We start from the raw sequence: 72,089 nt of genomic DNA, 5'->3' as shown, positions 1-72,089 counted from the left end.
GTCTGTATCAGCGGGTTTACAGCTTATGATATCCCTCCTCCAACCGGTCCTCTGTGGTATGTTAGCATAAACCTTTACCAATTATCCAGCTTAACTTCATTTTCATTAGGGGTTTATGTCTTAGCTGACACTATGTGCCTGCAGGATTCTCGGAGATGTATTCATGGGGGCGTACCACACTGTTTTCGACTTTGGTGACCTTCAAGTTGGATTTGCCGAAGCTGCCTAATGCCGTACCGTTCTGGTTCTGTGTATCTTGTTAGCTTCAGAAACTTATAAGTTGGAGATTTGTTTCAGATCAAAATATTGTCATGTAATCCGACTCCGATGCTTTGGTAACTTAGTAATGTACATACGGATTTTATCTAATCTCGTTTTCTATTTTCGTAAATCCATTTTTTGCTTCGATTCAATATATTTGATTTTGAAAAGTACAAGAATAAACAATCGTTACAAACCAATCGTTCATAGGCATCGATGTTTTTAACTCCGATTGGTCGTACCCAGTGCACAATGCTCCCGCTTTACGCACGGTTTGTAAGAGGTGAATGTCGGCTAGCCTTACCCCCATTTATGAAGAGGCTGCTCCCAAGTCTCGAACCCGAGACCTACCGTTCATGGGCGAAGACACTTGCCATCACACTAAGTGCGATCTTTTTTAACTCCGATTGGTAAACCTATAAAAATGATCTTACATCTCAAGCAATACAATTGCGTATAACTGGTGTCGTAGGCCACATAAACTACGTAAGGAAGCAACGGAAGCTTTATAAGGTACAGAGCCGATGGCAGGTACTGTCGCACCAGTCTTCATCGCTTTCATTGCCAAATACTGAGGCCACGGCAACTTTCGGCTTCTTTGCATCACTACCAAACGAGATCTGTAAAATGGGAGAAAAGTACCAATATGCTAATGAAGGATCGCCTTGATAACAAATGTTACAATCAAACTGCCATGAGATAAAATGAGTACATTGTAATTATTCGAGTAAATTGTAGCAACGGTCTCTTAACTTTAACTCAATTGGAGCAATGATCCCTCAACTAAAAAATCATTACCATTGGTCCCTCAACTTTAATTTAACTGGAGAAATGGTCCATCAACTTTAATTCAACTAGAGAAATAGTCCCTCAACTTTAACCCAATTGGAGCATTGGTTCCTCAAACTTTAACCCAATTTTAGCAATGGTCATTCCATCATAATTCATTTTGACAAAATTTTGACGAAGTTGACGAAAAAGACCATAGATACACATTGATGAGTTGAGGGACAAATGGTAATGGCTTAATGAGGGATCATTACTCCAATTTGATTAAAGTTAAGGGATCATTGCTACAATTTACTCAAATTATTTTGTCAAAGTTCAGAGTGCGATATGCAGAGTTCCCGGTCAAAAGTGTTGACGGTGGCAGTAATACTTTAAGTCTTAGAGCCAAGCAATGAAAGCAAACAAAAGATATCTAAAATAACCACCATAATCACCTTCCTCTTAAATCAAACTCATCTTTAACATGAACAGTTCAATTAATACGCGTACCGCTGGTTTGGTATTACTGTGCTTTGAAAAAAAACTGTTGTGAGAATAAGCGGCTGTGCTGTGAGAATAAGCTGCTGTGAAATAAATCAGCAGAGTGTTTGGTAAACTTTTTTGTAAAAGTGCTTTAAAAAAAAACAGTCTAATAATGGGTATTTTCATTAAAAGAGCATTGTAGCTCCGTGTGCTTTGAAAAAAAGCCAGTTTTCCAAAGCTGCAATTAGCAGCTTCAGCTTTTTCCTTTGATTTCAGCTTATTCTCACAGCAGCTTCCAAAATAGGCCATTTTTTTTTAGTTTACCAAACACCTAAAACCCTTACAGCTTTTTTTCATGGGTGTTTTTTTTTTAACCACCTCACTCCCAAACCATCCCTTAGAGGTGCCACCTTTAGAAGAAAACCCAATTTCAAAGCCTTCCGTTGATCCTGATCTGCAAGTGTAGTAGCACTGTTCAGTTCAGGGGAAAATGCAGGAAATTCTCAAGACATTCGAAAGTTGGTGGTCCTATCCCCGTCGAAAGACACGCATATATGCTATATGCTGCCTTCTGCTTTTAAATTTGGGTTTCAGAAAAAGTAAAGCATCAACTTCAAACACGCACACACAAACAAACTTAAGTCATTGTGAATTTGTGATCATATGAGCTCAAGTGAGCTTCAAACTTAAGTAAAAAAAAACTGCAGGAAATGCTCCAGACCTTCGAAAGTTGATGGTCCTATCCCCGTCAAAAGACACGCATATATGCTATATGCTGCCTTCTGCTATTAAATTGGGTTTCATAAAGCATCGACCTCAATAGTATCTATAACTTAATACTTACTAGCAATTAAGATCAAAGACATACCTCCCGCTTGTTTGCACTTTCCTCAGTCTCTTCTATTTCAACATCAAGTTTTTTTCTCTGGATATTTTCTTCTGCTGTATAATAATCATCTTCCTCTTGTTTTACAACTCCTAATTTTGGGTCTCTAATCCCAGAACACAAGTATCAAACAATCACCAATTTGGATGATTTTTTGTAGGAGAGATATTTGAATGAAGATTAATAAATTGACTGGTTTGATCGTGATCTTATTCGATCAAGATACGTTATTCGCAAATGGAGATATTTGCATCCCCACATAGGGTGGATGCAAATGGGGATAAGTGCATCCCTCACAAGATTAATAAATTGAACGGTTCCAATCCTACATGCCAAATGATGCACCATGCTTTTATAATTGAACTGAAATTGATGACCTATAAAATTTAGGTATATTAAAAGGTAGAGGTGAACGCTTTTTCAATTTTTTTTTTTTCGGAATTAGAGTAGGATTATAAGGGATGTATTTCCTTTATAAGTAACTCATTTTCTACCTTCAAGTTGAACATAAGTTTTTCATTTCTTCCTTCAACATATGACCCGTTCCCATCCAAATTTAGAGACCAAACAAGGCGCAAAATTAAATTATTCCCAAACTGAAGGATCAATAAACAAAGGCTGAGTGCTTTCATAATTTTGTGAAATTGAACCAAAAACCATATCTAAGAATCTTGTGAAGATAATCAAATAATAAGAAACCCCAAACTAATATATCAAAAAAGGGGAGAAAAGTTGTCACTTAACTAACAAATCAAAACATTAGCACATTAGAAATTGAAAGCATTTGATTAGGCATTAAAACTACTCGACTAGACCAGAAATTACTCGAGAAAATTTAGGTGCAACTGGGATACCTGCTCTATTTTTGACCTTTTTTGGAGTAGTCTAACAAGCAAGTAATAAAAAGTTGCTGGTGTGTGTATATATATATATATATATATATATCCTGCCTAACTTTTGTGTGGCACTCATATATTTGCCAAATCCACTATTTTGTTTGCTTAATCAAGAATTAACGTGTGAACAATTACTTAACAATTTCGCACTTTGAAAATGAAGCATCAATGGGATTACAACTTGCAAAGAAACCATCAATACTTTAATGACATGAAAAGCATGGTAGGGGGTTGTGGTTTCTTCCGCACAAATTGTTATACTTGGTACATGCTTTAATTTTGTCCTCAAATTGCATTTTACTTTAGGTAAAATCAGGGCCGGGCCAGGCCGCTGGCAGGACGACCGTCTGGGACCCAAAATAATTGGAGGTACCAAAATTATTAGGGTAGTATATTTATATATGTTTTCATAAGAGTATAAATTTATAAAATTTGGTTCAATGACAAATAAATTTAACTAGAATTGGTGGTTTTGTTGTTTGAAATTAATGATGAGGTTTTGGGTTCAAAACTCTATGTGTGCTTATTTACTTTTCAATTTTTACAAATTTCTTCTCATAAGAGTATAAATATATAAAATTTGGCTAAATGATCAAGAAGTTTAATTAGAATCAATGGTTTTTGTTGTTTAAAATTAACGAGAGGTCCTAAGTTCGAAATAATAAGTGCATGTTTATTCTTTTCAATTTTTATGAATTTTTGTTTGGTTGTTAATTTATTTTTAATTAGTAGCTAGTAGCTATGTGGGTTGTTATTTTTAAACATTTGTTCCAATTCAAGTCTAATATTCAATGAAGAGTAATGTGTGACAGCCCGTCCTGGATTATTCGTATCGGTGGTGTGGAAAGACTAAAGTACCCTTAGACGTTGTGTAGTAGTGTGGTTTAAGTTTGGATTTTATACTAAGCTAGTTAGTTCCTAAGTTTTTGGAACTTAAAGTTAGTGGTTTTGTTGTGTTAGTAAACCAAAGTTGGACCACACATACACACACACACCCAAGCTCCCGTTGAACTTTCTATCTCATTCCCTCTCTGTTTTTCTCCATTTTCCATACGACCGTACGGACAACTCCTACCCTAGCTATCCATTCACGGATCGGAGTTTTGGAAGTTGTTTTCTTGCCCTTTGCAACCTTAGGAGTTGATCTTTAGCATTGGTTGGACGTGAAGACCTCATTTTCCCGAGAACCAGAGAACCCAGTTTTGGGTTACTATTCATGCAGTCGTGATCGTGGAAGTTTCAGTGAATTTTAAGGTTCTAGGAAGCTTTAGGACGTCTTCACGAAGCTCGGGAAGAAAGTTGGAGTGTTTTGGACGGCGGGAAGTTCCAGTTTGCGAGTTTCAAATTTTGACTGGATTATCGAGGTTTCTCCAGCGAGATTCCGTGGGTTCAAGGCTTGAAAGTGGTAAGATTGTGTTCTACTCACTCTAAGCTTCATTTTGGTACAAATTTCATGAATTTTGGTTAAGAAATGAAGAAGATATGAAGGTTTCAATATTTTCCAGAAACCGGCGATCGCAGCGGCCCCGACGACGGTCTCTGGCGAACCAGGGAAGACAAAGGGGAATATTCCGTCAAGTTTGACGGAATATTCTAACGGTGTCAGGTAACGTCGTTAATTTATGTTAAGGTTTTAACGGAATATTCCTAACGGTAGTTAAGTTTCCGTCAGGGTTGGCCGGGCGTGGGGGAGCGTCTGGCCTTGCCTTGGCCGGCGCGTGGGTGGTCGGAAAATTTTTCTAAAAATATGGGGATGTTCGTGGTGTTGAGTAGATCACGTTGGTATATTCAAACACCCAATTTGAGCATTGTATGAGAAGTATTTCCTAGTTTTGTGTATGTGCTTTAAATAACGTTTATTTAGTTATTTCGCATATATGTGAGACCTATCTGGAGGATAAGCGCCATCAATCGAGGCTCGGGGGCTACGACCATTCGACATATCAGTGAGTGGGCTTTTGGTTTTCCGCATATACCTATATACTTGAGATTTTTCCCAGAAAATGAATTTAAATGATTATACGTTTTGAAATGTCATGCAAAGTATCTGCCTATTTTATTTATGCATCAATAGTTGCATATATTTAGAATTGGTGTTGCGGACGCACATGTAAGTGCCAGGTAAGTTCCTAAATTAAAGATATGAGATTGCTTCAGTTATGTGAGATATGATGTGATGTATTGAGAGCTCATAAACCTGCACCCCGGTGTTAGTGCTCTCGCCCAGAGTTAGGGCATAGTCCTTCACGTGATGTTCACCTTCTGCACCATATGCTCACCTTGGATCCAAGTTAGGTGCACATGCTTGTCGTACAAACCACTTTAGGTGGTTCCGACTCGTAGATGACCTGCGATCATTCGCACAGTCTTCACGTGATCGTAATACTAGAGCATATTTGTTTTACACCTAGTCCTGTCGTACAAACCACTTTAGGTGGTTTCGACTCGTGTGCAGGATTTGATATGATTGAGATTGGTTATGAGCCATAGACTCAGCCGTGCAGGTCACGTAGGTGGATTCAGCTGATATGATATATGACATTGATACCTTTTAACGGGATTACTTCTAGCATTTCATTGAAATACTTTGGCATGATATATTTTTATGGATTTGCATCTTGAGCATGATTTTTGTTATAGCATATATTATTTTATGGGAAACTATACAGGTTTTACGGCGAGGGGTTAACGCTTTTGATAAATGAAATGATTTTGAAAAGCTTTGTTTTTGCCCACTCACACTTTCTGTTTTGCGCCCCTCCAGGTCTTAAGTAGAAGTGCTTTGGTGGCTCACGGGGATTTCGACGGTAGTTCTAACAGAACATCACAAATGTAGGATCACCTTTGGGTGTTGTATGATTAGTATTTGTCATGCTGGACTGCACTTAGGCTATTTAGACTCTAATTGTGTATTTCACACTTAATATCACTCTAGCACCTTATTTTAGCAAGTACTCTTAGTAGTTTGGTTTTTATTCTCTCGTATTTCTCTATATCAATTTTGCTTCCGCACTGTGCACATGGCTATGTCACCCTCACGTGACGGCCAGCATACCTCGATCTAAGTCAGGGTGTGTCAAATGCGTTGACCAAATTTTTAGACCAAATTTGCAAATCATATGACGTGTCATCAAAAAGTTTAATTTAGTACCCAATTATTACTTATACATATCAATTATTATTTTTTTAGTCCCATATTGACAATGTTAGTAAATAAGAAAAAACACCTCATGATTTATACAAAAAATACTTTAAAAGTTCAGATGGAAAACAAAATTCATATCTATCTACTTGTAAACCTAGAGTTTTTTGGTTTCCTTTTTACGATACAAAATAAATTAGTTTTTATGTATTTCTAAATTATTAAGTTTTAAGTGTTTTTCTAAGTATAATTTTATTGATGTCTTACGTATGAAAACAAATATTTTTCTTATATAAAGTGAGGGCACAATTTTTGACGTCGCCTCGGGCCACAAAAATCTCTAGACTGGCCCTAGGTAAAATATGTAGTAAAATGTGCGCTAATCCGAAGCTAATCAAATAAAACTATACATCTATCACATAAAAGTAGGTCACATCCAAAAAACAAGTCAGGTTTGGCTGATCATCATTGCTAATTAAATGATTTGGAAAATGAAAAGAGTAGAAAGGTTAACAATGAACTTCAGGAGGTATATCACTATTTAAAAGATTTATCTGTAAATTTTAATGCAATCTTCATAGTAATTCTTTTTTTTAATTCTTGTGAGGAAGATAATTTAAACTCGAGTGAATAAGGAAGCTATCACATCCCGCTCTAGCAACATCTGCTGTTTCCATGACAGTTCTTCGAAAAATCAAATGACAATAATTGTATGAGTCTGCTTTGGTCAGTTGAGAAAGACAATAATTCTATGAGTCTGTTTTGGTCAATTGAGAAAGTAGAGGACCACAGTATATGTAATAGTTCATTAATTGTTCATATTTTGATATATCGTATCTATTGTGAAATTTTCATTCGAAATAAACTGTGCAAATTGTTATATGTTATATACCTGTTATTTGATTGGTCTTAACAGTTTAGACATGTGAACCGAAAACTTACAAATGCTCCAATGAGAAAATACGATTATGAGACAAACTCATGGTAAAAGGGGTAAAGGAAGACTTGCAAAGGGACTTTGAGAAAAAAAACATGGAGTACTTGGAGATAATATAAAACTTGTCCAGTGCAGTGACGTTCTAAGATTTATACAAGCTACTCCATTTAATGGTGTTGTAGAATTTCTGTATAATCCAATGTTGTTTCTATGATACTTTTAACTGAAAATATGACTTTAGCCCCTGAAATTTAATTTTCTCCACATAAAACCCGTCATAAGTTTTTTACTCAAATAAAACCCATTAACTAGATTCCACATCAGCAAATTCATTAATTATATTTGACTTTACACATTTAAAAATTTTCAATGTCCAAAACACCCCTATTTGAATGTTTGATGTACACAATTAGCTCCATATAGATTGTAAGGGATAATTAATGATTTTACGAAAATAATAAATAATAAATTTATTGCCTAATATATAATAACAACAAAACATGCCTAATATATGTAATAATACATGCTTAGTTAAGTGAACAAATTATATTTTACATATAAATGTAGGTAAATTATTTCACACACATATATATAACAAAAATAAAAAAATAAAAAAAAATGCCTGGTATACGTAAAAATTCATGCAAAATAATTTACCTACAAAAAATGTTATTTGATTCAGTGCACCTACTATTTGAATTTTAAAATGTTAGATTGCTTAAAAAAAGCAAAATAATTTCCCCACTGTATGTAAAATACATGCAAAATAATTTACCTACATAATAAAGCAAACCCAATGTATGCAAAATAATGTACCTACAAAAAATGTAATTTGATTCAGTGCACCTACTATTCGAATTTTAAAATGTTAGATTGCTTAAAAAAGCAAAATAATTTCCCCACTGTATGTAAAATACATGCAAAATAATTTACCTACATAATGAAGCAAACCCAATGTATGTAAAATAATGTACCTACATAAAAAAATATTATTATTTTATTCAATACTATTTTACCTATTATTTTGTACATATAATAATAAAATGTGCCCAATATATATGATGATACATACAAAATAATATACCTACAAAATATATGTTACTTGCTCATCATAAATTTACATATAGGTAGATTAATTAGTATAATATGTTTGATCATATATGTAGTAATGTGCATACATACGTACATACATATATACATATATTGAGCTTGTGGTAGTACTATATACATTTGAATGTATATATGTGTGTGTATATATATGTGTGTGTGTGTGTGTTAGGAGTAATAATATGCAATAAATTATTTGTTCATTGTAATTAAGGTGAGTAATAATATTTATTGATTTATTTTGAATGTTGTGGTACAAGTTGTAAATATTTTGTATTAATAGGTCAATTACTTTCCTACATGGCAATCATTTTTAAATTTGGGTTTTATTTGAATGTTTATAATTGGGTGGATTTTTATATAGGAAATAAGAGTTACAAGGGTCTATATCTAAAGAACCCTACTTTTAATACTAAATAGTTTCTCCAAGATCCACGGAAATATATATAAACATGTCTGGGAGGGGGAAGGGTTGAATGTGGATCCTCTTGGACATAAAATTTCTTGATATGGTATGAGAAAATCAAACAACCAACTAAGCAACAAGTAAACAAAATCAAATGACCTATTTTGACAAGAAAAGTGCATGCAGGTAGTTGGAGACGTTTTCGTAAATAATTCTCTATATTATTTTCAAAAACATTTACACAAAGCAACTTAAATATTGAAAGATGACTTCTAAATGTTCATACTTTTCATATTGAATAATAATTTTTATAATATTGTTTGTACCATACTTGACCAATCCCGAAACTACCGAGCACCGGCCAACGCTATACTGTCAAGGACCCAGAAGAGTTCCCCTCCGACCAGGAGGCCAATCACTACTCGACACGTGTCAAGATTAGAAGCCAATCAGAGCGCAGCACGTGTCAACATCAAGAACCAATCATAACATGACACATGTCAATGTGACAAAGCTACAAGTTTTTCTATAAATAGGGGTCATTCCCCCACAATATGGCCTAATGCCATTTTGTGTTAAATCATTCACAAGAACTCACTAAATTGAGAGCTTGATCCTTTGTACTTGTGTAAGCCCTTCACTACTAATAAGAACTCCTCTACTCCGTGGACGTAGCCAATCTGGGTGAACCACGTACATCCTGTGTTTGCTTCTCTGTCTCTATTCATTTACGTACTTATCCTCACTAGTGACTGAAGCAACCAAGCAACCAAGCGAAGGTCACAAAACCTGACACTTTCTGTTGTACCAAAGTCTTCGCTGATTTTGTGCATCAACATTTGGCGCCGTCTGTGGGAAACGACACTTATTCCTACTCTCTTCAGCTGTGTCAAGCTGGTTTCTATCATTCGTACACTTTCTTTTGACCAGGCATCCCTCTCCAACATGGGAAGCGAAGGAAGCCACAGCACACAGAATGACACCCCCCTTGCACATAGTGCGAAACAACGAAAGAAGGAAGGAAAACGAGTTCTTCTTCAAGCTAAAGTCGATGAGTTGGAAGCTCAGAACAACAAGATAGCAATAAGGAATGAGGTCCTCCAGGAGCAATATGAGAAGCTCTTCGAGACACTCCACGAAGCTAGGCAAGCTCAGACACGCGAGCTTGTTGCCCCCGTGGAAGTCAACCATCAACTGGGTGCCCTCCAACATGGAGGGTCACATGCATTCGACATAGATATCCCTGATAGGGAACAGATTACCCCTCGACTTGATAATCAACATGAGGCTTCTCTTAACCCAGTTGCTTCGACCCGAACCATGAGAAGTGGAGGGAGACACCTCTTTACTGAAGGGGCAGAAGGATCGAAAGCCGTCTTTCGCGATTGTCGGGATTTCCTGAAGCAACGTCGAGAGAATTCCATCCATATAAGCTCAAAGATTAATGACCCAAGGATTTCTGAGAGACTCGGTCCCCTGCCACGGCCCAAGCCGGCCACCAATTTGGGGAAGGGGCAACAAGTCCCAGAGAGACATGAGGGTACAGGGGACTCAGAGGTGTTCCGACAGACATACCCTGGAAGCCAGTACAGCGAGTCCAGGGAAAAATCACATGCCCTTGATCAAACCTTCCTAATTCCAATAGGAGATGGAGATTTACGAAAGAAAGCTCCAGTGACACATAACTCCGCTCAGGACCCCTTGTCCTACAACTTCTTGAGGAAGTAAACAAGTTGAAGGCTGAACGTCAGGCTGAAATACCTGACTGGAACCAACCCAGGCCTGGCCCTCTTACAAGGAGGATCCTCAACACCCCCCTTCAAGCAAAGACAAAGCAAAAGCTTGGCTTGCAACTTTATACTGGAAAAGAGGACCCGATTGAGCACCTTAACCTCTTTGAATCCACCATGGCATACCGGATGCACACCGACGAAGAGCGATGTCTTCTCTTCCCCTCCACCCTCTCTAGTGGAGCTCTAAATTGGTATTGTCGTCTTACACCTGAGACGGTAGACTCATTTGAGGAATTGAGGAAACTATTTGTTTCCCAACACATTTTCCAAACCGATCGCTTGCACTCTGCAGATGACTTGTACACTATCCGCCAGAAGCCAGACGAGTCATTACGTATGTATGTTGGCCGCTTCAGCCATGAATACTCCTGGTGTGCCGAGGCAGACGACAAGACTGCCCTCAAAGCCTTCACGGCAGGCCTACGTGATTGTTTCTTTAAATACATGATCAATGCCAATACTTGGAAGACTTACTCTGAGGTGATGGCGCAGGCTTATAACCATGCCTCCGCCAAGGCAAAGACATATCAGGAGAAACCCCCTACAACCATCCTTTATCAACAAGTGGGAGGTGGAAGCCAGACTCACCTAAATGAGAAGACCTCGACTTTCCAAACAGCAGTGGCACCTCCCCATGCCTTGCATAATGCTTCACCGAATCAACAGACATATCAATTTCAAGGCAAGAGGAAGGATTTCCATCCTCACCACTCTCCTTTCAGTAAAAAGAGTAAGGGACACTATCCCGATAACCAAGGGTATCGCCACAATAGCGCTCGCCCCCAGGCAGTCAATGCAGTGGGTCAAACCCGCGTCAAGATACCCCCTACCCCAAGGTATGAGACATACACGCCCTTGAATGCCACATGCGCGGCCATTTACCCCAGCATAGCTCACCTGATACCAAAACCAAAGCCGAGGCACCCAGATTACACGCCCCCGAATAACGCGGGCACGTTTTGTTGCTACCATGAGCATAACGGCCATGATAGCGAGAAATGTATCATCCTCCGTGATCGTATTGAAGCTTTGGCACGAGAAGGAAAAATTGATCAATTCCTTCTTCACCCTCAAAGGGATAACCGTAACCAACGCCAGGTGAATGTCATATATTCCATAAGCGGCGGCACACCCATATCTGAATCTTCCAATAGGGCCATGAAAAACAGTGAACGAAGTCTGAGGACTGGTCACCAAGTGTTTCACGTGGAAGACATCAGGGGAGGGAAGTATCAAAAACCTAACTGGGATCCGATATGTTTCTACCCTGAGGAAGAAAGAGGCATCATCTACCCTCATAACGACCCATTGATCGTGGAGGCTCACATAGCCAACTTTGATGTTCGACGAATCCTCGTAGACACAGGGGCTTCGGTCAATATCATGTTTGCCGAAGCTTTCAGGGCGCTCAGTGTAGCTGAACACTTGCTCGATCGCTCGATTTCTCCTCTGATAAGCTTCTCCGGTGATATCGTGCAACCCTTAGGGAGCATACATTTACCCTTTACTATTGGTACAGGCCCTTACACGGCTACCATTACCACTAACTTCCTAGTGGTTGACTGCCCAACGGCATACAATGTCATCTTTGGGCGCACAGGCATCAATGATCTCAAGGCTATGGTATCCACGCATATGCTGTTGATGAAATTTCCAACCCCCCATGGCAACGGCTACATCAGAGGAGATCAGCTTAGTGCACGATCATGTTACAACACTTCAGTTAAGCAACAACACTTGCCCGGACCCAAGGAAACCCTGTCTGTACATGACCAAGTCACAAAGACCAGCCTAGATGAAGCGAACTTGGATCTTCCTGATAGCAACAATCAACCCGATGATCCTTGAGATGACTCTTTCACCCAGCAAGCCCAACCTGCTGAAGAGTTGGAGAAGGTACCTATCTCAAGAGATTATCCAGATCGCATGGTGAAGATTGGCACCACATTGTCACCACCCATTCGGTTAGCATTGATATCTTTTTTGAAAGAGAACACTGAAGTCTTCGCCTGGTCATACGAGGACATGCCAGGCATCTCTCCCGATGTCATCTGTCATCGTTTAAGTATTGACCCCAAGATCAAGCCGGTGAGACAGAAGCGAAGATCTTATGACGCTGAACGATACGAGGCAATGAAAGCAGAAGTTGAAAAACTCAAAGGCATAGGCTTTGTCCGCGAAGTCAATTACCCGACATGGGTAGCAAATGTGGTCCTTGTTAAGAAAAATCCGACCAAAGAAAGTCTTTTGCTTCAAAAGGTCTTGTGGAGAATGTGTGTTGACTACACCGACCTAAACAAAGGGTGTCCGAAAGATAGCTTCCCTCTTCCTCTTATTGACAGACTTATAGACTCTACGGCCGGGTGTGAACTCCTGAGCTTCATGGATGCTTACTCAGGATACAACCAAATCCTCATGAACCCTTCGGATCAAGAACACACAGCCTTCACTACCGACAGAGGACTATACTGCTATAAAGTCATGCCTTTCGGCCTAAAGAATGCAGGAGCGACTTATCAGAGACTAGTCAACTCAATGTTCGCCGAGCAGATTGGGAAGAACATGGAAGTTTACGTTGATGATATGTTAGTCAAGAGCAAACATGCTGACCAACACATCACCAACCTATCTGAAACTTTCACTATTTTGAAGAGGTATCGAATGAGGTTAAACCCCAACAAATGTGCCTTCGGCGTAGGCTCTGGCAAATTCTTAGGTTTCATGATTAGCCAACGAGGCATTGAAGCTAATCCCGAGAAGATCAAAGCAATCCTCGACATGAAGGAACCTGTAACTTCAAAGGACATCCAGAACCTTACTGGCAAGGTGGCAGCCTTAACCAGGTTCATTTCTAAGGCCACAGACAAATGTGCTCCCTTTTTTAAAGCACTTAAGGGAAGTAGGAAGTACATTACATGGACTGATGAATGTGCCGAGGCATTCAAAAACCTCAAGGAGTACATGAGTAAAGCCCCTCTACTCTCCAAGCCCGAGGTAGGAGACATTCTCATTATCTACCTATCGGTATCAGCTTCAGCCGTAAGTTCCGTTCTCATTCGAAAGGATGGGAATATTGAGCGACCTGTCTACTACGCTAGCAAAGCCCTACAAGATGCGGAGACACGATACTCCAACATTGAGAAATTAGCTCTAGCATTGGTCATGTCTGCTCGGAAACTTCGCCCTTATTTCCAAGCACACGCCATCATCGTGCTTACCAATCACCATCTTCGACAGATACTCCAGAGTCCTGACACGTCTGGGCGAATGATCAAATGGGCGATAGCATTGGGTGAGTTTGACATCTCCTACCAACCAAAACCAGCCGAAAAAGGTCAAGCAGTAGCAGATTTCATTGCCGACTTCACATATCCGGTTGACATTGATTCTACACCTGAAGCAGTGGCTTCATTACCCCCGGAAGCTCAGAAGGTAGAATCAACGACCTCAGCTTGGAGTCTGTATGTTGATGGCTCATCCAACCAACAGGGCTGTGGAGCGGGACTAGTCTTGACTACGCCCGACAAGGTAGCAATGGAGTATGCTCTTCGTTTCAAATTCAAGGCATCAAACAATGAGGCCGAGTATGAAGCCCTTCTGGCAGGATTACGTTTGGCCAAACACCTCGGGGTTAAACAAATTGATATTTTCAGTGACTCCCAATTAGTGGTCAACCAGGTTACCAACAACTTTGATGCTAAGGACAGCTCCATGGCAGCATATCTTGCGCAAACACAACTTTTGCTCAAGCACTTCCACTACCAGATCACCCAAGTTCCTCGAGCGGCAAACAGTCATGCAGACGCCCTGGCTCGCCTCGCCTCAGCTGTGGAAGACAAGATTGGAAGAAAAATTCATGTCGAACTGTTAGCAACACCAAGCACCATGGCCGCAGAAGTATGCAACTTACAACAGGGGGATAGTTGGATCACCCCGATCTATAATTTCCTTGCTCATGGCACCCTCCCAAATGATAAAGTCCAGGCTAAGCAAATTCGATACAAGTCTACCCGCTACCTGATCATCAATGATCAACTCTATAAGCGAGGTTTTAGCCTGCCATACTTAAGATGTCTTACGCCTGCCGAGGCGGAAATCGTCCTTCGGGAAATACATGAGGGAGTCTGTGGAGATCATGCTGGATCTCGGTCCCTAGCACACAAGACTTTTCGCCAAGGATATTACTGGCCAACACTCCACCAGGATGCCATCAAAGTATCCCGCTCATGTGACAAATGTCAACGATATGCAACTATTCCTCATTCCCCTCCAGAGCCTCTTACTCCTATGATCAGCCCTTGGCCCTTCGCCCAGTGGGGACTTGATTTGATCGGCCCAATGCCGGCAGGGAAGGGCAAAGTCTGTTACGCAGTCGTTGCAGTGGACTACTTCACAAAGTGGGCCGAAGTAGAACCATTGGCAACCATTACTGAGGCAAAGATAGAAGACTTTGTGTGGAAGAACATCCTTTGTAGATTCGGCATTCCCAATGCGATAGTCACTGACAATGGGCGACAGTTTGACGACAAGAAGTTCAGGTTGTTCTGCTCTAAGTTCAACATCAACTTATGCTTTGCCTCTCCAGCTCATCCCCAGTCTAATGGACAAGTTGAAGCCATCAACAAAATAATCAAGCGCACTTTGAAAACCAGCTTGGACAAAGCTAAAGGATGTTGGCCAGAATTTGTACCCCAAGTTCTTTGGTCATATCGCACTTCATATCGGACTTCAACAGGAGAAACTCCATTCTCACTTGCCTTTGGCACAGAGGCGGTTGTCCCTGTTGAGCTCGAGCAAGCAACATTCCGAGTCCAGAACTACATTCAAAGTGAAAATGACAAACAACTCACCCTCAACTTGGATTTAGTCGAGGAACACAGAAACCAAGCTCACTTGAGGAATGTCGCCTACAAGCAGCGCATCTCCAACTATTATGACTCTAGGGTCAAGCCTCGTTCTTTCAAAATAGGAGACTGGGTCTTAAAGAAAAGATTACTCTGCGACAGAGTCCCGAGTGAAGGCACACTTAGTCCAAACTGGGATGGACCGTATGAAGTCATTGGCATCAGTCGCCCTGGCTCTTACACACTTAGAATCTCTGATGGCAAGACCCTTGGCCATCCATGGAACGCTGATCACTTGAAGTACTACTACAAATAGACTCACGATGTACAAGTGTTGAGTTATAGCCGTTCGGCATCCTATGTAATGAAGGCCATTTGGCAATGAATTTAATAAAGAGGTAATTTAGCCAACTCAGCCCTCACTCTTTTACATTCATAGCAAGCGATGCCAGAACCCTTCTCAATCATAAAGCAATCCGTCTTCCACAGTCACTACAAAACAAGCAAATGAAGACCGTGTCAAGCGCCAAAAAAAAAAAAAAAAAAAAAAAAATTAAAAAAAAAAAAAAAAAATTAAAAAAAAAAAAGTTCCTAGGCCTCCACTTCTTTGGGCCTAACACATCTTCATAACAAAAAACAATATATGAAGAAAGAGCCCTGGGTTACCACTTCGAAAAGAAACAAGTGAAGTTTTCCTACTCATGACATTGACTACTAGCTAGACACCTCATTCGGCAACTCTCTTCGCCTGAAGACTTGGGGGACTCCCACCATATGCTACTGCACCTTGATACTCGGCAGTCTCACAACCACTCAGTGACTTGGATTTTTCAAGTCTCCAACCGAGAAGTTTTCCTCACTCGGGAAATTAAGGGAACACTACCTCAAACTACATGCTCCACTCACAAAGCTTCAACAATACAGGTTTCAACAAAAGCAAAAAATTCAAAGAACTTTATGAAAAAGGCTTTGGTGTATTTAACACAATATGTTGAAATGAAGCAAAGCTTATTTATTAATATTTTCGATAAGCCACAAATATGTACATATACATGAGTCAAAATAAACAAACAAAAGGGAGCCTTCACAAAGGTTGCTTAGGGGAAGTCTCAGCAGTCGGTAGAGCCCCAGAAAGAGAAAGCACCGGAGGGTGGTTATCCGGAGCCTCAGTACTTGACAAAACCCCAGAAGGAGGAGGCATTGGAGGTTCATCATTTGAAGCTTCATTACCAGGTACAGCCCCAGAGGACGAAGGCAATAAATGCCTTTGGAACAAACCCACAAACCGCTGATGATCAAGTAAAACCTTACCATCAGATTCCTTCATCTGGTCAAGCTTCCTCTTCATGTTTGTAGCATAGTCATGGGCGAGCCGGTGCAACTGCTTATTCTCATGCTTGAGCCCTCTAATCTCCTGTTTGAGACTCATCACTTCAGCAGCCAATGATTCAACTTGGCGGGTTCTAGCAAATAGGCGTTGGGCCATATTAGACACAGAACCTGCACACTGAACACTAAGAGCCAGAGAGTCCTTAACAGCCAACTCATCAGACCGTTTGGAAAGTAGTCTGTTATCTTTGGGAGTGAGAAGGTTCCTGGCCACCACTGCAGCGGTCATATCATTCTTCATCACAGAATCCCCAACGGTAAGAGGACCAGTAGGGGATATGAAGGATGGGCGCCATATGTTGTCTGGAGAAGGCGTGGCTGTCTCTTCTCCAAGGTTCAAGTCAAAACGACGGTCGGAGGGTCCAGACATTTTCAAATGTGTTGAAGAAGGAAGAGGTCAGACAAATCAAGATCTTAGAAGTGCAAGAAATGAGCTTCTACTGGTAGAGATTCAAGTGTGCTGTGGAACTTAATGCCAGCCTCTATAAAAATATGCACTCGACGGAGCTTCAGAAATCGAAGAGGCGTTTGCTTTCTCAAAAGCTGGGCTGCTCAGAGACCACGAGGGCCGATCTCAGAAATCGAAGAAGCACCTGCTTTTGCAGCCTCGTCAGCACCTGTCACATGCACAATCAGCTTTGCGGAAATTACGGGCAATCTGTCGAAGATTTCTGGTGAAGCAGAAAGCACGTGAATCTTACTGATCAATCACCGCTCTCCATATGCACCATCAACTCCTCGGGTACCACATATAACTTTGTCAAAGATCTCTGACAAAGTTTAGGCACGAGAATTTCGAAGTGCCAGCTACCCTACTATTACCCATAAGGGTAAAGGAACAGCACCACTGCTTGACAACTGGAAAGTCCCTATGTGTGTCGACCTCCGTGTTTTGTGGCAAGACAGGTTGGCAAGAACGACCAACCTTTACTCACATTCGAGAAAAGACTCCCAACATAATTACTTTCTCAAAAACCGGAGTAGCACCGCTTTCCGAATCTCGAGAGTCAGATCCTCGACGGGATTGCTTGTTCGAAAACCGAAGAGGCACAACTCTCAGAACTTCGAGAGCCAGATTTCCTTAGATAAAGCTTGTCTGTAATCTCCACACGTAATATCAGCTTTCCAGATACCACATACCACTTTTTCAAAGTGCTCTGACAAAATTAAAACACGTGAAGCTGGCAGCTCCCACTACATTGCTGTGACCAAGAAGGGTAAAGGAATAGCATTACTACTTGTTATTGGGAAATCCCTATATACATTGACCTCCCTCCTCAACGGACAGGCAAACCTGCAAAAATGCTCAACCCTTTCTCACATTCGAAAAGGCACCCTCAACATAACCTCTCGAAATACTCAGCTTTATTTCCCCCCGATAATACCTCAGCAAATAAGCCACACCAAGAACAAGAGTATCTCATATCATCAGGGTCGAAAGCAAGAGTATCCCATATCATGCTTTCTCCCTGTCTTTGTCTTTGTCCTTGTCCACACCTGCAGGACAAGGAGAAAGAGAGCAGTCAGTCGGAACCTGAAATCAAACCTCCAATTTGGAACTGACTGCCTGGAGCCTTTGCCTGGTTGCTTACTTAGCATTGCTCTCGAGTACTCATCCTCAACTGCTGTCAAGGTCACGAATTCCACCGGCAAATACCTCATGACAGTTGATCAGATATTGGCTCTTTACACTGAAGCTGCCAAGCGTGGATGAGTCACTATGAAGGAATGTTCTGAAGGACCATTTAAATGCAAAGGTTGCACACCACTTCTGCCATGCAAAAGATTGAAGCAGAAGGTTCAACGGTGAGCTGAAACAGATCACTACAGCACGACACCTTTCCATACCACATTCATTATTCCGTCAACAGCAAAAGTATCCCATATCATCAAGGTCGAACGTACTCTAGATTTGATGGACTTGTTTTGACCCTCAAATTTTTGAGTCGGCCTTATACTCTGAAGGGCACCAGAAAACCATCCAGCACAGTTCAAGAATAAGCCTGTGGAAAGTTACTTCTTCAAAAGCAAAAGTATCTCATATCATCTCTTATCCATTTGCTTCTCCTTATCCTGGCAGTTGAATGAGAGACAAGGAGAATGAGAACAATCAACCGGAAGCCGACGTCAAACCTCTGATCCTGGGTTGCTTACTTGGAAGTTTGACTGCTTACCTTGTCTGTCACCTCTTTCGGCAGATCTCCTAGCTCGGCGACTTGGGGGACTCCTACTATAGGGTTTGTATCACACTTGACTAAGCCCGAAACTACAACTAAGCTTCAAGTGAAATTGATACATTACCTTGTGCGTCAACATCAGCTAAGTACACCATTCCCGGATGGAGGAAAGGTATTTCCAGAGAAGGGCAGATGAAGATCAGACCACACTTCGGTACTTAGAAGTTTCGTGATTACTCAAGGGATTGGATCTTGCAAGTCCCCAACCGAGGAGTTTCCCTCACTCGGGAACTTAGGGGAGCACTGTTTGTACCATACTTGACCAATCCCGAAACTACCGAACACCGGCCAACGCTATACTGTCAAGGACCCAGAAGAGTTCCCCTCCGACCAGGAGGCCAATCACTACTCGACACGTGTCAAGATTAGAAGCCAATCAGAGCGCAGCACGTGTCAACATCAAGAACCAATCATAACATGACACATGTCAATGTGACAAAGCTACAAGTTTTTCTATAAATAGGGGTCATTCCCCCACAATATGGCCTAATGCCATTTTGTGTTAAATCATTCACAAGAACTCACTAAATTGAGAGCTTGATCCTTTGTACTTGTGTAAGCCCTTCACTACTAATAAGAACTCCTCTACTCCGTGGACGTAGCCAATCTGGGTGAACCACGTACATCCTGTGTTTGCTTCTCTGTCTCTATTCATTTACGTACTTATCCTCACTAGTGACTGAAGCAACCAAGCAACCAAGCGAAGGTCACAAAACCTGACACTTTCTGTTGTACCAAAGTCTTCGCTGATTTTGTGCATCAACAAATATCATGAGAACACTTTCGGAGAGAAAATATAACCGAGTTTATTTTGGTTATTGTTATAAGAAGCACAAGTAGTCATGAAAAATAATCAGCGGAACCAAATATAACTGATGTTGGCAGATGTCACTTTATTGTAATGACGGAAAATAATCATACCAATACTCTAGTATGAGTTCGATTCCCACCAATTTCTCTTTCTTTTAGAAATTAACTATTTCACTCATTAATGCTATTATTTCTATAAAAAAAAATATAACTGATGCGGTATTGTACGAAAGAGATATCGCCCGTAGTTGTGCAATGAATATTTAATTAATATATATGTTTGTAATATATAACCTACTCACGAACCACATCATGTAAGTACTAATTATCTGATGTGGAGACTACCCATGTGCTACTACATAGAATTTTTACTACCTGTGAAATTAAGGTAAAAAAATATTTAAAAATACCTACCCGAGAACAAGATTATCATAGTATAAAAAAGCTCAAAAACCTAAAATATTTACAAAATAACAAGGTTATCATAGTAAAGAAAGCTCAATTAAAATCATTTTCTACAAGGATTGATATGAATAACTTGTATTTAAACCAACTGTTAATTAACTATTCAACACAATATTTAGAAAAGATTTGTAATTGTGAATTAAAGTAAAAGACAAACAATAAAAACAACTAAATTAACAAGGATTGAAATCGGCAATAAGAAAACAAATGTTTTTTAAAATCAAATGTAAAAGGCACTCGAGTTTAGCCGTCACCATCGACAATCCTACGTAGTTCTACAAATTATTTATGAATTACACATGCAAACTTTAAATGTTAGATTTTTGTAATGCATATTCCACTTGATGTGTTCAAGTTATAATGTACATCTAATATGCAACATGTCTGTGATGTTTAGATCAAATATAAACATGGAAGACTCATTAAGTTGTGTGAGAAACTTTTGAAAAATCATGCAACCCTTAAGAGCGTGATGTTTGCCTTAAGTGAGTTTACAATTATCAATCATAAGAAGCCCTATTCAATTCCATGGTGATGTTCCAACAAAAATTACATCAAATTTTTTTGTCTAAACATCCTAATAGTGATCACTCATCAAGACATGTAGATAGTTCAAACACGGTGATAATCATTTTTACATTCATCTCGTTGCCCTGAAATTCTTCAAATATCTTTTGTTACAGCTTAAAGGAGAGGGCTATATGAAATTAAAATTCCTCAAATGGCAAGTGAGATATTTTTTCCACAGTGTAGTTGTATTTTATGGTGTAAGAATCTGAAATTGTTGTCTGGAATGTGCTTTGAAAAATGTAAAGAAGGCTCTTATTCTAAAAATGTAAAGAAGGCTCTTATTCTATGTGGAACTTTGAAGGGTTAACCCTAGACAATCAATTATTCGATGCATATGAACCATCAAAAGGTACTCACCAGGGATCTTATAAAAGTGAAACTTACACAAGGTTAGTAAATAAGAAAAAACACCTCATGATTTAGACAAAAACACTTTAAAAGTTCAGATGGAAAACAAAACTCATATCTATCTACTTGTAAACCCAGAGTTTTTTTGTTTCCTTCTTACGATACAAAATAAATTAGTTTTTCTGTGTTTCTAAATTATTAAGTTTTAAGTGCTTTTCTAAGTATAATTTTATCGATATCTTACATATGAAAACAAATATTTTTCTTATATAAAGTGAGGGCACATTTTTTGGCGTCGCCCCGGGCCACAAAAATCTCTAGATTGGCCCTGCGTAAAATACGTCGTAAAATGTGCGCTAATCCGAAGCTAATCAAATAAAACTATACATCTATCATAGAAAAGTAGGTCACATCTAAAAAACAGGTCAGGTTTGGCTGATCATCATTGCTAATTAAATGATTTGGAAGATGAAAAGAGTGGAAAGGTTAATAATGAACTTTAGGTGGAATATCACTATCTAAAAGATTTATCTATAAATTTTAATGCAATTTTCATAGTAGTACTTTTTTGTTTTCTTCTTGTGAGGAACTTGAGTGCATAAGGAAGCTAGCACATCCGGCTCTAGCAACATCTGCAGTTTCCATGGCAATTCTTCGAAAATGAAAGTTACAATAGAGGAAGCTAGCACATCCCGCTCTAGCAACATCTGCTTTGGTCAAATGAGAGATAATAATTCTAGGACTTGGATTGTCTGCCCTCCCATTTCGGTGCCCTCCCCGTGCCCTCTTGTTTTGTGTGGTCACGGTTAAGCCACGTCAACATTTTATATTACTATTTCTTTTTGTTTTATTATTTTTATAAAAATATAATATAAAATATTGACGTGACTTAACCGTGACCATACAAAACAGAAGGGTACGGGAGGCACCACAATTAGAGGGCAGACAATCAAAGTCCATAATTCTATGCGTGTTTCGGTCAATTGAGAAAATAGAGGACCGCAGTAAATGTACTTTCTACCTTTTTTTTTCTCTGGTCTTATCAACCATCCAAAATTGCTTCCTTAGCTGCAGTTTGAATCCTCCAAGATTCTCCACTAGGATCACCTCCTACTATAAATACACACCACCTTCTTAATAGTCACAACAAACCAAAGTGAGCATTAAGAACTTTCTTCATCTCACTTAAACCTTTGTGTTTAATTATCTTTTCGTGTCGAAAAAGAGTTACGGCAGACAACAGGCAGAAGAAATCCTCCTTCTCATGCTTCAGCATGTTCAAATGGGGGAGGCCACGCGATTGCAGATGGGACGACATGATGGAGGATTCCTACATGAGTGCAAGGAGGGTTCGGCAGAGGGAGGAGGACAGAGGCCGGTTCGTGGCTGATCCCGGGATTGACAAGAAAGCTGCTGCTTACATAAACAGAATGCACAAGAAATTTGAATTAGAAACTGTGAAGCCAGATGGAAAGGCCTAATAAGAAAGGAAAACCATGGATGCCTGCATTACTTTTACTTAATGTACTATATGGTGTTTGTACTTATTTGTAAATCACTATAATAAATGTAGTATCTGTTTCTGTTATGCATTTTCTGTTATCTTAAGTTACAGATTTTTTACTACCATTCTGCCTATCTTTTTCATTCTTCTATCTTGGTTTTCAAAATCAATTAATTTATGTACAAAACTAATGGATATTGCCATAAACTTAATTATAAGCAGCATGAAGCTAGCGGAAGTTGTCAATGCTAATCATCGTCGAAGTTTTCTAGTGTATTTTGTTGGAATCCCACATAGGTAGGTGAAAAGAAAATAATGGGGTTTAAATACGATTACTCCACACTAACTAATATCGAGGCATTTTGTGATAAAACCCCACATCTGATGGATCCGGCAGGTGGTAAAGTTAGGGACAATATCGATGTTGTTAGAGTGGGTCCCATAGACCCACTGATAAAAAAAAATCCAACATGGTATCAGAGTCAAGGTTCAGGCGCCCTCTTAACGTAGAGTAAACCTCTAAGTTTTAATTGCCAATGAATCTTCACGTGTTAACCACTAAATGGAAAACCTCCGGTAACTTCAAGTTTTGCAGGACTTGATCCAAGGGGTGGGCAAACGGGTCTACGACTCGCAGGGCGAGACGAGTCCACCCGATTCGAGGTGGGTACGGGGCGGGTAAAGATTTTGTAAACTCAAAATGGGGCGGGGTGGGCCGAGTCCATATAATTGGCGGGGGCGAGACGGGTCTTCTATCTCTGAAAAAAGGGCCCCCGGCCCGGACCGTTTCCACTCTCCATCATATGGGATATCCACCGTTCCATTTCTAAACATTAAACATATCGACTCTCTCGGTCTCACCGCTCTCGAATTCCCAAGCCGAGACTCTCCCTTCTCTCAAATTTCGAAATCGAGCAAGTCTCTCTCTCCCGACTCCTGAATCACCTACTCGACGGCCTCACGAAGAAGGAGATCGGCGTCCTCGCCGACTGGGACAAAAAGTTCGAAGCTTACTGAGTCGACGACAACACCGAGACCATCACCGATTCACCATCGTCAGCCATCACCGTTGTCGCGACCAGCTCTACGCCACAGTTCTCTGAGTCTCTCCCACACCTGAATCACCTACTCGACGACATCGAAGAACTCAGGTCCCAGACCATCACCGATTCACCATAGTCACCCTCACCGCTATCGAGGACACTGTCATCATCCTGCTAAACTTTATGTAATTTGTTGGTTAGGATTATTTTTGTTTATGTGAATTTCTAATATAAGGATTTAGAGTTTTTGAATTAGAATTTCCGTGAGTTTCTAGTAGATTCTGGAATGCAGATACTGAATATTAATCCTTGCGAGTTCTGGGTTTTTTTTGTTGCTGTTTTTGTGCTGATTGCTGTTTCTTTTCAATTTTGATGTTTTGATCATTGTTTGGTTGGTTTTATCTGTGTGCATGATCAAAGGGGTTTGATTTGTTGTTTTTTGCATCTGGGTTTGCTTTGATTTGTTGCTTGCTACTGTGCAGCCTCTGTGCTGAGGAAGACGACCTCAACGAGGTCGTCCCTTCCGTGGCTGACAAAAAGAAAAATGCCTCTTTCGGGCCGTTTCAAACGAGCCTCTTGATGATCCTAACTGTGTTGATGGATATGGTGATTGATTCATTAAGATGCACTGATTTTGGCCTTCTGCAACATCTTACTAATTTGTAATTTTTTTTTTCTACAGGAAGTCTGTAGACATGCGGCACAAACATCTCTTGGTGGCTCTCTACTTATGGGCCTTAATCTCTTCACTTCTTCCTGCTTCCTCCAATGGCCTAGTCAGAATTGGTCTGAAGAAGCGACCGTTGGATCTTCAAACCATCAAAGCTGGGACTGCAAGGGAGGGAAAGCCTCGGGATTTGGGTAGTTCAGATGAAGATATCGTACCTCTGAAGAATTACTTGGATGCTCAACACTATGGGGTGATTGGAATTGGCTCACCTCCTCAGAACTTCACTGTCATATTTGACACTGGAAGCTCCAATCTTTGGGTTCCTTCTTCAAAATGTTACTTCTCTGTAAGTTGTGCTTACTTTTAGCTTGTCATTTTCCATAATTTAGTTTGCAGAAAATCACGTATTGTTTCATAATTTCGTGCAGCTTGCGTGCTATTTCCACACTCGGTACAAGTCAAGCAAGTCCAGCACACATACCGCAATTGGTAAGCATGGTATCAGTTTAAAGTTGTTTCCTTTTGTGAAATGCAAGATCAGATTGTAATGGTTGCCTTGTGGTTCAGGGACGTCTGCTTCAATAACATATGGAAGCGGATCAATTTCTGGTTTCTTCAGTCAAGATAATGTTGAAGTTGGAGACCTTGTTGTAAAAAATAAAGTGAGTTTTTGCTTTTGTTTTGTTCTTGGTTTTCACTTTCAGATTCGGTTTCTATCGTGCCTAAGCTGCAATGATTGTAACCATTATTTACTGACTTTGTACATGCAGGATTTCATTGAGGCCACAAAAGAAGGCAGTCTCACATTCGTTATAGCAAAGTTTGATGGACTTCTTGGCCTTGGATTCCAAGAAATTTCTGTTGGGAATGCTACACCAGTGTGGTAATTTAATGTTTTCCCTCAGAATAAATCTTAATTTGTAGATTTTATTCTCTCGAAAATCTCCAGTGGCGCTGATTATAGTTGATTGATCTTAATATTACCGGCAAACCATGCCAGAACAAGGTCTTTTGAACGATGATGTCTTCTCGTTCTGGCTTAACCGAGACACAACTTCAGATGTAGGAGGTGAACTTGTTTTCAATGGAGTGGACTCAAATCATTACAAAGGGAAGCATACCTATGTTTCAGTTACTAAAAAGGGTTAATGGCAGGTGACTAAAATTATGTTTTTAAACTCTGTACATCTTATTTTGTTATATATTCTTATAGTTAGAAATCTGAAAAGCAAACATCTTCGTTTTCAGTTCGAAATGGGTGATCTTACAATCGGTAGTCAGTAGCACCGTGTTTTGTACCTTGTTTGATTGTAGAAAATTCCTATCTATTAGTTTTAGAGGAGAAACTTAACGGTATTTTTCTTGTCGTTGATTGTTCTTGTTTTCCGATTTTAGGTGTATGTGAGGGGGGTTGTGCTGCTATTGTGGATTCAGGAACGTCCTTGCTCACCGGCCCAACAGTATGTGCTTCCATCTTTGTCTACTATAGTTTAATGTTCGAAAATGGTCGAGGCTTGATTTTATATTTGCTACTTTTGTTTTCCAGACTGTTGTGACAGTACTTAAACATGCTATTGGAGTGAAGGAGTAGTGAGTGCAGAATGTAAGGCATTCGTGTCTCAGTACGGAGACCTGATATGGGATCTTCTGATCTCAGGGGTAAGCTTTTTATCCTTCTTGTGATATAAGGTTTAAGGATTACCAGAGGTCGGATTTAAGGATCATGCCATAGTCTTCAATCCGCAGGCACATCCTGGCCAAGTTTGTAAGCAGCTTGGTTTATGTGTTTTCAATGGGGCTCAGTATGTTAGGTTAGTATACTCTTCATAGTTCAAATTATCTCTTTGTTTTCTATGTTTTGCAATAAGCTTCTGATCCGTCAGCCATACTTGCACCATAAAACTATGTTATGCAATTTTTACAGCATATTTTTAGGGAAAAGGCTTTTTCTTGGTTAAGTGCACCAGAAAAGCCGAAACTTGTTATATCAACAGGGTTTGGATGAAGGATTTTGACAGGAAACCCTTCATCCGGATTTTGGGCAGCACCAGGATTGAAACAATACATCTTTTAATGCATCTTTTAATGGTGAAACTGAATTTTGGGCAGCACCGGGATTGAAACAGTGGTTGAGAAGGAAAGCAAGGAGGGATCAGCTGTCGGCGACAGTGCTTTGTGCACAGCTTGTGAGATGGCTGTTGTCTGGGCTCAGAATCAGCTGAAACAGAAAGGAACAAAAGAGAAAGTACTTAGCTACATTAGTGAGGTATGAATTGCTAAGAAGCCAAAATTTGGAATAAATTTGCGAGTTGTAGAACTTGTAATGAGTTTTGGTTTCGGTGTCAATTGTAACAGTTTTGTGAGAGCCTCCCAAGTCCAGCAGGAGGATCAATAGTCGAGTGCAATAGCCTTTCAAGCATGCCAAACGTTACCTTCACCTGCAGGATTCTCGGAGATGTATTCATGGGGGCGTACCACACGGTGTTCGACATCGGAGACCTACAAGTTGGATTTGCCGAAGCTGCCTAACAGCCGTACCGTTCTGGTTCTGTGTATCTTGTTAGCTTCAGAAACTCATAAGATGGAGATTTGTATCAGATCAAAATATTGTCATCACGTAATCCGACTCTGATGCTTTAGTAACTTAATAATGTATAAATGGATTTTGTCTGATATTTCGTTTTCTATTTTCGTAAATCCATTTTTCGCTTTGATTCATTTGAAAAAAATAAGACAATAAGCAATCGTTATTTGTAAGTCACTATAATAAAAGAAAAACTAATAAAAATGACTTGAAAACTTTGAGTTTTAACGATAAGGACAAAATAAAGGGTAAAGTGAATAGTATTAGAATTGACTTTTTAATGTAAAAATGTGGTTTTTAGTTAAAGTGAACAGTATCATGAGCTTTTTGTTAAAATTCTCTAATAATAAATGTAGCATCTATTTCAAGAATATGGTAAATATAAATAATTTCGAATAGTTCAAATGATAATTAAGTAAAAAACCCCAAATTAGTAAAAAAAGGCCTTGCTGAACCAGAAAAGTGAGCAATTAGTTAATAAATCAAAACACTAGTAGATATGAACAATTCAATTAGGCAGAGAGAACCAGGATTGAAGCAGAAAGTGTGAATTTCTGGCGAATGGAAGAACCGAAGATGCTCCGGATTCTAACCTTCTCTGTTTTCTGACCCTCTTCGACTGGTTTAACACACAAGTAATCATGATAACTGAAATTGGGGGTTCAATAGCCCAAGTACAAATGGGTCAACCCAATGGGCCGAACCGTCTGTTGATTTGGTGGGTTTTAGTGAGAGACCACGCAGCCCAATTGACTTTGGTGACGTTGCTCGTTTGGTGTCTATCATTGAATTTGAACGAGTATCTAAGTTTAATTTCAAAGGTGTAACTTATCTTTTTGAATGATTAATCCATCTTGGATAATACTTGAATTTCATTTTGGGAGATGAGCTCATTACTCCATTTCAAATAACGTATTTTGATTGTACAAATTTTATAATCAGAACTATTTAATTTCTTAATTTTTATTTGAAGATCGTTCCTAAAAAAATTCATTTCAATTGGAGATGATTTAGTCATTCAAATCTATAAAACAAATTGACAATTCATGTACCAAGTAACATTTTCATGATTAAAGGATCTCCAATTTGGATGATTTTTTGTAGGAATGATATTTGAATAAAGATTAATAAATTGAACGGTTCGATCGTGATCTTATTCGGTCAAGATACGTTATTCACAAATGGAGATATGTGCATCCCCCACATAGGGTGGATGCAAATGGGGATAAGTGCATCACTCACAAGATTAATAAATTAAACGGTGCCAATCCTACATGCCAAACGATGACCCATGCTTTTATAATAGAACTGAAATGGATAACTATTAAATTTAGGTATATTAAAAGGTAGAGGTGAACGCTTTATCATTTTTTTTTTGGAATTAGAGTATGATTAGAATGGATGTATTTCCTTTATAAGTGACACACCCCGACCTAGATCGAGGCATGCTGGCTGTCTTGTGAGGGTGACGTAGCCATGTGCATAGTGCGGAAAGACATTGATAAAACGAAATGTGAATAAGATTTAAGTGTGAATACACACAATCAGAGTATAGGTAGCCTAAGTGCAGTCCAACATGACAAATACTAATTATACAACACCTAAAGGTGGTCCTACATTAGTGATAATCTGTCAGAGCTGCCGTGACTTCCTCGTAAGCCACCAACAAGCACTCCTAACTAGAACCTGGAAGGGCGCAAAACAGAAGGTGTGAGTGGGCAAAAACAAAGCTTTTTAAAACCATTTCACTTATCAAAAGTAGTAACCCCTCGCTGTAAAACCTGTATAATTCCCAGAAAATAGCATACAAGTTTATATCTCAAAACCAAATTCGAAATAACAATTCCACAAATATACCATGTCAAATCTCAGCAAGAAATAAGTAAGCCAGGTGAAATTGACCAATATGAAATGGTATGCCAGCCGGAGTCACCTAACGCGACCTGTACGACTGGATCTATAATTCATCAACTAGTTCTCTGCACACAAGTCGGAACCACCTAAAGTGGTCTGTACGACAGGCTGAGTGTAAATAAATACGCTTAAGTGCTACGGTCACGTAAAGGCTGTGCAAAGTATCGCAAGTCACCTACGAGTCGGAACCACCTAAAGTGGTCTGTACGACAGGCTAGCACCTGCTTTTGATCCAAGCTGAGCGTGTGGTGCGGGGGGTGAACGATCACGTGAAGGCTAGGTCCTGTCCTCGGGCGGAGCACTAACACCGGGGTGCAGGATAATAAGCTCGAAATATATCTCATCACTATTATACTCACTACCATCACTACTATCAATATACTCATCTGAAGCTTACTTGAGCGTCCGCAGTATCGAGCAACAATATATATAACCATACTAATGCACAATTAACATAGAGAGCATTTGACATGGTATTTCAAAATATCAAACCATTTAATTAAGTTTTCTGGGAAAAATACCTAGTGTGTGTGTGTGTATATATATATATATACTGAAAACCAAAAGCCCACTAATTGATATATAGAAGGGTCGTAGCCCCCGAGTCTCGCTTGACTGCGTTCTTCCTCAAGATAAGTCTCACCTATATGCGAAACAACTATATAAACGTTATTTTAAAGCACATAACCAAAACTAGATAATAACTTCTCATACATTACCCAATTGGGGTGTTTGAATATACCAACGTGATCTACTCAACCCCACGAACATCCCCATATTTTAAAAAAAAAATTTCGATCACTCACGCGCCGGCCAAGGCACAACCACACGCACGGCCCCTCGCCTGGCACTGTGGACGGAATCTGTAACGCCGTTAGGGAATATTCATTTAATTAATGGAATATACCGTCAAATATACCTGACGCCATTAGGAATATTCCGTCAAAGTTGACAGAATATTTGTCTTCTTTTCCGGTGAGTCACCGGATTCCGTCGTCGTCGTTGGAAACTGGGAAACCTTCAAACCATCATTTCTCACTCATTTAGCACCAAAATCCATGAAATTTATATCAAAATGAAGCTTAGGACTAAAGGAACACTTCCTTACCACTTTTATGCCCTAAAACTCACGGAATCTCGCCGGAAAAATCTTGATAATCCGACCACCTCTGCAACTAGCCAAAATTAAGCTTCCTGACGTCCAAAACCTTTCAAAATCCTTCCCTAAGCTTCGTGAAACAGTCCTAAGGCTCACTAGAACCTTAAAATTCAACGAAACCTCCGCGATCATGACGAAGCCATTGTGCACCACATCGGGGTTTCTTGGTTCACGAGTTCCGGACGTCGTCACTTCCAACCAAGAGTATGGATGAGTTCCTGAGCTCGCAAGGAGTACGAAAGTCACCTTCACAGCCTCCATCCGTGACTGAAATGGTTGGTTTGGAAGTTGTCCGTACAATTGTACGGAAAATGGATGAAATCCGAGAGGGAAGAGAGAGAGAGTCAACATGAGAGTGGGGGTGTGTGAGTGTGGTCCAGTTTGGGCTACCAACCAACAAACAAAAGCTTACTTCCAATTGGGTCCAAAATATTAGGGATAAAATGGATTCGCCCTAATCCTTGGCCTATTTACACACCACCACCAAACGTTCAAGGGCAATATAGACATTTCACACTATCGAAAATATATTTCAGGACGGGCTGTCACAATAAGTAACTCATCTTGTACCTTCAAGTTGAACATAAGTTTTTCATTTCTTCCTTCAACATACGACCCGTTCCCATCCAAATTTAGAGACCAAACATGGCGCAAAATTAAATTATTCCCAAACTGAAGGACCAATAAACAAAGGTTGAGTGCTTTCATAATTTTGTGAAATTGAACCAAAAACCATATCTAAGAATCTTGTGAAGATAATCAAATAATAAGAAACCCCAAACTAATATATCAAAAAATGGGAGAAAAGTCGTCACTTAACTACCAAATAAAAACATTAGCACATTAGAAATAGAAAGCATACAATTAGGCATTAAAAGTAGTCGACTAAACCAGAAGTTGCTCGAGAAAACTTAGATGCAACCGGAATACCTGCTCTATTTCTGACTTTTTTGGAGTAGTCTAACAAGCAAGTAGTAAGAAGTTTCTAGCGTATATACATATACATATACATATATGTCCTGCCTAACTTCTGTGTGGCACTCATATATTTGCCAAATCCACTATTTTGTTTGCTTAATCAAGAATTAACGTGTGAACATTACTTAACAATTTGGCACTTTGAAAATGAAGCATCATTCTCTGCACATAAAGAACTAAGATTTTTGTCAACTTTAACTAATCAATGAGATTACAACTTGCAAATAAACCATCAATATTTTAATGACATGAAAAGCATGCTAGGGGTTGTGGTGCCTACAATTATTTGGAATCTAAGTCAGTTCCATGAATAGGGGTTGTGGTTTCTTCCGCACAAATTGTTGTACATGGTACATGCTTTAATTTTGTCCTCAAATCGCATTTTACTTTAGAATAGTTTTTTTCAAAGAAAAACTAATGAACATAACTTGAAAACTTTGAGTTTTAACGATAATGACAAAATAAAGGGTAAAGTGAATAGTATCATGATTGTTTTTTTAGCGTAAAAATGTGATTTTTCGTTAAAATAAACAGTACTGAAAACTTTTCGTTAAAGTTTCCCTTTTTCAAGGACTGCTGCAACATGCAAATGTAGCTAGGCATAGGGTATTTTCTGTACGCTAATCCGAAGCTAATCAAATAAAACTATAAATCTATCACAGAAAAGTAGATCACATCCCAAAAACGGGTCAGATTTGGCTGATCATCATTGCTAATTAAATGATTTGGAAGATGAAAAGAGTGGAAAGGTTAACAATGAACTTCAGGAGGAATATCACTATTTAAAAGATTTATCTGTAAATTTTAATACAATCTTCATAGTAGTAAATTTTTTTTTTTAATTCTTATGGGGAAGATAATTTAAACTCGAGTGAATAAGGAAGCTAATACATCCCGCTCTAGCTACATCGGCAGTTTCCATGGCAGTTCTTCGAAAAATAAAGCGACAATAATTGTATGAGTCTGCTTTGGTCAATTGAGAAAGACAATGATTCTATGAGTCCGTTTTGGTCAATTGAGAAAGTAGAGGACCATAGAAAATGTACTTTCAACCTTTTTTTTTTCTCTGGTCTTATTTGTGATCTCGACCATCCAAAATTACTTCCTTAGCAGCAGTTTGAATCCTCCAAGATTCTCCACTGGGATCACCTCCTACCATAAATACACAAACACCTTCTTAATAGTAGTACATCCCGCTCTAGTAGTACTTCTTCTTTTTTCTTCTTGTGGGGGAAGAGAATTTAAACTCGAGTGCATAAGGAAGCTAGCACATCCCGCTCTAGCAACATATGCAATTTCCATGGCAATTCTTCGAAAATTGTATGAGTCTGCTTTTGGTCAAATGAGAGACAATAATTCTACGAGTGTTTTGGTCAATTGAGAAAGTAGAGGACCATAGAAAATGTACTTTCAACCTTTTTTTTCCTCTGGTCTTATTTGTGATCGCGACCATCCAAAATTACTTCCTTAGCTGCAGTTTGAATCCTCCAAGATTCTCCACTAGGATCACCTCCTACCATAAATACACAAACACCTTCTTAATAGTCACAACAAACCAAAGTGAGTACTAAGAACTTTCTTCATCTCACTTAAACCTTTGTGTTTAATTATCTTTTCGCGTTATGGCAGGCAACAGGCAGAAGAAATCCTCCTTCTCATTCTTCAGCATGTTCAAATCGAGGAGGCCACGCAATAGCGGAGGGGACGACATGGCGGAGGATTCCTACACGAGTGCAAGGAGGGTTTGGCCGAGCGAGGAGGACAGAGGCCGGTTCGTGGCTGAGCCCGGGATTGACAACAAAGCTGCTGCTTTCATAGACAGAATCCACAAGAACATTGTCTCAGAATATGAGTGCCAAACCTTAACTGTGAACCCAGATGGAAAGGCCTAATAAGAAAGGAAAACCATGGATGCCTGCATTACTTTTACTTAATGTACTATATTGTGTTATTTTATTCAAACAATAAGTTCGTATTTATTTGTAAATCACTATAATAAATGTAGTATCTGTTTCTGTTATGCATTTTCTGTTATCTTAAGTCACAGTTTTTTACTACCATTCTGTCTTTTTCATTCTTCCATTTTGGTTTTCAAAATCAATTTAAGTAGAAAACTAATGGATATTGCCATAAACTTAATTATAAGCAGCATGAAGCTAGCGGAAGTTGTCAGTGCTAATCAGCGTCGAAGTTTTCTGGTGTATTTTTTTTAGGAAAAAATAAAAAACTGACGGTTTAGGTACCAAGTAACATATTCATGATTAAAGGATCTCCAATACGAATGATTTTTTGTAGAAGTGATATGTGAATGAAGATTAATAAATTAAATGGTTCAATCGTGATTTTATTCGGTCAAAATACATTATTCGCAAATGGAGATTTGTGCATCCCCCCATGGGATGAATGCAAATGGGGATAAGTGCACCCCTCACAAGATTAATAAATTAAATGATTCCAATCCTACATACCAAACGATACCCTAGCCTTTTATAATTAAATTGAAATGGATAACCTATTAAATTTAGGTACATCAAAAGGTAGAGGTGAACGCTTTTTCATTTTTTCGGAATTAGAGTTGGATTAGAATGGATGTATTTCCTCTATAAATAACTCATCTTCTACCTTCAAGTTGGACATACGTTTTTCGTTTCTTCCATCAACATACAACCCGTTCCCATCCAAATTTAGAGACCAAACAAGGTGCAAAATTAAATTATTCCCAAACTGAAGGACCAATAAACAGAGGTTGAGTGCTTTCATAATTTTGTGAAATTGAACCAAAAACCATATCTAAGAATCGTGAAGATAATCAAATATTAAGAAGCCCCAAACTAATATAAAAAAAGGGGATAAAAGTTGTCACTTAACTAACAAATCAAAACACTAGCACATTAGAAATAGAAAGCATTCAATTAGGCATTAGAAGTACTCGACTAAACTAGAAATTGCTCGAGAAACTTAGGTGCAACCGGGATACCTACTCTATTTCTGACTTTCTTGGAGTAGTCTAACAAGCAATAAGAAGTTTCTAGTGTGTGTATATATATATATCCTGCCTAACTTCTTTGCTGGCACTCATATATTTGCCAAATCCACTATTTCGTTTGCTTAATCAAGAATTAACGTGTGAACAATCACTTAACAATTTTGCACTTTGAAAATGAAGCAGCATTCTCTGCGCATAAAGAACTAAGATTTTTATTAACTTTAACTAATCAATGGGATTACAGCTTGCAAAGAAACCATCAATATTTTAACGACTTGAAAAGCATGGTAGAGAGAAGTTGCAGGGAATAAGTTGGTGGACCATGCCAAACCTTGGTTTTTACAAGTAAGAGTTTTCAGATACCTTAAAGCTGGATAGCTTGCGTGCTATGCTACAAAACAAGAAACTTCTGCGCACAACACTGTCGCCATTCATCTTTAACTGCAAATCGAAACAAATCACAAGTTGACACAAATACTGAAATGGTTTATAAAACCAGCAAAAGAAAAGGTTTTTATATGTGGTCGGACTATGATTTGTCTGTACGAAGAAAAGAAGGAAAGGAGGGGATGCCGAACTTTAATTATCAATGCATGAACCAAAGCTATCTTTCTAAAGAAGGGGGAACTTTTTACTATTATATATACCTTCTGCATTCTTGAATATCTTATGAAGTTTCCAGTATTTCTTATTCCTTGAAGTTAATGAAGGCCAAATAATTTTCTTAAACAAAACCCCATTAAATATGCCAATTTTACTGATCAACACACGCTTAATCTTAATCTAAACAAGCTTTAGATCACGAGGGATGACTCGTTCTGGTGATAGAATCATATGCATAGTATCTGTTAATTAAATACGTAGTAAAATGTATGCTAATCCGGAGCTAATCAAATAAAACTATACATCTCTCAAGAAAAATAGGTCACATCCCAAAAACAGGTCAGATTTGGCTGATCATCACTGCTAATTAAATGATTTGGAAGATGAAGAAAGTGGAAAGGTTAACAATGAACTTTAGGTGGAATATCACTATTTAAAGGATTTATCTGTAAATTTTAATGCAATCTTCATAGTAGTACTTCTTTTTTCTTCTTGTGGGGGAAGAGAATTTAAACTCGAGTGCATAAGGAAGCTAGCACATCCCGCTCTAGCAACATATGCAATTTCCATGGCAATTCTTCGAAAATTGTATGAGTCTGCTTTTGGTCAAATGAGAGACAATAATTCTATGAGTGTTTTGGTCAATTGAGAAAGTAGAGGACCATAGAAAATGTACTTTCAACCTTTTGTTTTCTCTGGTCTTATTTGTGATCTCAACCATCCAAAATTACTTCCTTAGCTGCAGTTTGAATCCTCCAAGATTCTCCACTAGGATCACCTCCTACTATAAATACACACCACCTTCTTAATAGTCACAACAAACCAAAGTGAGTATTAAGAACTTTCTTCATCTCACTTAAACCTTTGTGTTTAATTATCTTTTCGCGTCGAAAAAGAGTTATGGCAGGCAACAGGCAGAAGAAATCCTCCTTCTCATTCTTCAACATGTTCAAATCGAGGAGGCCACACAATCGCAGAGGGGACGACATGGCGGAGGATTCCTACATGAATGCAAGGAGGGTTTGGCCGAGCGAGGAGGACAGAGGCCGGTTCGTGGCTGAGCCCGGGATTGACAACAAAGCTGCTGCTTTCATAGACAGAATCCACAAGAACATTGTCTCAGAATATGAGTGCCAAACCTTAACTGTGAACCCTGATGGAAAGGCCTAATAAGAAAGGAAAACCATGGATGCCTGCATTACTTAATGTACTATATTGTGATATTTTATTCAAACAAGCTTGTATTTATTTGTAAATCACTATAATAAATGTCGTATCTGTTTCTGTTATGCATTTTCTGTTATCTTAAGTCACAGAGTTTTTTACTACCATTCTGTCTTTTTCATTCTTCTATTTTGGTTTTCAAAATCAATTTAAATAGAAAACTAATGGATATTGCCATAAACTTAATTATAAGCAGCATGAAGCTAGTGGAAGTTGTCAATGCAGCGTCGAAGTTTACTGGTGTATTTTTTCAATAAAAAAAAAAAAACATGGTAGAAGAGAGAAACTAATCAGAAGTTTCAGCATGACAGTCACTACCGGAAGCACTTGTTCTCATGAGCACTTTTACCAAAAGTTATTTTAGTAGACATCAAAGTGCTTCATGGAAAAGTGCACATCTATGACCATGAAACAATGTTAGTTTTTCTGCCAAATGTAAGTGTTTTTGGCTGTCATAAAACGTTTTTAGCACTTCCAGAAGCAGTCTTAGATATACCCTAGAATATTGTACGATTTCGTACCACCAGATATAGAATTTTATAAATTACTTTCATCATCTTCTCTATGTTTGCAATCAACCATTCCTGGTTAAAAGAAAAATTCAGGTTGCTTTTGATTAGCAATATGCAGCAATTCAATAGCAGTCTTTGTGTGGTTTCTTCAGGTTTTTAAAGATAATGTTCATGATTTAATTGTATAATCGAAAATTGGAAATTTAAGAAAATTTAAAGAGCACATAGAATCCTTTAGATTTTAACCTTCAACATAATTTACATAATATTCTTGCAGGCAAATTTTCAATAGATTTCTGATAAAGCAGCTGTTTCATCAAGTTCTTTTATATTTTTGGCCTATATATTGCTTTAAAAAATTATTGTGTACAAGGAGCGTATGTAAGTTGTCTAAAGATACAAGACCGAACTCTAGCTTCGTAATTCAAGCAATTTACTCAGTTACTTTTCTTGCAAGATACTGGTTGAAAGTTAAAGTGCCTACAATTATTTGGAATTTAAGTCAGTTTCACAAATAGGGGTTGTGGTTTCTTCCGCACAAATTGTTGTACATGGTACATGATTTAATTTTGTCCTCAAATAGCATCTTACTTAAGATAGTTTTTTTAAAAGGCTGCTGCAACATGCAAATGTAGCTAGGCATAGGGGTTTTTCCACAGACAATAAGTACAGCTAGCAGAAACAAAAGCAATGGTAGAGAAAAAAATACCAGACCAACCCTCCAAAGTAGGAGGAGACACATAATTAAGATCAATATGAACCAGAAACAAAGCATATTATATATGCATATTGTGTGTCACATAACAAAATCTTCACTCCAGCCCGTGGCATTGAACCGAGACTCAAATCATGGCTAATCAAACAACTAGAGCAACTTGTTTTCAAAACATTCTTCACTAATGCTATTGGTTGTTTTGGTGTTTACAATCATGGAATTACACTTTTGATCAACCAATCTAAGGTCTCGTGTTAAAGTAAGCGGAGATTGTACTAATTTTCGTTAATCTGGCTGTTGTTTCGGTGTCTACAAGTATGCACGTTGTGTGTCACATAATACCATCTTTACCTTAAACCCTGAATCTTTAGTTCTTTACCCCTGTATTGAATCATAACTTGAATCAGCTAATCAAACAACTGGAGCAGCTTTTCAACATTCTTCACTAATTTGACTGCTAATTAAATGCTATGAAGTTGGTTACAGGCTTGGTGAACTAATGTAAGATCTCATATTAAAGTAAGCGGAGGTTGTACAAATTTACATTCATTAATTCGCTGTTGGTTCAGATGGGTAACTTTTCGTTCATGAAGTTCTCAGTCAGTTGCTGCTGGTTTCTGAATGTACTAATTTAGCAGTATTCGAAGGGATTATTTCTTCCTCTAGTATGTCTCATATTTAAGAAAGAGTAATGTATTAAATTTTTTAAACCAAATTTGCAAACTAAATGATGTGGTTGTAGATAATTAGATTATTAATTAAGTGTCGATTCACGTGCTTGTTTCTTATTGGTGACACATTATTTGGTTCAAAAAATTTGGTCTCTCTAGCATTACTCTTAAGTAATTAAGTAGAGATTGTACTGATTTTTGTTCATTAGTTGTTGGTTTGGATTTCTAATTTTTCGTTTCATTAGTTCATTAAGGTCTCAGTCATTCGTTGTCAGTTTTGATTTCAGTCATCCTTTGTATTCCACTTTTTTTTTTTTAAATTTTTTTTAATTTTTTTATCGATTTCTGAATGGCTCCGCCTCCATTAACGTACACATTCAAGACATAAAAACAAAGTGAGACAAGTCACTAGTGATTCCAGCCTAAAGTTGATGGTGCAGTGAGAGTTGGATTTCAGTTCATTAAGGTCTCAGTCATTCTTGTCGGTCTTGATTTCAGTCATCCTTTGTTTCCACTTTTTTTTTTTTTATCGAATTCTGGATGGCTCCGCCTCCATTAACGTACACATAAAAACAATGTGAGACACGTCACTAGTGATTCCAGCCTAAAGTTGTTGGTGCAGTGAGAGTTGGATGCACTTCTGTATAGCTGTATTGAACCGTGATCTTTCTAAACCTATATAAGTTTCACTTTTATAAGATCCCTGGTGAGTACCTTTTGATGGTTCATATAAATCGAATAATTGATTGTCTAGGGTTAACCCTTCAAAGTTCCACATAGAATAAGAGCCTTCTTTACATTTTTCAAAGCACATTCCAGAGAACAATTTCAGATTCTTACACCATAAAATACAACTACACTGTGGAAAAAAATATCTCACTTGCCATTTGAGGAATTTTAATTTCATATAGCCCTCTCCTTTAAGCTGTAACAAAAGATATTTGGATAATTTCTAGGTAACGAGATGAATGTAAAAATGATTATCATCGTGTTTAAACTATCTACATATCTTGATGAGTGATCATTACTAGGATGTTTAGACAAAAAAATTTGATGTAATTTTTGTTGGAACATCACCCTGGAATTGAATAGGGCTTCTTATGATTGATAATTGTAAACTCACTTAAGGCAAACATCACGCTCTTAAGGGTTGCATGGTTTTTTAAAAGTTTCTCACACAACTTAATGAGTCTTCCATGTTTATATTTGATCTGAACATCATAGACATATTGCATATTAGATGTACATTCTAACTTGAACATACCAAGGGGAATATGCATTACGAAAATCTAACATTCAAAGTTTGCATGTGTAATTCATAAATAATTTGTAGAACTACATAGGATTGTAGATGGTGACGGCTAAACCCGAGTGCCTTTTACATTTGATTTTCTAAAACATTTGTTTTCTTATTGCCGATTTCAATCCTTGTTAGTTTAGTTGTTTTTACTGTTTGTCTTTTACTTTAATTCACAATTACAAATCTTTTCTAAATCTTGTGTTGAATAGTTAATTAACAGTTGGTTTAAATACAAGTTATTCATATCAATCCTTGTAGAAAATGATTTTAATTGAGCTTTCTTTACTATGATAACCTTGTTATTTTGTAAATATTTTAGGTTTTTGAGCTTTTTTATACTATGATAATTTTGTTCTTGTGCAAGTATTTTTAAATATTTTTTACCTTAATTTTGCAGGTGATAAAAATTCTATGTAGTAGTACATAAGTAGTCTCCACATCAGATAATTATTACTTACATGATGTGGTTCGTGAGTGGGTTATACATTACAAACATATATATTAATTAAATATTTATTGCACAACCACGGGCAATCTCTCTTTCGTACAATACGACATCAGTTATATTTTTTTTTATAGAAATAATATTAAATATGTCATTTTTAAAGGAAAGAGAAATCGGTGCGAATCGAACCCATACTAGAGTATTGGTATAATTATTTTCCACCATTGCAGTAAAGTGACATCTGCCAACATTAGTTATATTTTGTTCTGCTGATTATTTTTCTTGACTACTTGTGCTTCTTATAACAATAACCAAAATAAACTCGGTTATATTTTCTCTCCTAAAGTGTTCTCATGATACTATAAAAATTATTATTCAATATGAAAAGTATGAACATTTAGAAGTCATCTTTCAATATTTAAGTTGTTCTTTGTGTAAATGTTTTTGAAAATAATATAGAGAACTCTTTACGAAAACGTCTCCAACTACCTGCATGCACTTTTATTAACAAAATAGGTCATCTAATTTTGTTTACTTGTTGCTCAGTTGGTTGTTTGATTTTCTCATACCATATCAAGAAATTTTATATCCAAGAGGATCCACATTCAACCTTCCCCCCTCCCAGACATGTTTATATATATTTCCATGGATCTTGGAGAAACTATTTAGTATTAAAAGTATCATAGAAACAACATTGAATTATGGAGAAATTCTACAACACCATTAAATGGAGTAGTTTGTATAAATCTTAGAATGCTGTAGACATCGAAATTTCGGTGAAATAAATGTTGACCAATAGTTACAATTTTAACGCTCATGTATTACATAAATTTTACACGTAGCGTGTGACTCGACGAAAAATTGAAATGAGTCAGAAAAGGCATCAAATATGACACGTGTCAACACCTGGCAGAGATGATTTATTTCATCTGGAATATTATATTCAAAATTAGGCCTTGGAAAATTCTATAAATAGAAGCCATTTCATTCATTTTAAAAAACCAAAATCATTAGGCAAAATTCTTGAAGCTCTGAAGCTCTCAAGCATCCAGGTTCCCGAAGAATCAAGAAAGCTCTCTTCGTTCTTCGTTCTTCGTTCATCGTTCATCCTAAGATCAAGCCCCAACGGCCCTTTGGTTCAACAATCATCCACCAATTCAAGATCAAGCCCCGACGGCCCTTGAAGAAAGTGTTCTTCGTTCATTGTTCTTCCAAGATCAAGCCCCAAAGGCCTTTTGGATCAACAATCATCCACCAATTCAAGATCAAGCCCCGACGGCCCTTGAAGAAAGTGTTCTTCGTTCATCGTTCTTCCAAGATCAAGCCCCAAAGGCCTTTTGGATCAACAATCATCCACCAATTCAAGATCAAGCCCCGACGGCCCTTGAAGAAAGTGTTCTTCGTTCTTTGTTCATCGTTCTTCCAAGATCAAGCCCCGACGGCCCTTGGATCAACAATCCACCAATCCAAGATCAAGCCCCAAAGGCCCTTGAAGAACTTCCACTAATTCAAGATCAAGCCCCGACAACCCTTGAAGAAAGCACCACCGTTCATCATCCGTTCATCTTAAGATCAAGCCCCAACGGCCCTTTGGATCAACAACGTCTACAAATCCACACATCCAACCGTTCTTCAAGATCAAGCCCAAAAGCCCTTGAAGATCCGTTCATCACTATTCTTCAAGATCAAGCCCAAAAGCCCTTGAAGATCTGTTCATCACCGTTATTCAAGATTAAGCCTCAACGGCCCTTGAAGAAACACTCATCCTCAAGATCAAGCCCCAACGGCTCCTTGAAGATTCGCTCAAATCCACCTTCAAAGATCAAGCCCACGACCCTTGAAGAAACTTCCAACAGTTCATCCAAAATCAAGCCTCGACGACCCTTGGATCAACGAAACATCCATAAATCAACACCTTACGGAGATCGAATCAGAGGATTAAATTTGAGAGAGATTGTAACCCAAAATCATCAAATACAAAATATTATTTTGTGCACGTTGTTCTTGTCTCGTTTGTTTCAGGAAAATTTCGTGTTCACAAACGCCACTGCACTTAACAAGTTTTATGTTAGCTCCAAGTACTTCATGTCTTTTCTCAAAGTCCATTTGCAATTCTTCCTTTAACCCTTTTACCATGAGCTTGTCTCATAATCGCATTTTCTCACTGGAGCATTTGTAGGTCTTTGGTTCACATGTCCAAACCACCTTAACGACTCATCTTATCTTCAATAGCAATCACTTCTACTTACCTCGAATATCCTTATTCTTAATCATGTCCTTTCTCGTGTACCCACACATCTAACGAAGCATTCTCATCTATGTTACCTCATTTTTTACACATTTTGATGCTTAACCATCCAACATTCCATGCCATAAAGTATTGTTGGCTTTATTATCGTCTTATAAAAATTTACCTTGAACTTTAGTGGCATATAACAGTTGCACAACACACTCGATGACTATTCCACTTCATCCATTCAACTTGTATTCTATAGTTGAGATCCCTTTTCAATTCTTCGTTCTTTTGCAAGATAAATCCAAGGTAACGAAAGCTTTCACTCTTTTGTACTTCCTAATCTTCAGTCATCACCCTATCATATTTGCACCTCAATTCTCATTGAACTTGCACTCCACTCTGTCTTTGACCTACTTAGAATCCAGAACTTCCTTCCAAAGGTTAAGCTTCACATTCACTCCATCATGCGTTTCATTTATTAGCACTACATCATCTGCGAAAAGCATACATCAAGAGATATCATCTTGAATATATCTCGTTAATTTATTCATTACCAATGCAAAAAGGTTAAGGCTTAAAGATTAGCCTTGGTGTAACCCTATGGTAATGGGAAAGCTTTTAGTTTGTCCTTTATGAGTTCTTATTACAGTCATTACTTTGTTATACATATCATTTATTGCTTGAATATATGATACTTGTACTTTATTCTTCTCTGTAATTCTCCAAAGAATGTCTCTTGGGACCCTATTATACGTTTTTTTCAAATCTACAAAGACCATGTGCAAATCATTTTGAATATCTCTATGTCGTTTCATCAATCTTAGTAAGAGATAGATTGCCTCAATAGTTGAGCGCCTTGACATGAATCTGAATTGATTGTTTGAGACCTGTATCTCTTTTCTCAGTCTATGTTCAATTATTCTCTCGCAAAGCTTCATTGTATGACTCATTAACTTTATACCCTTATAATTCATGCAATTTGTATGTTGCCCTTGTTCTTGTAGATAGGCATCAAAGTACTTTTTTGTCACTCATTTGGCATCTCTTTGTTTTCAAAATCTTATTGAAAAAGTTTATGAGCCATACTATACCCGTCTCTTCTAAGACCTTCCACACTTTGATTGGTATATCGTTGAAGTTTTGCCCTTAAATCCTATATATATCATTGGGACCCACTGCTTATTTATGCTTCATCTTTTTCAAAGCTAAAATCACTTCCTCTTTCCTGATTCGACGGTAGAAAGAGTAACTTTTACACTCTTCCAAGTTACTCAACTCATGTAGAGAAGTAATCCATTGCGTGTCTTTCATTGAACATATTATAAAAATAATCTCTCCATCTCTCTTTAATTGCATTCTCCATAGCTAGATCATTTCCATTATCCATAGCTATAACATTTTCATTCTCATCCTTGATGCACCTTACTTTACAACATTCCTTTATAGCCTTAACCTTTTCTTGTACCTCCTTCTTCCACCACCATTATTCTTTTTGGTATAGAGCACAACTCTTGAACTCCTAAACGTATCATAAATCTTTACTGAGTATGACATTTGGATCTATAAATTTTTGAATGTTAGAAAGTTTCGAACTATAGTAAACTTAAATGAATCATATATTTAGACACCAAAAGAATCAATAGTTTATCATAATTTTTCTAATCAATCTGCATATTTAATAATTTTACAAAAGTACCTACGGAAATTAGTCATCGATAAAATTCTTTCATATAATACACCTTTTTTTCTTGTTCAATATAGTACATATAAAAAACAGAAAAAAGTTATAATTTGCGTTCTCAATGTTTTCTTACATTCTTTTACTCCATAAAATTAGATTTAACTAATGGGTGGAGGTTTGCCTTCTAATGTTATGAACATTATTCAAATAGAAATGGTGCAAACATACATTAATTAGTAGAATTCCTCTTTTTTTTTTCTTTTGTCAAATAGTAGAATTCCTCTTCAAGTTATAAGTTATTCTTTGCGTAAAGTATTTTTTATAAATAAATATAAGAGATCTATTTTTGAAAACATCCAACTCCATGGACCTTTATGATTATTTGTATTTTTTTTATAAATAAATATGAGATCAATTTATGAAAATATCGAGCTCCCTGGACCTTTATGATTAATCAGTCCTATGATTTTGTTTGCTTGTTGATTGGTTGTTATTTCTTTGATTTTCTCATTAACATATCAATGTATCTTATATCCAGCAGGACCTATAGAATATGAATACAAAACAAACGGCTCTTATATAATTAATTTTGACTGCATAAAATTCAAGAAATAAAAGACATAAAGACACTGTGGTTTTGATGTCAAGGTAATCATGCATCAAATTGGAAACAACTTAAAACACTGTTTGAAACAAAATAATTTAATACAAAACTACTTAAATAGTTTAAATAGTTGGAGGGAAATTAAAGGGGCGGGATCTGATCATCAACATAGCCGAAATGTTGGTTTGACACGTCCCCTACGAACCATGGAGCCGTCTGCATGGCGTCCATGTTGTTTAGATCAAACATTTGTGTTTCCATTGCTGCATGCATGTTCTGATCAGTTGAGGGTGCTAGCACTTGTGTACGTGCAACTTGGGGTTGGTTCCTCTCCGCCAGATTCTCCTCCTTCCGGCTCTTGATCTGTGCGACAATCTCTGTCACGCACTCCTTGATCATACACTCCATATCGTTCAAATCGTTTAAGTCCAAGCCAATCAGGGGCCTTCCAGTAAGACACTGGTTCATGAGCATCCGAATTTGCTTCTCCCGGTTCTCTTTCTTCAGCTTGTTCAGCTTCTCCTGCTCCTTTTCAATCCTCTGCTTCAAAAACATCTCATGGGTCACCATCTTCTTATTCCGCTCTGCCTCGGGCATGCTCCTAAACTTGGTGATGAGGCGTTGCGTTTCCAAAAGATTGGGCCAGACAACAGGTTCAGACTCATATGGACTGTACATAATACCACATACTGGAACATCACAAAGAATATTGATTTCATGCATCTTCTTAATGAAGCCGTTCTTCCTTTTATTGTATGACGTTTTTCGACTTGCGTCGTTCATGATGTAGGCTAGCTTCACCTTCTTCCTCCCAGCCATGATTTTTTCAAAGCGAGGAAATTTTGAGAGAAACGGAGACTAGGGAAAAAGGAGGGAAGAGAGCGTTAGTGACTTTTTAGGGTTTTAGTTGGTGTGTTTTAACGCTAAACCACCGATGCTATTTATAGCAGTTTGCAAGGGATTACCTTAGTCAATCGTGGAAGATTTTATCCTGAAAAGAAATTTAATATTTTTGCAATGAAGAAATACAATAATTAATGTAGACTATTTTGGTATATATGTACATGTTTTGATGAATTTTTGTTTGATATTATCCAACCTTTGGTTTTATATGGAAGTTTGTCTGGAAATTTTCATACATAGATGCATGTATGAAAACGCAATTTTTTCTGTATGACTTATCCATTCATTAAATAGAGTTATTTTATCGCTATATATTTGGTAATTACTACTAATAAGGTAAATCCATTTTTTAGGGAATTTTTGTTTCTCTCTCTTTTCTGGCGCACATTACGAATATACTATAAAAATAAAGACAGCTTAAATTTCTAATTTCACCTTTTTTTCTTATTTAAGAGAGAAAATCAAAACATCTTAAGTAAAAAACTCTCAAGCGCGCCGGACCTGTTGGCCACCCATCCCTCATCTGAATGCTGACCTACCACTCCGAACGAAATGAACTACTTGAGTTTTCGCCGTGACTAAAAAGAATATTAGGAGTGAATTTTGCTTGCTTTGGATTTTGAGGAACCTAAACGATATGCACTGTTCTAAAAATCCCCGCCTAGCGTCGTCTAGACCTCCGCTATTAGGTACTAAGTGGTTGGTCACCGTCCTGATTAATGTCTAGACGTTTGAAAATTAAGAAAGGGCGCTAGAGCTCCTGCCTAGACTGCCTAGCCACCCGCCTAGTCCGCCTAGACCCGCCTAGACACCTGCCTAGGTTGCAACTCACTTAGATAAAAAATAGATAACTTTCCTTTTGCATTTGTTGACCCTAGAAACTACCAAGCCTACGTGGCGCGCAGGCCGAGTAATCTATAAGCTAACTACGTCATTCGGTGAATGCGGGCGTGCCAACTCGTCGGCCGAGCTCGACCGAGGAGTAAATTTGTTGATGTTGCGTTGGGTGCGCGGCTGACTTCTACGTCTTGCGATTGCGACCGAGGAAGGAACGCGTCTCGGCCTCTTGGGTTCTCGAACCTGAAGACAAGGTTACTATTCTTTACGAAGTTCACGAATCGTCGTCGTCGGATTCGGTCACAGTGATGTTATTCGTCAGAGTAAACTCTCGCCGAATCGACACCAAAGTGTAAGGGCACAAATACTCAAAACAGATATAAGTCTTGATGGTAAACGTGGTTCGGCCGTCCGAATGCCAAACTCTAAATCCCACTTGGGAATATCCAATCATAAAATAACTCGGCGAGCAAAGCGCCGAGCTCGATATACCGTAACACCTCACTTCGCCGAGAAGGCTAATGAGATGACCTCAATCAATAAGGATTCAGAAATCCTTCTCGACCGAAACTTGGATAGGTAATCAACCGTTCTCGCCGCAGTGCTGTTGATGCCAACGGAAGATACTGCGAGATCGACTGATTCTACGGTGACAGAGCTATCTATGCCGACTTAAGATATCACCGGTTGCTTCCACAGTGCTGTTAATGCCAACGGAAGATGTGTCAGTGAAAAAGAAGGAAAAAATCTCAAGTTGTTGAGAGTTTGCGCAAGGCAGTTTTGTATTGATTTGCAGGGGGCTTGAATGATGCACAACCTCTTCTATTTATAGCAACGGCTCCCCCCAAGGTCGAGTTAAAACCCTACTCGGACTAGGTCTTCTTCTCCTGATCAGCACCAACTCGACCAATCCTATTTTCACTAGGATTGTGAACCTAGTCCCTAACCGAGCCGGATTCGCTTCCGGGTTATTAGTCCTGCCGAGACTCCTCATTGCACTAGGACTCGACTTCTTGCGTTATGACCTAGCCGACCTAGGTTTGGAGGCCCACGTACTGAACGATCCACGGCATTCTTGTCGTAAGGCCTTCCGGGCCGAGAACGATTCTATACTCGGCCCAAACTATTATTTTGGGCCCAAACATTGCCCCCTCGCTTCTGAGGTCCTCTGCCTGAATTCGTTGGTCGAGTTTCGGCCTTGAAGAAGCGAATGTAATCCTCAGAACCCTAGTGCTCTATTTCCAAGGCGCATTTATTGAGCATGATTGCACGATCTTGATCCTGCTAACCAACTCGCCACGTGGCGTCTTCTAACACGGCCAATCCCTAATAATGACGTCTAAGGCGTGCGGCTACCTGAACCGTCATGCCATCATGACCTTATGGCTGAACATAGCCACTCTACCTCAATCCGCGAGCCGTTTGTCATCGTGCAGATGTCGAAACGTCTTTCGCCATTAAACTCGCCATCACACGCAATCGTGCGCCCCCAAAACCTTAGACTCTCGGTCTTCTCAACTGCATTTCCTGAATGTTCATCATGATCAGTGATTCCTTTGGTCGATTTTGCCCTTTATTTTGAATTTCGAACGATTGCCTTTCCTTCCAAAATCCTATAAATACTGAAATCCTTCATTCATACTTTACGCTTTCAAAATCTCTATGAAATTTCTTGCCTTTGTTCTCCAGCGCAGTTCTTTTTCCCAAGTCTTCGTCCCTCAATCTTTAAACCCAGAAAATTCTTTTCTTGTCAAACCATTCACCATGGCCTCCTTTATCTCCAAGCTTTCTAAGGAGTGTGACCAATGCCAAAAAATCATCGATCGGAGTTCAATCAAGACCATCCGATTTGAGAGTGACATGAGTACCTCTCACCAAATCTTGGGTCCTCTCTTTAAGGCGGCGGTGCCACCAACCATCACCGGGCTCCTCCAGAAGCACTGCCTGTCATCCTTGCTGCAAGGATTTGAATGGTCGAAGTGGGAGGTGGCGAGGCCTCAAGGCTCCTGGCCCTCGACCACTACAGCCTGGGCAGCCTGGGTTGTACGAATGGAAAGGCTTTTCGGCAAACAATGGAAAGCCCTAGGCATTTATGATGCCATTCGCCTCTCGTCCATGGATATCATCCTGGACAAGGAGCTTCTCTTGGCGGCCTCATGTTTCTAGTGTTCGGCCACTAACACCATGGTTCTCCCTCTTGGCCCTATTGGCCCCACCATCCTTGACCTCACTGCCATCTTGGGGACTTTTTTAGACGTTAGCTTGGCGTATGATTTTGCTTCGACCCACTTAGTAAAGTAATCGGTTGCGACTATTATCCATGCGTGCCTGGCAGCTCCGGAGGATGGCGTGATTTTACCGATTACGTCCATGGCCCATCCTCTAAACGACCATGGTTTAATGACCGAATGCAATGATTCGGCCGGGACCCTTTGTATAGGCCCGTGGATTTGGCACTGTACGCATCCTCGTGCAAACTCGATACAATCCTTTAGTATTCTCGGCCAAAAATAACCGTGTCGTCGAAGTAGCCATCGTATTTTTCATCCAGATTGATGAGCTCCACAAACCCCTTCATGGACTTCTGTGATCGCCCGAGCACCCTCTTGGGGGCCGAGGCATAGCAGTAGCAATCCATCCTCCCTTTTTCGGTATAACTCGTTTTGGTACGTGACATAGTTCGTGGCGTGAACTCGTGTCTTGCGACTATGTTTTCCATTGGGATTGTCAAGGTACTGCATAATGGGTTTTCTCCAATCATCTGGTGTTGCCTCGACGGTACAAACCTCTATAGTGTCTTGTCAGTCTAGCAACGAAGGTAAAGACATGACTCGGGTGCGTATTACATCGTCGCGCCGGAGGATTTGCTGGTTAACCAAGGCCGGGTATAGTTGTTGTAACACCGGTATTTCTCGGCCTAGCTTGCCCCTCAGGAGTTGTGCACCAGAGGCAATTTGAGCCAACTCGTCCGCGTCGGTATTATGGATCCGGGAAATATGTTCGAACGTAATATCGTCTAAGGACTCGGCCAAATAGCTGGCAACCATGTGGTAGGGTGCCAGGGTACAACTCATGCAGCGGAAAGACCCATTAAGTTGGTTAATCATAAGCTCAGAGTCGCCGAGGACGAGGGCACGGGTGGCCTGCAAGTTATGAAAGAGGCCAAGGCCAATGATAAGGGCTTCATATTCAGCCTGATTATTGGTGCAGTCAAAATCCAACTTAAGCAAAAAATACCAACAATCGTGATTAGGAGATTGAATGACAACCCCAACACTGGCCGAGGATGAAGTACTGAAACCATCAAAATACATCGTCCAATAGTTGTCGCGTGTTTCAACCATGCCGATTTCGACATCGGTGTCCCCAAAACCATAGGGGGAGGGGTGGTGAGCAAGGAAATCGGCCAATGCTTGGCCTTTTACAGCTTTCTGGGGCACGTATTGCAAGCTAAACTCGGACAACGCCATCGTCCACTTCCCAATTCTCCCTTTTACGATTGGCCGGGTAAGCATGTACCGGATAACGTCGGTCTGGGTAATGACTTGTGTGACCGACGGAAGCATGTAATGCCGGAGCTTGGAGGCGGCGAAGAACACGGCAAGACAGAGCTTCTCAACGGCGGAATAATTGATCTCCGGTGGATTAAGATTTCGACTGAGGTAAAAAATAGCCTGCTCTCGCCCGGCATCGTTATCTTGGGCAAGGAGGCAGCCGATTGACTCTTCAGACGCCGAGATATATAGTTTGAGGGGTTTACCGCGCCGAGGTGTAACAAGGACAGGTGGTGTCGTGAGGGAGACTTTGATTTGTGTAAACGCCGCCTGATGCTCGTTCGTCCACGCAAATGTATCCGAGTCCTTAAGTTTCAACAGCGTCGAAAACGCTTTCATTTTCCCTGCCGAGTTAGCTATAAATCGGTGGAGAAAATTTATCTTGACGAGTATGGACTGCAACTGTTTCTTCGTAGTCGGGGGTGGAGCACTAATGATTGCACGTGCTTTATTTTCGTCCACTTCAATCCCACGGTGATGTACCAGGAAACCGAGAAAATTACCGGCCGACACACCGAATGCACACTTGGTAGGATTCATTTTGAGATTGTGTTGGCGCATACGAAGGAATGCCTGTCGGAGATCATCCACATGAGTTCGCCGTTGTTTGGATTTAATTACACCATCGTCGATATAGACTTCGACGATGGTTCCAATTAAATCATGAAATATGGTGTTCATTGCCCGTTGGTATGTGGCGCCGGCATTTTTGAGGCCGAATGGCATAACAACCCATTCGTAAGTGCCGAGTGCCCCTGGGCAGCGGAAAGCAGTTTTGTGCACATCGGCTTCGGCAATGAAAATTTGGTTGTACCCGGCATGTCCATCCATAAAGGATAAGATCGCATGATTCACCGCGGCATCGATTAACAGATCTGAAATCGGCATTGTATACTCATCTTTGGGAGTTGCCAGATTCAGATTTCTGAAATCAATGCAGATGCGCAGTGCACCATTCTTCTTTAAGACAGGAACGATATTCGCCAACCATTCCACATATCGAGCTGTCCGAATGAACCCGGCTTTCAAAAGTCGAACCAGTTCGTCTTTGATGCCGAGTTGCACTTCGATCGAGAATCGACGAGGTGGCTGCCGAAAAGGTTTACATTCGGGCGTAATACGTAATTCATGCTCGACAAGAGTACGATCTAAGCCGGGCATTTCATGGTAGCTCCAAGCAAAACAATCTTTGAACTCTGTAAGCAAGGCACAAAGTTCGTCATTCATTTGTTGGGGAAGTAAAGCACTAATAAACAAAGGCCGTGGGTCGTCGGCCGTCCCAACATTAATCTCTTCCAGAGGGTCCTTAACTTGGGGCTGATGATCTTCGAGCTCGGCCGGGACGGCTCGAACTTTGTCAAGGGATAAGACAGGACCATTATTTCCTTCGGCAAGAAACTCGACGAGGTTAACGCCCGAATTTGGTTGTTTAGATATAGTATACCAATGGGCCAGCAGTCGTTCTATAGTAGATGAAACCGTGGCCCTACGTTCTTCCCGATCGGTGTCAAACATCAGCTTCGGGAAGGAAGTTGGCTAACCCGAGTCTCGCCGAATCCTGGTGGACAGTCTCGGCGCCAACCTCGATAGCTTTCTGAACAGAAATCCGAGTCTGCCGTCCTTCATCATTGAAGCCTTGCAAAGTAATGTAGCCGACGTGGTCATCATAGTACCGTGCTTGGATCATGTTAGTTTCGAAGGGTTAGCTATTGGCCGGATGAACAGTGACCGATTTACCGTCCCAAAAAACGAGCACTTGATACAATGAGGAAGGAATACAGCTGGTTTGGTGAATCCAATCTCGACCGAGTAGTGCATTATACTCGGTTTTATAATCGACCACGAAAAAGGCGGTCATGTAAGTGCGACCGGCAATATTCACTGTTAACGGAATGACACCTTTGGTTTGGGATTTGTCACCGATGAAACTACTCATTGTGATCCCTGACGGAATAAGTTCGTCATTAGAGCGACGTAAGGCCTTCATGATGTTCATAGGCATGATATTGACGGTAGCTCCACAGTCGACAAAAACTTTAGAAACTGGATATCCCTCGATATGGGCCGTCACATACAATGGCTTTAAATGATGGAGGTTGGCCGATGGTGAGCGAGGAAATAATTCGACCAAAGCTGCTTTGATATTGTCATCCTTTGTTGCAGAGTCAACTTCAGCAACGGATACAAAATCAACATGGCCGGCTTCCTCGGCGACTACATCACCATCGAGGAAATTCGGCTGAGCTGTGCTGGATTGAAAAGCAGCGGGTAACACATGGACCATACTGATTTCCATGTTATCCAAGACTGATGGGCCCAACGGGTTAGGATCTTCCTCGCTAACCTCATCCCTCGTCTGGTCGGCGACTACGGCTTCCGTTGTTGTCAGAGTTGGACAAAGAGACTCTTCTGCTCATTCTTCAGTGGTTTGATCCTGTGTTGCTGCTTCGGCAGCTTGTTGGTTCTGCGTGATTGCCTCAAGTGAGGTTGAGGTCGACAGTGTGCTTGGGGTCAAGATCCGAGCCTGCTCCTGGTAGTGTATCCGGGCATCCCTGGTGTCGAGATAAGCATCCAATTGCGCAACACATGCTATTTCATCGGTCGTAAGGCCGAAGAGAGAAACAGCCGAAAATACTTCGAAGTGATATCGTAAATACTGAAGGTCCTCCATTGAGAAAGGAAGGTCGGCTGCATCGATATCAGTGTATGGGTCGACTTCAAATCCAAGGACACGAGCTTCTCGTATGTGCTGGAACCTTGCTTTCAATCCTGGGTTTGAGGTCTTCTGAATGATTCGCTCGGCATCAGGACAAGTCAGAACTAGATCAATTGTACCCTGACATGCCTTCGGCAAACCATACAGATCATTGGCTGAATGTTTCTTATGAAATTCTCGCATGTATTCCAAAGCCTCCCCGAGGAACGGTGGGTGCAAATTCCGTCGAATTTTGATCAAAGGTTCTTGTATGGCTGGCGGGGCTAATTTACTTTCAGCCTCTTGCCTGAAATGCTCGTGGCATGCCTTCATCTCCCCCGGCCGAAGAAGAAGTTTGATCCGTTTATCAGCCTCTTCGAACGTGGTTTCGACATCTCGGTTGACCAGCCGTTTCCCTTGAACCAACTCTGTCATAATAGCTGGGGGTGGTCGTTCATCATCAGTAACAATTGTGTCCTTCGGCCGCCATTGAGGGACCGAAGTTTCTTGGGCCGCTTGTCGACGGGCCATGCAATCTATCCTTTGGTGCCGGCGTTTCTGGGATTTGGACAGTGCGGTGTAGACGCCTTTCGAAGAATGATATGTATACCAACGTTGATCGCTAGGTTTGGGAGGTTTGAAAGTTTTTTGGCTCCACGATGATTCTGAACTGCTAGAATTACGTTTATAGTAGTCATCGTCATAAAATGAAGTATCAAAATCAAGGCGCCGCCTGACTGAGGGTGCCTCTTCCATCCTCACTTTAGGACCGAGCCTATAAAAAACCCCTTGATGTTGGCCTACGTTGGCAACCTTTTCCTGGGTTGCGGCCGTAGGTCGTTCTGTTATAAGCGAATAGGGTTTCTCATCTGGCTCACTGCCGACCTTTGCTCTACATTTACTGCACAAAATCGCTGTCCCACTGTCTTCATCGGTGGTATAATCCATCATAGGTTTGACAATAGCGGGTCCCATTAAAGCTGTAGGTGGTTTGTTTGAGCGAAAATCGGCCATGAAATGTGGCCGAGAATTCTGATTCCGAAAGCTTTGCGTCGCAACATCTTCGGCCTTCCCTTCCCTTTGTCTTTAGGTAGGCACGCATCGACCATATTTACTGTTGCCGTGGGGAACGGGTCAGTATCAACACTCATCTTCTTCTCCGGAAATTTCAGTTTGCCATTATCAATCCAGCTTTGGACGTTGTCTCGAAACACGACGTAATTGTTTGTCGTGTGTTTGCTTGAATTGTGGTATTTGCAATATATCTTTCCTTTAAGCTCTTCAGCCTTGGGAATGTTATGCCCAGGCCGAAGTTTGATGATCCTTGCTGATAACAGTTGATCAAAAATTGCATCGGCCTTTGTAATATCAAAAGAATAAACTTTCGACGGTTTCAGTGCTCCTTCAGTAGCCGAGCGGATTTTGACTTCCTTAGAGTCAACTTGAGTCAGTACCTTGTAAACGTATGGCTTATCTATCACTATCTCAGTTGCATCCACACTAACGCATTCATCCTCGGTTGATGCATAATTGACAGCAGGATTCTTGTAAATCGTCCCCCGCGATGGAGCTTTCGAAATCTTTTCCTCGCGGAGCAAATAATCATACTGCTCGACATGTTGGGCTAATTCGTACATATCCCGAAAGTTTACCCCCAAGAATTTCTTTTTGTATTCGACGTCAAGACCGTTTAGAGCAAGTCTGACGAATTCAACTTCGGGGAGAGGCACTCGGCACCAATTCCTAGCTGATTTGAATCTAGTAAGATAATCCATTGGTGACTCGTCGGACGCCTGAGCCATCCTTGCTAGTGAGGATACTGACATTTCCATTCCCGGCTGATAAAACTGCTCATGAAATTTCTCGACCAACTCCTCCCAACTCTGGACGGAGTTCGGTGGGAGGTTAATATACCAAGCGAACGCTGAGCCAGTCAACGAAAAATTGAAAAGTCGCAGCTTGTGAAAGTCACTATTAACGTCTCCGCATTGTGCGGTGAAGAGAGCTACATGTTCTAACGAGGATAAGGATGATTATCCGGTAAAAAGGCTAAAATCCGGGATCTTGAAACCTCTAGGGTATTCGACCTGTTCCACGTAGCTGGATACAGGTGTATAAACTTAGGGAACTTCGGCCATTTCTTCATGGCCGAATCGATCATCCGTTGAACTTCGGTCATATTGACGGGCGTTACTTCCACTCTCTGGTCGGATCCGTCTGACCTACTATTCGACCCTCATCCTCTTTCCAATTGAAGTGGCCTGAGCCGAGCAGGAATTGGCTCGGCCGGTGCACTTGATAATAGATTATTCCTCGGCGGCAAATGCTGGGCAAGATCGAAAGTTCTACCATCGTTGACCTTACTAACCAGTATTTCGAGTAATCTGGTTTGTGCTTCACTGGAATTGCGTATCACGTCATGAAGCTTATCGATTCCTCGACTCAATGTCTGTTCAACCGTCCGAGATTGCTCGTCAAGCCGTTTTCGAAGAAACGACCTTGTGGGTGGATCGGATCCTTCGCCACCATCTTCATCACAATCTTCTATTACTCTTTCATTGAGAACGCAAGTGTTCCTGTCGGGAATTTCAAGACTGCGAACCTGACCGCCGAGATTAACTTCCCTCTCTCGGCGAGTTGCGCTCGTGGACTCAGGTGTCACGGCGCTGATGGGATTCTGCGCTTGTGGCACATGGTGTCCTATGTTCTGATTTGGTAGATCGGCTGTCGACTTTCCCATAGCTATTTTCTTTTTTACCGATCGTGTTTCAATTGGCATGAACTTCGTAGTTTAGCACTGGGTCCCACTGGGCGTGCCAAAATGTTGACCCTAGAAACTACCAAGCCTACATGGCGCGCAGGCCGAGTAATCTATAAGCTAACTACGTCCTTCGATGAATGCGGGCGTGCCAACTCGTCGGCCGAGCTCGACCGAGGAGTAAATTTGTTGATGTTGCGTTGGGTGCGCGGCTGACTTCTACGTCTTGTGATTGCGACCGAGGAAGGAACGCGTCTCGGCCTCTTGGGTTCTCAAACCTGAAGACAAGGTTACTATTCTTTACGAAGTTCACGAATCGTCGTCGTCGAATTCGGTCACAGTGATGTTATTCGTCAGAGTAAACTCTCGCTGAATCGACACCAAAGTGTAAGGGCACAAATACTCAAAACAGATATAAGTCTTGATGGTAAACGTGGTTCGGCCGTCCGAATGCCGAACTCTAAATCCCACTTGGGAATATCCAATCATAAAATAACTCGGCGAGCAAAGCGCCGAGCTCGATATACCGTAACACCTCACTTCGCCGAGAAGGCTAATGAGATGACCTCAATTAATAAGGATTCAGAAATCCTTCTCGACCGACCGTTCTCGCCGCAGTGTTGTTGATGCCAACGGAAGATACTGCGAGATCGATTGATTCTACGGTGACAGAGCTATCTATGCCGACTTAAGATATCACCGGTTGCTTCCACAGTGCTATTGATGCCAACGGAAGATGTGTCAGCGAAAAAGAAGGAAAAAATCTCAAGTTGTTGAGAGTTTGCGCAGGGCAGTTTTGTATTGATTTGCAGGGGGCTTGAATGATGCACAGCCTCTTCTATTTATAGCAACGGCTCCCCCCAAGGTCGAGTTAAAACCCTACTCGGACTAGGCCTTCTTCTCCTAATCAGTACCAACTCGACCAATCCTATTTTCACTAGGATTGTGAACCTAGTCCCTAACCGAGCCGGATTCGCTTCCGGGTTATTAGTCCTGCCGAGACTCCTCATTGCACTAGGACTCGACTTCTTACGTTATGACCTAGCCGACCTAGGTTTGGAGGCCCACGTACTGAACGATCCACAACATTCTTGTCGCAAGGCCTTCCGGGCCGAGAACGATTCTATACTCGGCCCAAACTATTATTTTGGGCCCAAACAGCATTTTATTGTTTCCAATAAATTGTAAGAGACTTATTGAACAATTAAATAAACACAAATTATATGTTTGCTTGCTCCCTATGTTTTCATTATGTTCCAATACTTCATAATATATATGTCATTATATTTTCTAGTTTATGATGAAATTATATATATTTTAAGTATAAAGAAACACTTATTTACATGAAATACAATAGATTTACTTAAATCCGCCTAGACGCTAGACCCTATTCCAGTCGCCCGACTAGTGCATAGCACCTTTTAGAACCTTGACAGTACAAGATGAAATTATTAATGATCAAAAATTTTTTTGGAGGCGGCGAAAGCCTGACACCAACTACAATAACATGGTGTCTTGAATTAAATTAGAGCGCACCTCATGCCAAACAAAAAGGCAACCCAAAATAAAGAAAATTTGGCGTCGATGGATCACCGTTTGCTTCACGACGAATTTAGGGTTCTAACAAAGCCACAAAAACATTAATTGTCCTCATATTAGAAACATAGGCAATTTTTTTTAATAATTAAAACATGTAATAGCATGAATAACTAAGTAACACTACGTAACTTATTATCCGTGAAAATGAAATTTTCCCTCTATAAATAATATTGAGTACATTCAAATTGCTATTAGCAATTGTGATTGTTTTACCCACTGTTCTAAAAACCTCCGCCTAACATCGCTCCGATTAATGCTTAAGCGTTTGAAAATTAAGAAAAGGCACCTAAACCTGTTGAGGCGCTCTCCTAGACTGCCTAGGCACCCGTCTAGCCCGCCCAGACTTGCCTAGACACTTGCCTAGGTTGCAACTCACTTAGATACAAAATAGATAATTTTCCTTTTGCATTTTATTGTTTCCAATAAATTGTAATAGACTTATTGAACACTTAAATAAACACACATTATATGTTTACTCCCATATTTTGTTCCAATACTTCATAATATATGTCATTCTAATTTCTAGTTTATGATGAAATTATATACATTTTAAGTATAAATAGACACTTATTTACACAAAATACAATAGATTTACTTAAATCTGCCTAGTCCACATAGGCTCCACCTAGCCGCCTAGGCACTAGGCCCCAACCCGTCGCCTGATTAGCGCCTAGCATCCACATGAGTGGATATATAGGAATCAAAATATGCCGAATAACTCATGTTATGCTCATCTACATCTCTCATAAGTTCGAGCTTGATTGCGAGACCCACCTGTCAAGCAAGGACAAAAGTCGGCCTTAGTGATCTAACAGTGCCGAATGAAATGTCGTCGCTCAACGGATAAAAGTTACTCTAGGTATAACATGTTGATCTACCCCAAGAGCTCATATCGACGAGAAGGTTTGGCACCTCGATGTGATCATAACCACTACCTACATTCTACGAAATTGTGCACCACAAATAGGAGCTAATAAAAAGACATGTGATCCCATAGAAAGAATCGTTGAGTCTTCCTCTTTCCGGACAACACATACAAAGAGACCCACCAATAAATAGTTAAGTAATTATTGAACTTATGAGAGATGTTTAGACTTAGTTTTTTTTTTTCTCTTCCATCTCCCATCTATCATTCACAGAATCAGTTCCTCAAAAAAAAAAAAACACGAAAAGGCTACCATTTGATACAATGGTAATTTTAGATATCAGTGATTTTTTTATAGAGATAATTTTCGAGGAAATATCTTAAAGATATATAGGGAGTTGGATTATTGAAATACAATAGGGATTGAGCACCACAAGAGTCGCTCAAATGATTTTCTTTGAATGATTCTTCAATGAGAGGATTTTATATATTTACATTAAGGGGTGAAAAATAAATTACTTTCAAACTCGTCATTCATAAGGTACGAACCTATTATATCTTACTAACAAGTAAAGAGGAATTCCAGTATAATGTAGCACTATTGGCTGAATAATGTGAAATACAAACCAAAATTACCAAACAACTCTTATACAATTAATTTTTCCTACGTAAAATTCAAGAAATTAAAAGATAGAAACTCTGTGGTTTTGATGTCAAGGTAAACAAGCATCAAAATAGAAGCTTAAAACACTGTTGAAGCAAAATAACAAAAATAAAAACAACAAAAACTTCTTAAACAACTCAAGGGAATTTAACCGGGTTATAAGACCACCTAACACCATCTAACCGGGTCACTGACGGTTGTGCACCTAAGGGTTGATTCATCTTCGCTAGCTCGTCTTCCTTCCGGCTCTGAATCGCGACAACTTCCTTCAATCTCCCGTCGATCATCCACCCTATTTCCTGTATATCAATGAACTCCAAGCCGGTCAGGGGCTTCCCAGTGAGGCACTGGTTCATGGCCAGCCAAATTTCCACCTCTCGGTTTTCTTTTTTTTGCTTGTTCACCTTCTGTTGCTCCTTTTCAACCATCTGCTTCAGAAACATCACATGGGTCACCATCTTTTTATTTCGCTCCTCCTCGGGCATGTTCTCGAACTGCTCAATGAGGCGTCGTGCTTCTGAAGGATTAGGCCAGACATCAGGTTGAGGCTCATCTGGACTGTATATGACAGCACATGTTGGAACATCACAAAGTTTATTGATTTCAAACATCTTCTTCATGAATCCCCTCTTCCTTTTCCTGAATGTCACTTTTCGCGACGAGTCGTTCATGATGAAGGCTAATTTCACTTTCCTTCTAGTCATAATTTCTCAAAGAAGAGACAAATGAAAACTAGGGAAAGGAAGGGAAGAAGGCGGCTTTAGGGTTTCATACTCTTAGAAGGTATGGTTTAACCCTAAATAGCTAATCCTATTTATAGTATTTTGTAAGGGGCTACTTTAATCAATTATGACATATTTTGTCATCAATAGAAATTTAATACTTTTGAGGTGATAAACAAGCACAATTTTAGTTTCTCACGCATTTTTGTTTAATCATGTCTGTTATTTTTATTTGATTTATTAAATCTGATGATCAAAAATAAAAGAAATGTGTCAAAATTATCTCACAAATATTTATGCGACTAACAAATTTATAATATGAAATCTAGGCTGGAGATTTATTAGCATAATAAAAGTTTATTTACATGAACTTGTTGGATTTTTGTTTGATATTATCCACCATTTGGTTTTATATGGAAGTTTATTTTGAAATTTCATCCTTAGGTGCATGTATTATGACACAAATTTTTCTGTCTCGTGCATTCATTCATTGAACGATAATTATTATATATAACTTTCTTTGATAATTATAACTTATACAGTACAATTCATTCTTTTTTAGGAAATTTTTGTTTCTCTCCCTTTTCTGGCAGACATATGGATATACTATATATATCAAGAAATTTTAAATTGCTATTTTTAACCTTTTCGCATTTAAGAAAGAAAAACAAAACATCTTAAGAAAAAAAATCTCTCGAGCATGCTCGCCATTCATCCCTCATTTTAATGCTGACCTACCAATCTGATGCGATAATAAATTTACAATTTCTAATAATCAAATGTATTCGTTTCAACATAACGTCTCTCCGAAAAAGTTTGCGTGTATTATTGGGCTCACTTGCAAAATGTAAAACACTATGAATTCAAAATCCAACCCAATTAAGTTCTGGTCTCTCAACCTGCCTAAAATTGGACACAGTCTTCTATTTCACAATTACGATTTTACAACTAAGCTCCATGAAGTCTCAACAGCATTCTATATATAAACGACACACTAGAACGGTCAAAGTAGGCCCTACTAAGGTTAGCAATCTAAGGTTATTCATTTCGGCAGATCCGCACATTGGATTTCTGATCCGTAACTTTCTAAAGACCTAAATAAGCTTCCAGAACAACATACTAAAAATTCACGACTATCTAAATGTCGGATTGTCGTCAATTACAAAAATCATGCAACGGCACAATTATCTCAAAAATGAAATATTCGAACCATCGTATCGAAATTCAACAAACGGACCTTGGATATGGGTTCAAGACATTGAGAACATCTTGATGTCCCAAATCCATGAAATTTGATTTCCTCCCACACACCGCCACAAGCGCTGCTGCGCATGGTGGTTTCCGGCGACCAAAAACCTAGTTTCTGACATACTCCACTTCTATTAAAATTTACAAAAATGTAGATCTCAATGAGAGCAACAACTTTTATATCTGCCACAAAGTCCAAAACAGGATGGAAGATGATCAATTTTGTCGGTAACGGCGGCGGGTGCACAAAACTTCCCACCGTCGATTTGCCGCATATGATAGTCCATTGGGATTGGGGTTGGTCAAGTTTTGCTCCTAGGATGATGGGCTACAAAGTCTAGATGGTGTCGTTCGCCATCGCTTCACTGATTCGCCAGAAAAATGAGAAAGGTAGTTAGAGGCTGGAACTCTAAACTTTCATGGCCTGGCAACGCCACTTACGGTGTTAATTGAGGTGGTTTTTGTAGAGAGGAGTGAGAGCTTCAAGATGGCAGTAATGGTGAAAATTTTCGCCAAAGTTAGTTGAAATCAGCGTCGGAAAATTGAAAGTTGTGGATCGCGATTGGGTTGGTTCCTGGGCTCAGCTTTCCTGATTTGAAAAGTTGGAATTTCTGACTTCTAAAAGTCAGACTTTCCACTTATAACCTTCGGTCAAAATGCCAAAATGCTCTCCAACTTAAAAAGCTTCTAACTTCATTCTAACTCGGAATTGGGTTCCGTTTGCGCCTACACACTCGTGGGAGTGAGTTCTACCTAACCAATTCAAGAATTGGCCTAAAAGGTCAAGTAAAATTTGCAATGAAAAAAATACCCCCCACTTCAATTTTCTCAAACAGGAGAATTTAATGAACTAATTTCAATTAAATCTCTGAAATACTTCTAAAAATGAAATAAAATACTAAAATTTAGGACGGGATATCACAAGAAGAGAAAAGGGACGGTGAACATGAGAAAGGTAGGGGCTTGGGCGCTTGAATGCTTTAAATTTTTAACTTTTTTAATGTCCACGCATGATCAGATTGACACGTGGCACCCGATCATTATCTTGGGGCACACGTCACGCATTAATGGAGGTTTTGACAGAAAGCGTACAGAAGTATGAAAGTGTTCCACAATCCTTACTTTAAGTAAAAGACTGGTATGAAAAATACTTGATGTATAAAAGTTTGAAGACCACAATTCTTACCCATTTAGAAAAAAGAAAGCTCAAAATCAATGCTATGCAACTCATTCAAGGCATAAATAGAGCAGCATCTCTCACATATTTGTATCATGGTTCATCCTTTTTTCTGCATATTTATCATTACTTGTATTCATCTGTTGACATTTGTTTGGATGTGGGGGATTTCTCGAGAAGAAATCCCATATTTGATTTTAGGTTAGATTAGAGGAGAAATCATCTGACAGGTAGAAATCCCATATTTATCCGTAAGATGATTTCTCGAGAGGTGTAATCTATTCAAGCGTGTGAGGTTCGATATTTGGTTTGGAATAGCACTTACAATGATCACACTTGAAATTGTAGTCTACCTCTTTAAATTATGCTTTGGAAAAATTTGAGTATAAAGGTAACATAACAAATCTATGAGGGATTATGCTTTAGAAAAGGCCTTGATTTTTTTCTTTTAACTCTAAAAAAGTTTTAATCAACTCATACTTTAGTTGGAGGATTCAAAATGTCAAAATCATCATTAATTGGTACAAAAGAGCATGTTTTTCTCTATAAGAGCGTCTTATGGTTTCAGCTAGAATGAACGTAGAATGAAGATTGCGTAGTGGAAATGTTTGATGTGATTGTAGGTTTTGATTACTGGTATAGTTTTATTGATAATTTTATCTTGTACTGATGATAACTATGCAATAGGATAAAAAATGTAGTTGATATTTAAAGTTTACGTTGAACATAGAAAAATATTATATGAGTTCAAATAAAAATTTTCACATTATGTCTCCCGCACGTTTCTTGTTTCTCTTTTCCGTCTCCTCGCACAGTCACGTTCTCTCTCTTCCTCTCTCTCACCTCCGCGCGCCAACTCTAACTCTACATGCGTCAGGTGTTGTAGCTGCCGTCACCTAGACTCGCTCTTGCCATCCCTTTGTCTCATTATGCAGCTTGCTCAGACTTTGCGAGTAGGTTTTCAATGTTTTTGTTCTTTTTTAGATTTTAATTTTTAATTTTATTCATACTGCAATTGAATGGTGTTGAATTCTAGATGCACGATCCCATATACATATATTGATTCATTGAATATTGATTAAGATGAAAGATGACCTCAAATTTAGATTATGGAATTATTGAGCTGTCGAATTTGGTTTCGGATTTTCTTATTTTTGATGCATTGGTCTGTGATGATGTCAATGCCATAATGATATAAATTTTAACTTTCCTAAATTCTCAATACAAGTTTTTTTTTTTTTTTGTAGAGTGCAAGTAGGCACCTATATTTATATGTTATATAGTAAATTTCATTAAATCCTCCTAGATCCAACCTAGCCGTCTAGGCACGAGGCCCCATGATGTCCGGCTAGAACTTAGCATCTTTTTGAACCTTGAAAAACAGATGCCCTTGGATTTCTCATATAGCAAAACTATAACATATATATTAGGCCTGGCAATTCCTAACACGACCCGATAACCCGATACGACACGACACGAAATTAACAGGTGTTCGGGTCGACACGATAATGAAACGGGTCGTTATCGGGTAACCCGATAAGCACCTGTTAAGATAACGGGTTTGTTCGGGTATACACGTGGGTAACACGATACACGATAAGCAGAATATTAATTTAATAATTTATAACCCTAAAAAATACTATAATAATTATATATATATATATATATATATATTAATTTAACAATTTTATACCCCTAAAAACTATAATTATATATATATATATATTAAATTAACTATAATAATTATATATACTATAATAATTATACCCAAAATATTAACTATAATAATTATATATATATATATATATTAAATTTTATACCCCTAAAAACTATAATAATTATACATACAAAATAAATAAATAGATTTAAATCTACTTAATAAATAAATATATATATATACACACACACACCATTGAACTTCATGGGATACGAATTATACGAAACTAATTTCAACGATCAACCGTCAAACATGTTTGTATATACTTCGAGATCGCATACGCCAAAAATTGCAAAAAACAAACATTCAGAGAGCAAGTAACGGGACAAAACTTTTCGACGGTTATAAACGAAAAATCACGATTTAACGGTCATTTTAACTCCGATTTTGATGATTTTTTAGAACCACACTCCTTGACCCTATATGAATACAATGATTGAATTCGATCTTCAATTTAAAATATTTACACTAGTGGATACCACAAAATCTTATGTTATACTTAATAAAAGTATGAATAAACTCTTAAGTATTAGTGAATCTATTGTTTTGATAGGATACTCATTCTACAAAACTATTTTCAATGATCAAACCGTCAAACATGTTTGTATATACTTCGAGATCACATACGCCAAAAATTGCAAAAAACAAACATTCAGAGATCAAGTAATGGGACAAAAGTTTTTGACGGTTATAAACGAAAAATCACGATTTAACGATTATTTTAACTCCGATTTTGATGATTTTTTACAAATACACTCCTTGACCCTATATGAATACAAGTAATGAATTCGATCTTCAATTTAAAATATTTACACTAGTGGATACCACAAAATCTTATGTTATACTTAATAAAAGTATGAATAAACTATTTATTATTAGTGAATCTATTGTTTTGATGGGATACTCATTCTACGAAACTAGTTTCAAAGATCCAACCGTCAAACATGTTTGTATATACTTCGAGACCGCATACGTCAAAAATTACAAAAAACAAACATTCAGATATCAATTAACGGGACAAAACTTTTCGACGGTTATAAAAAGAAAAATCACGATTTAACGGTCATTTTAACTCTGATTTTGATGATTTCTTGCAGCTACACTCCTTGACCTTATATGAATACAATGATTGAATTTGATCTTCAATTTAAAATATTTACACTAGTGGATACCACAAAATCTTATATTATACTTAATAAAAGTATGAATAAACTATTAAGTATTAGTGAATCTATTGTTTTAATGGGATACTCATTCTACGAAACTAGTTTCAATGATCCAACCGTCAAACATGTTTATATATACTTCGAGATCGCATACGCCAAAAATTGCAAAAAACAAACATTCAGAGATCAAGTAACGGGACAAAACTTTTCGACGGTTATAAACGAAAATCACGATTTAACGGTCATTTTAACTCCGATTTTGATGATTTTTTACAACTACACTCCTTGACCCTATATGAATACAATGATTAAATTCGATCTTCAATTTAAAATATTTAAACTAGTGGATACCACAAAATCTTATGTTATACTTAATAAAAGTATGAATAAACTCTTAAGTATTAGTGAATCTATTGTTTTGATGGGATACTCATTCTATGAAACTAGTTTCAATGATCCAACCGTCAAACATATGTTTATATATTTCGAGATCGCATACGCCAAAAATTGCAAAAACCAAACATTCAGAGAGCAAGTAACGGGACAAAACTTTTCGACGGTTATAAACGAAAAATCACGATTTAACGGTTAATTTAACTCCGATTTTGATGATTTTTTACAACTACACTCCTTGACCTTATATGAATACAATGATTGAATTCGATCTTCAATTTAAAATATTTACACTAGTGGATACCACAAAATCTTATGTTATACTTAATAAAAGTATGAATAAACTCTTAAGTATTAGTGAATCTATTGTTTTAATGGGATACTCATTCTACGAAACTAGTTTCAATGATCCAACCGTCAAACATTTTTGTATATATTTCGAGATCGCATACGCCAAAAATTGCAAAAAAAAAACATTCAGAGATCAAATAACGGGACAAAACCTTTCGACGGTTATAAACGAAAAATCACGATTTAATGGTTAATTTAACTCCGATTTTGATGATTTTTTACAACTACACTCCTTGACCTTATATGAATACAATGATTGAATTAGATCTTCAATTTAAAATATTTACACTAGTGGATACCACAAAATCTTATGTTATACTTAATAAAAGTATGAATAAACTATTAAGTATTAGTGAATCTATTGTTTTGATGGGATACTCATTCTACGAAACTAGTTTCAAAGATCCAACCGTCAAACATGTTTGTATATACTTCGAGATCGCATATGTCAAAAATTACAAAAAACAAACATTCAGAGATCAATTAACGGGACAAAACTTTTCGACGGTTATAAAAAGAAAAATCACGATTTAACGGTCATTTTAACTCTGATTTTGATGATTTTTTACAGCTACACTCCTTGACCTTATATGAATACAATGATTGAATTCAATCTTCAATTTAAAATATTTACACTAGTGGAAACCACAAAATCTTATATTATACTTAATAAAAGTATGAATAAACTATTACGTATTAGTGAATCTATTGTTTTGATGGGATACTCATTCTACGAAACTAGTTTCAAAGATCCAACCGTCAAACATGTTTGTATATACTTCAAGATCGCATACGTCAAAAATTACAAAAAACAAACATTCAGAGATCAAGTAACGGGACAAAACCTTTCGACGGTTATAAACGAAAAATCACGATTTAACGGTCATTTTAACTCCGCTTTTGATGTTTTTTTACAACCACACTCCTTGACCCTATATGAATACAATGATTGAATTCGATCTTCAATTTAAAATATTTACACTAGTGGATACCACAAATTCTTATATTATACTTAATAAAAGTATGAATAAACTATTAAGTATTAGTGAATCTATTGTTTTGATGGGATACTCATTCTACAAAACTAGTTTCAATGATCCAACCGTCAAACATGTTTATATATACTTCGAGATTGCATACGCCAAAAATTGAAAAAAACAAACATTCAGAGATCAAGTAACGGGACAAAACTTTTCGACGGTTATAAACGAAAAATCACGATTTAACGGTCATTTGAACTCCGATTTTGATGATTTTTTACAACTACACTCCTTGACCCTATATGAATACAATGATTGAATTCGATCTTCAATTTAAAATATTTACACTAGTGGAAACCACAAAATCTTATGTCATACTTAATAAAAGTATGAATAAACTCTTAAGTATTAGTGAATCTATTGTTTTGATGGAATACTCATTCTACGAAACTAGTTTCAATGATCTAACCGTCAAACATGTTTGTATATATTTCGAGATCGCAAACGCCAAAAATTGCAAAAAACAAACATTCAGAGAGCACGTAACGGGACAAAACTTTTCGACGGTTATAAACGAAAAATCACGATTTAACGGTTAATTTAACTCCGATTTTGATGATTTTTTACAACTACACTCCTTGACCTTATATGAATACAATGATTTAATTCGATCTTCAATTTAAAATATTTACACTAGTGGATACCACAAAATCTTATGTTTATACTTAATAAAAGTATGGTATAGTACTATTGTTTTATTTTTTTTCATAATTATTTTGGTAAACTTCTCATAATTTGAATGATTTTTAATGTTTGGTTTTTCTATGCTTAGTTTATGCAGAAGATAGTTATGACGTGGAAAACCTTACTGAAAACATCATCAACATAACTCTTGAAGGCAATAGATCAAGCCAAAGTTCCAATGCAATTTCATGAGGATCGATGTAAATCGAGGATTTTGTAAATTGAGGTTTAAACTTTTGAGAAAGATTTCACAACCTTGAAAACAAAAACTGTTTCATTTTGTATATCCTTGCACATTTAAAATTTGTAATAGATTAGTAGTGTATGTATTATTTTTTTATTAGGCTCTTATTTTCGAGTGTAGATGTAGTACTTAAACGACAAATGTGTTTTAATGTTTTGAAGTAATATTTATATGGCAATGTGTGGTATGTGCAAATTTAAGAAAAAATATATATTTTTCTTAACGGGTCATAACGGGTCGGGTCACTTTACCCGTTGGGTAAAGTGACACGACCTGTTAAGGACCCGTTAAGATAACGGGTGTGACACGACACGACCCGTTAAGATAACAGGTGTTACACGAACACGACTGACACGACCCGTTTGCCAGGCCTAATATATATAGGCTTTGATTAAACAAGGGCATTGCACAATAGTTTAAATGAGTGTAATGTCTATATGTAAGAATTATGCAACCTAACTTTGATTTGTGTTACATTATTGTCATAATAATGTCAGTTTGATAGGGGTTAGGTTTATATATTAAGGAGAGAAAAATAAATCCATTCCACCATCCATGAAATACAAACCTATAATCTCTCACTTACAAATGATGAGGAACATAACTAAATCTTAATACTAATAAGTAGTCTAAGAATGTTGAATACAAACCAAAGTTACCAAACAACCTTATATAATTAATTTTTTCTAGATTAAATGCAAGAAATTAAGAGGCATAGGAACCATGTGGTTTTGAGGTCAAGATAAGCAAGCATAAAATTAGAAATAACTTAAAACAACGATGAAGAAAAATAACATAAAAATAAAATACAAAAACTACTTAAATAGCTCAAGGGAAATTAAAGGGGTTCTTAGATCACCCAGCACCACTGATCATCGTGGTCCTAATGCCCAAGAGTTGACATATGATCATCCACGTCAAGAACTTTTGGTCGGCACGTCCCACATGGACCATGGAACCATCTGCATGGCGTTCTGAATGTTCTCACCAGCTACTGTAGTCACCGGTTGTGCACCTAAGAGTTGATTCATCTTCGCCAGCTCCTCCTTCCAGCTCTTGATCTTCGCTTCAAATTCCTTCAATTTTTCTTTGATCATCCTCCTCATTTCCTTTAAATCAGTGAACTGCAAGTCGTTCAGGGGCTTCCCAGCAATGAACTGGTTCATTGCCATCCAAATTTCCAATTCTCGGTTCTCTTTCTCCAGCTTGTTTACCTTCTCCAGCTCCATGTCGACCAACTGTTCAGAAACATCTTATGGTTTACCATCACTTTGTTTCGCTCCTCCTCGGGCATGTTCTTGAACTGCTCGATGAGGCGTCGCACTTCTGAATGATCAGGCAGGGCATCAGGTTGAGACTTATTTGGACTGCACATGATAGCACATGTTAGAACATCACAAAGTTTATTGATTTCATACATCTTCATGAATTCCTTCCTCTTTTTCCTGAACGTCGCTTTTCGCGACGAGTTGTGATGTAGTGAATAAGGAGTTTATTCAATGGGGCTTTTGGAATTTTGGTGTTCATCAATTCCGTTAATTATTAATTTGAGATTCTTGTGTCTTAGGTTGTGATGTAATGTTTTGTAGTAATTTTGATGCATTGTAAGTTGTGTTTTAAATTAAGTGGCTAGGTGGAACAATTGTCATTTAATATGTTTCAGTGGCTTAGGGAGTTGTATTTGCATTGATGAAGATGTTTTGGCACACTATTATATTAGGGAGGGAGTTTGATATGCTAAAGGAGACAATTTGGAATTATAATTTTATGGTAACGAAGAATTAAGCATTGCTCTTCTATCATTTTTCTGTCAAGCCTTATGTGTTTTTGACATCTCCTCTATCTCTTTTTCGTTCTGCATTAAGTTGTTTATCATGAAGGCTAGTTTGACTTTCTTTCTAGTCATGATTTCTCAATAGAGAGAGAAATGGAAACTAGGGAAATGAAAGGGAAGAAGGCAACTTTAGGTTTCAGACTTTAGTCCGTGTGCTTTAACCCTAAATAGCTTATGATATTTATAGTATTTCACAAGAGGCTACTTTAATCAATTATGAAATATTTTGTCCTCAATTGAAATTTAATATTTTTAAAATAATAAACACGAAACATTTTTAATCTCTCACGCACCTTTGTTTAATCATGTCCATTATTTTTGTTGGATTTATTCAATCTAATGGTCAAAAGTAAAAAAGAAATGTGTACACATTACCTCCACTAATACTTATGCGACTATCAAATTTAGAATATGAAATCTAGGCTGGAGATTCATTACCATAATAAAAGTTTGTTTACATGAGCTTGTTGGATTTTTGTTGATATTATCCACCATTTGGTTTTATTTGGAAATTTATCTTGAAATTTTCATACATAGATGCATGTATTATAACGCAATTTTTCGGTATGGTTCATTCATTCATTAAAAGAGCGTTATTACATATAAATATCTTTGGTAAATATCATTTAGAAGGTAAAATTCATTATTTTTTTTAAGAAATTTTTGTTTATCTTTCTTTTCTAGCATACATATGGATATACTATATATAACAAGACAATTTAAGTTTCTAATTTTACCTTTCCGCATTTGAAAAAGAAAAACAAAACATCTTAAGAAGAAAATCTCTCGAACGGGTTAAACTCCGATAGCGATTCATGCCTCACACCCACCACTCTGATGCGATAATGAATTTATAATTTATTTATAATAACATATGTCTTTTCTCGTGTGCTCATACATCCAAACAAAGCTTATCATCTCTGTTGCACTCATATTTTGGACGTGTTGGTGTTTGGCTGCCCAACATTCGTGTCGTGAAGCATTGTTGGCCTTACTATGCCCTATAAAATTTCATCTTGAGTTTTAGTGGCATAAGACGGTTGGCCAACATACTTGATTCATTCTTCCAATTCATCCATCCAGCTTGTATTATGGTTGAGAGATCTTCATCTATTTTGTGATTTCCCAAATATATAAAGATAAAGTGCAAACATTTTTCTTATCTCTATATCGTTTCATCAATCCCTATAAAAATATTATAAAGTTAGACGATAATATCAAGTGTCAGTATGACGTTTGACCGAAAAATTTTGCCTCTATTATTGGGCTCACGTGCAAAATGTTAAACACTATGAATTCAAATCCAGCCCAATTCAGTGCTGGTCTCCCAACCCGCCCAAAACTGCACCGCGACTTCTGCTTTTTGACAATTAGGGTTTTTCAGACACAGGGATATGGAGATGGGAACCGGAATCGGACTTTTGCAGTGATTTGCCACACTTTTCAGTTCCCAGAGGGTTCAGTTTGCGATCTCCCTTGAGTTTTGATCGAGGAGTTTGTATTGGGTAGGTAGATTTGGGGTTTTACAATCAGCTAATCGAAATATCGAATTTGAAATTACAGAAATTCTGGGAATATTGGGGATTTGTTCTAATTCATTGCTCTGAAATGTAGGGTTTTGGGGTTTTGCAGTTGCAGGAGGAGAAGATGAAAGTCAACATCTTGCGTATCCTTCTCACTGTGTTTATGTTATTCTGTTATTTCTTTCAAACTACACCAGTTTATATACCATTTGCAACTAGCTCATGTAATTTTCTGTACTTTTTATTCTAAGATATTAACTTTGTTGCATTTAATCATATGGTAGAATGGATTTTGGCTTGATAGTTTCGAATTCCTAAGATTTTGATTTTGTTCTTTCTTTCAAATTTACTAGTTTATACCATTTAGAAATAGCTTTTGTAATGCTCTTTTCTTTCCCGTCTCCGAACTGTTGCATCTAATCGTGGTGGAATGAATTTCAGCTTGACGGTATTGAATTTCTATGATTTGTCATCCTCTGGAACTATGAATAGTTAATGAGCTGTAGAGTTTTACTACCTTAATTGTAGTCTAATGTTACGAATGGCGATCACAAGATCAGTATCTATTATGTTAGTCATGAATCTCTAGCATACGTTCCCCCTGTTTATGATTCGGTGCAATTATCTTTTTAACAACAATCGTGATAATTTGACAATCCCATTTGCTCGGTGATCTTTTTTTTAACTTGAAACATCTTTGATGGGAAATGGACGTATTATGCATTTTATCGTAACTGTTTTCTCTTTACCCTTCTCTCTTTGCGAATATCTGCTGGGGCTTTTAAACAGAGTATGTCTGTTTTTTACCGGTTTTCTATCTCTTATGTTCATTAATCAATTGTTGCATGTGTGAATGTGTCTAAGTGTAAATTCGATGTGCCCTTTTTTTATGGGATATGTTTTATTTCATCTACTTTGGAGCTCTAACTCTTATCCCTTTGGACCTGCAGGTGGCATGCTGTTGCTTCATGGACATGGGATGCACAAGACGAAACATGTGGGATTTGTAGGATGGCATTTGATGGTTGTTGTCCCGATTGTAAACTCCCTGGGGATGATTGCCCGCTAAGTAAGTCACTAACATTACTGTCACCAGATTCTAACGTTTCTTCTATTATTAAGACCCAATTCCACAAACTGAGTTTCATGTTGATCTATAAACATGTGCTGGTCGAAAAGTGAATTTCATGTTGCCTGTGTCCACATGGTTGTGCTTTTTTTTTTCACACTTTCCTGTCATGATTTATGTGGGTAGTTCTATTCTTCCATATATAATGGCATCAACTCGTAGCAATGCTTTGATGCAAAATATTATGGAATATACAGTTCAGTGATAATTTACAGACATCGACATTGGATATTCTTTATTTTTCTCTTATGAAATTTCCCAAATAATACAGAACATCAGATCTGTGTCAACACCTTAGAACATCATTTACACATGGTTTCATGGACATCATGTTACACATGGTTTGCAATGCACACAGCTAGCATGATGTGCTCCTAAGCTAACAGTCAACCCCTGTATATTTGGTTATAGCATCTAGCTGCCCGACCAAATTGTTTATAGTACCGGCATTTCAGATACGAAACCCTTTATTAGCTTTTGCGTTGGACCAACCAGATTGTGACATTTCACATTTTGCATTAGTAGTGTGATTTGCATTTCTTTTAGTCTTTGTTTTTTTTCTTCTTATTTCCCGCTAAATTATATGGTTTGTATTGATATAATCCGACGATAAATGATTCTATTTGCAGTTTGGGGCGCATGCAACCATGCTTTCCATCTCCATTGTATCTTAAAATGGGTAAATTCACAGACTTCTCAGGCGCATTGCCCCATGTGCCGCAGGGAGTGGCAATTCAAAGGATGAGAGATAAAAATTGAAATCACTTTTAGGGAATTCTTGCTGACTCGCTCCCTCATCAAGTGCAGGTTTGCAA

General features: G+C 38.5%; 4 protein-coding genes, 1 long non-coding RNA gene and 1 pseudogene across 6 annotated transcripts in view; 4 read left to right on the top strand and 2 right to left on the bottom strand.

The window, feature by feature from the left end:
• LOC103433833 (aspartic proteinase-like) overlaps positions 1-369 on the top strand; it is a 4,032-nt gene extending 3,663 nt beyond the window's left edge. The window contains exons 13-14 of the mRNA XM_008372122.4: positions 1-56; positions 145-369. The exon at positions 1-56 is cut by the window's left edge and continues 33 nt beyond it. Coding sequence (XP_008370344.3) covers positions 1-56; positions 145-229 — 141 coding nt within the window. The 3' untranslated portion in view covers positions 230-369. The remainder of the gene's footprint in view (positions 57-144) is intronic.
• A 23,345-nt stretch (positions 370-23,714) lies between these two features.
• Positions 23,715-26,831, top strand: LOC103419430 (aspartic proteinase-like; annotated as a pseudogene).
• A 5,014-nt stretch (positions 26,832-31,845) lies between these two features.
• LOC114824581 (uncharacterized) lies at positions 31,846-33,218 on the top strand. The gene is made up of 2 exons (XR_003772867.2): positions 31,846-32,754; positions 32,824-33,218. It is a non-coding gene; the product is annotated as an uncharacterized lncRNA (long non-coding RNA).
• Positions 33,219-44,312: 11,094 nt separating this feature from the next.
• LOC103419472 (agamous-like MADS-box protein AGL80) lies at positions 44,313-44,990 on the bottom strand. The gene has a single exon (XM_008357567.3). It carries the CDS (start codon positions 44,988-44,990, stop codon positions 44,313-44,315), a length of 678 nt encoding a protein of 225 aa, XP_008355789.3.
• A 13,193-nt stretch (positions 44,991-58,183) lies between these two features.
• On the bottom strand, positions 58,184-58,750 carry LOC103427720 (agamous-like MADS-box protein AGL80). The gene has a single exon (XM_008365794.3). The coding sequence runs from the start codon at positions 58,748-58,750 to the stop codon at positions 58,184-58,186; it is 567 nt and encodes a 188-aa protein (XP_008364016.3).
• An 11,237-nt stretch (positions 58,751-69,987) lies between these two features.
• LOC103433826 (anaphase-promoting complex subunit 11) overlaps positions 69,988-72,089 on the top strand; it is a 2,291-nt gene continuing 189 nt past the window's right edge. Inside the window, exons 1-4 of one of the 2 annotated variants that reach the window (XM_029101375.2) lie at positions 69,988-70,127; positions 70,237-70,369; positions 71,096-71,214; positions 71,904-72,089. The exon at positions 71,904-72,089 is cut by the window's right edge and continues 189 nt beyond it. In XM_029101375.2, coding sequence (XP_028957208.1) covers positions 70,368-70,369; positions 71,096-71,214; positions 71,904-72,019 — 237 coding nt within the window. In that variant the 5' untranslated portion in view covers positions 69,988-70,127; positions 70,237-70,367 and the 3' untranslated portion in view covers positions 72,020-72,089. The remainder of the gene's footprint in view (positions 70,128-70,236; positions 70,370-71,095; positions 71,215-71,903) is intronic. The other variant, XM_029101376.2, reaches the window with a different exon arrangement.

The sequence above is a fragment of the Malus domestica genome, chromosome 04 (genome assembly GCF_042453785.1).
Source record: "Malus domestica chromosome 04, GDT2T_hap1".
NCBI classification, from domain to species: Eukaryota; Viridiplantae; Streptophyta; class Magnoliopsida; order Rosales; family Rosaceae; genus Malus; species Malus domestica.
Note: the sequence above shows the minus strand (reverse complement) of the source record. Positions and strands in the feature narration are given on the sequence as shown.

What these genes read in the sequence shown, in the direction of transcription:
- LOC103419472 (XM_008357567.3), bottom strand. Translation starts at nt 44,990, where the DNA reads ATGGCTGGGAGGAAGAAGGTGAAGCTAGCCTACATCATGAACGACGCA.
- LOC103427720 (XM_008365794.3), bottom strand. Translation starts at nt 58,750, where the DNA reads ATGACTAGAAGGAAAGTGAAATTAGCCTTCATCATGAACGACTCGTCG.